This window comes from Centruroides sculpturatus, unplaced genomic scaffold, assembly GCF_000671375.1.
Source record: "Centruroides sculpturatus isolate CEXI.00-Female unplaced genomic scaffold, Cexi_2.0 scaffold276, whole genome shotgun sequence".
Lineage (NCBI taxonomy): Eukaryota > Metazoa > Arthropoda > Arachnida > Scorpiones > Buthidae > Centruroides > Centruroides sculpturatus.
The window spans coordinates 1-69,203 of NW_019384509.1; the positions used below are offsets into that span (position 1 = coordinate 1).

At 28.6% G+C, this 69,203-nt stretch overlaps 2 protein-coding genes across 2 annotated transcripts; both read left to right on the forward strand.

Moving 5' to 3' along the window:
- Positions 1-18,080: 18,080 nt before the first annotated feature.
- On the forward strand, positions 18,081-20,945 carry LOC111622334. The gene is made up of 3 exons (XM_023364695.1): positions 18,081-18,220; positions 18,287-18,422; positions 20,850-20,945. Exons 1-3 carry the CDS (start codon positions 18,081-18,083, stop codon positions 20,943-20,945), a joined length of 372 nt encoding a protein of 123 aa, XP_023220463.1.
- Positions 20,946-23,852: 2,907 nt separating this feature from the next.
- On the forward strand, positions 23,853-52,079 carry LOC111622319 (actin-related protein 2/3 complex subunit 3-like). Its single transcript, XM_023364672.1, has 7 exons — positions 23,853-23,980; positions 33,930-34,026; positions 34,672-34,748; positions 34,841-34,909; positions 39,667-39,793; positions 50,079-50,173; positions 51,872-52,079. The coding sequence occupies exons 1-7, from the start codon at positions 23,975-23,977 to the stop codon at positions 51,932-51,934; spliced, it is 534 nt and encodes a 177-aa protein (XP_023220440.1). The 5' UTR covers positions 23,853-23,974; the 3' UTR covers positions 51,935-52,079.
- Positions 52,080-69,203: the final 17,124 nt, after the last annotated feature.

Genomic DNA, 69,203 nt, shown 5'->3' on the forward strand with positions numbered 1-69,203 from the left:
CAAATGAGGGGGTGGGCATCCCCAAAGTGTAAACTCCCCCCTGTGCTATCATATTCATGTAGAATAATTTATGTGAAATATTTATATTTTGGCAGCTGATGACATGTTTCTTCAATTATAAATTCAATTTCAATCTGAATATAAATAGGAAAATAATTTCATTAATTCATTTTTTCTTTAATTCTTTAACACTTCTCAAAATAGTACAAAACAAACTGTAACTCATCAAAAATGACAGAAGACAAAACCAAACCAATTGGTTGTTTAGTAAAATTGCTAATTTTTTCACAAAAACCAAATAATGAAGTGGGAGGAAAAATACATCAAAAACAACTGAAGAAAAAATGAAAAAAATATATATATTTTTATTTAAAACCAACCATGCTTTATCAAACTATAATATTTTTATCATCAAATTTTTCATAAAAACCATGTAGTTTCCTGATAATTTGTCTCATTGTCCAATTAAAGTGATTAATACAACCTTTGTGATTATAACAGTGTTTAACATCATAGCATTCTCACTACTTATGTTACAAATGACTTTTTAATTCAGGAGCATTTCTAGAAGGTGCTTATGATGCTACAGCACCTTCTTGATAACTTTTTTTTTTTTTTGACACTTACAACTGGCAAATTCTGGTCTCCCAACTTTGATACTTTTGCCACAGCTTCATGTAGAAATACATATATTTCTGGGATGTCTTTAAGAATTTGTATACCAGAAATCTGGAAATCACTTCTATTGAATCAGGTCTTAATTATGCCATCCTCTGTTCCAATTTGATAAATAATATTTTTGCATTATGAATTTTTGCACATTTTTCAATAAGCCTGCTGCAGAGAAGTCTCACTACAATAAGCCCAGAATCAATTAGGCTAACTAAATGAAGAAGTTCACTTCATTAATTGCCTAAAGCTGTATGGGCTGATTGCAAATGCCGAGAAATGTCAGGCTGAGTAGCAAACATATGATAACTTAGATGATTTTTCAATTTGCCAGACTCATTGTAAAATGATAGCACTCTTTACAATGGGCCAGATTGTTCAATTTGTCTATGAAATATACAGAAAACATTTATCACACTTCTCTAACTATCCAAATTAAACAGAGACCAAGACTACTAATAAATTTTTCTATTGCCTTTAACTGTGCATTTCAGATTCGTAACTTTTTTCAATCCCTCTTCAGGCTCAAGGCACGGAAATCTGAAATGTAACATCTCTATCTGATTTTATGTTTGCAACACTTTATAGTTTACAACTTTATATTATTATTATTATTAGTTTTGGTCTCTGTTTAATACAGTTAATCTATTATCTGTTCATCTATATTGAACTCAATAATGTTTTCTAAATTTGTAGACTGAAGTGCATCTCATGGATTGGAAAAACAACTTTTGAATTTGTTTGAATACTTTATTTGGAAATGTAATGCTGAATAGATGATGTTAATGACATAGACATGATAGAACTATGCATTTCCATGGACACAAATACCTCCAACATTTCCATTGTGTCAATTGAAGAACATCTTACAAACTCAGGCAAGTAAATACAGTAACTTTCTAGCAAGTTGTAATGAAAATTTTTATAACTATAATGCTGTTGTCATGTAGTGTTTTATTTTGATAAATGTGTAAATAAATCATTTTATATTAATATCCATTATGTAATTGACACAGTATATTTATGTCAAATAATACAAAGGCTTTGCCAAGGAAAGAAAGATAACAACCAATGTGACATCATTTGTGAGGAGGGCTTTGTCATAATGTGACTATAAATGACAAGGGAGGGAGAGGGATTAAAATGTGGAATTTTAGCATGACATCATTTATGGATGACCCCAAAATTAATATAATACAGTATATAATTCTTGATATTGCAAAATATAAATCAGATTTTTATAGTTTACTCATTCATTATTATAGAATAATTAGATATAATACAGTTGGCCTAAAACCTTTAAAGCTTTGTTATTAAAAAATCAATATATTATTATTAATATATTGATTTTTTAATAACAAGCTTTAATAACAAAGCTATGCTTTTCATTTTGTTTTCCATCAAACTCTCCAAACTGAATTTTCTGAACTCTATTCTCAAATTTAATTGTGTCATCAGGTTTATTCCAAAATATAAAGTTTTACAGATTACCATCATTCATATATAAAATTAATTTAAAATGATGGGATTGGATTTCTATATCAATAACATACAGTAATTGTATTGTAAAAATACACAAAAATTAAAATTTTTATTCTGTTCTGACTTATTGAGGATAAAAACCTTAAACTTTAAAACATTATAACATTAATGCAGTAAAAGTAAAAAATATAAAAGGAAAGTGAATCCAAATTCAGAAAATTAGAGTTATTATTGGCTTACTTAAAAGTATTTTTCTTCATTTGGATTTGCTTTCCTTTATATTTTTTACTTTTACTGCATTAATGTTATAATGTTTTAAAGTTTAAGGTTTTTATCCTCAATAAGTCAGAACAGAATAAAAATTTTAATTTTTGTGTATTTTTACAATACAATTACTGTATGTTATTGATATAGAAATCCAATCCCATCATTTTAAATTAATTTTATATATGAATGATGGTAATCTGTAAAACTTTATATTTTGGAATAAACCTGATGACACAATTAAATTTGAGAATAGAGTTCAGAAAATTCAGTTTGGAGAGTTTGATGGAAAACAAAATGAAAAGCATAGCTTTGTTATTAAAGCTTGTTATTAAAAAATCAATATATTAATAATAATATATTGATTTTTTAATAACAAAGCTTTAAAGGTTTTAGGCCAACTGTATTATATCTAATTATTCTATAATAATGAATGAGTAAACTATAAAAATCTGATTTATATTTTGCAATATCAAGAATTATATACTGTATTATATTAATTTTGGGGTCATCCATAAATGATGTCATGCTAAAATTCCACATTTTAATCCCTCTCCCTCCCTTGTCATTTATAGTCACATTATGACAAAGCCCTCCTCACAAATGATGTCACATTGGTTGTTATCTTTCTTTCCTTGGCAAAGCCTTTGTATTATTTGACATAAATATACTGTGTCAATTACATAATGGATATTAATATAAAATGATTTATTTACACATTTATCAAAATAAAACACTACATGACAACAGCATTATAGTTATAAAAATTTTCATTACAACTTGCTAGAAAGTTACTGTATTTACTTGCCTGAGTTTGTAAGATGTTCTTCAATTGACACAATGGAAATGTTGGAGGTATTTGTGTCCATGGAAATGCATAGTTCTATCATGTCTATGTCATTAACATCATCTATTCAGCATTACATTTCCAAATAAAGTATTCAAACAAATTCAAAAGTTGTTTTTCCAATCCATGAGATGCACTTCAGTCTACAAATTTAGAAAACATTATTGAGTTCAATATAGATGAACAGATAATAGATTAACTGTATTAAACAGAGACCAAAACTAATAATAATAATAATATAAAGTTGTAAACTATAAAGTGTTGCAAACATAAAATCAGATAGAGATGTTACATTTCAGATTTCCGTGCCTTGAGCCTGAAGAGGGATTGAAAAAAGTTACGAATCTGAAATGCACAGTTAAAGGCAATAGAAAAATTTATTAGTAGTCTTGGTCTCTGTTTAATTTGGATAGTTAGAGAAGTGTGATAAATGTTTTCTGTATATTTCATAGACAAATTGAACAATCTGGCCCATTGTAAAGAGTGCTATCATTTTACAATGAGTCTGGCAAATTGAAAAATCATCTAAGTTATCATATGTTTGCTACTCAGCCTGACATTTCTCGGCATTTGCAATCAGCCCATACAGCTTTAGGCAATTAATGAAGTGAACTTCTTCATTTAGTTAGCCTAATTGATTCTGGGCTTATTGTAGTGAGACTTCTCTGCAGCAGGCTTATTGAAAAATGTGCAAAAATTCATAATGCAAAAATATTATTTATCAAATTGGAACAGAGGATGGCATAATTAAGACCTGATTCAATAGAAGTGATTTCCAGATTTCTGGTATACAAATTCTTAAAGACATCCCAGAAATATATGTATTTCTACATGAAGCTGTGGCAAAAGTATCAAAGTTGGGAGACCAGAATTTGCCAGTTGTAAGTGTCAAAAAAAAAAAAAAGTTATCAAGAAGGTGCTGTAGCATCATAAGCACCTTCTAGAAATGCTCCTGAATTAAAAAGTCATTTGTAACATAAGTAGTGAGAATGCTATGATGTTAAACACTGTTATAATCACAAAGGTTGTATTAATCACTTTAATTGGACAATGAGACAAATTATTAGGAAACTACATGGTTTTTATGAAAAATTTGATGATAAAAATATTATAGTTTGATAAAGCATGGTTGGTTTTAAATAAAAATATATATTTTTTTTTCATTTTTTCTTCAGTTGTTTTTGATGTATTTTTCCTCCCACCTCATTATTTGGTTTTTGTGAAAAAATTAGCAATTTTACTAAACAACCAATTGGTTTGGTTTTGTCTTCTGTCATTTTTGATGAGTTACAGTTTGTTTTGTACTATTTTGAGAAGTGTTAAAGAATTAAAGAAAAAATGAATTAATGAAATTATTTTCCTATTTATATTCAGATTGAAATTGAATTTATAATTGAAGAAACATGTCATCAGCTGCCAAAATATAAATATTTCACATAAATTATTCTACATGAATATGATAGCACAGGGGGGAGTTTACACTTTGGGGATGCCCACCCCCTCATTTGGAGCTAGAATCTTACCTAACTTATCTGTTTAAATGTGTGCTTAGTATTATCACTAAGATAACAAAAAAATTGTAAAAAATATTCTTCAAATATTCAACAAATATATATCTCATAATGATTAAGTTATTTGATTTCATTTTCAAGTGATTTATGTTTGNAAAACTATGATTATTAGTGTAGTATTACTAGTAGTGTTCAGTTGGTTGAAGATATACTTATGGTCACTGGCAGAATCTATGTCAGTAATGTAACAGTGGTTGACTCTAGGGGTGATGTGACTATTTCCTAACATTATATGTCAATCCAGCTTTCCCCTGTGGTACAGGAGTAGGTTGGAACAGGGTGCTGGTGTTCAAGTGAGTAAGGTTGTGTTGGACCATGGTTTTGTTAACTACATTAACCCTAGGGTCATTTTTTGGACATTCAATGCCAAGTCAGCGACTTGGCATTGAAGTCACCTCCTATTAGGATAGGTTTATCTTTGAATTCAGGAGGTAATGAATGTCTTCAAAGGCCATCTCAATGTTAGTGGTGTGTAGACAGAACATATGTAAAGGTTAGTGTTATTGTCTGTAACATAGATGATGGCAACATATTCAGTGGTGTGTTGGGAAACAAGGCAGGTGGTAATGTTTTTGTTCCTGATGATAATACCAGCCTTGATGCAATAGCCAGGGTCCTGAGCTGGATAGATTTTCCAGTCATTGAACCTGACTATCATATTGTTAATAGTGTAAGGTTCTTGGATCTGATGATGTCTGTATTGTGTACATTGGAATGTGAATGAGGAGGGAGAAGGCAGCTTTGCATATCTGTGCATTAATCTCTGAGTTTATAGCTGCCTGTGTTCGTATTGTGTATGGGTGTATTATTCGTAGCTGACCTTACTGGCAGCTTGTGTTTTCATGCATTTGGTTATGGGACACTGTTGAGAGAATGTATTATGCGCAGTCTTATGTTTGCTCCCTTCTGGTAGCGTGTTATTGGATTTCACACAATTGGCACGGCACGGTTCCTGACTGTGGTTGCCTATACAGTGACTTCAGTGTTGTTTTTCTGTACATTTTTTTTGCTAGATGGCCATAACCACAGCATTTGTAGCACCATGTGAGAGGGATGAAGTCGTCTACAGCTATTGTTGCCCATTGCACACTAACATACTGCTGTTGAATTAACGTGTTCCTGATACTAGGAGTTACCTGAAGGACAATGTGTAATCTAGAAGTGTCTGTCATGTTGCAGTTTATTTTGGTTAGAACACAGCAAGAGTCTTGAAATTTCTGGAGTGTGTGTGTGGTATTTATTGCAATGTTCTGGATGTGGCGTTCCTCTATGAAGGCACCAGTGACTGTGTCGCCCGGGACATTTAACAGAATAACCTTAGGTTGTTTGGCTGCCGAGTATCTGATTTCCAACCTATCTGTTAATGTTTTTACTGAGTTTATGGCAGCCACCATTTTGGCACTGTCACCCTTTGTATTTAACTGAATGCAAACTCCTAATTGTTCCTAATTTTCCTAAGTGTGTTAACTAAGATTCCTAACTGACTAGGTTTTATGTTTGTAGTGAGTGTTTGTCTTATTTTGTCCTGAGTGATATTAATGTTTTCTTTTGGAAAAATGAGAACAGCGTGTGTGCCAGCACTAGATTCTGTATATTTTTGGACTGTTTTATGGATGATTTTGGTGTTTGTTGTGTTAGCCCTTGCAGCAACACCAGCATAGGAGGCAGTCAGTAAACTAGTCGAAATAGTGTTTTTTGCAATGTCCAATATTTTGTTGACTTTGCTATCAATGTTTGAACATCTTTGTTGGGACAATGAACCGATGCACGGATAGTCTCGTCTGCTAGCAAGAAAATATCATTTGCAGCTTCATGAATTTTTGTTCTGTTCTCTTTCCAAACAGCAGAGCTGCATTCTTCTGGACAGTTTCTGAAAATAATGTCCAAAAGCTCCCTAAGCTTTTTATGGACCGACAATGTCCAAGCATAGGCTTCTGGCCTCAGTGTTTCCAGAACTAGGTGACACACCATCTAGAAAGACTCTTAAACTACTTAACTACCTTAAACTAATAACTTATAATGTAAACCAAGGAAAAGAACATGAGAACTGAAAACCAAAATACTGCAAAGCAGTATAACCGAAAAACTCAAAAATGGGGTGGCCTAGAAAGACTAAACTAACAGGGGGAACCAAGCATCTACTAAGGGAACGAATTACAAAGGGAAAACTAACTACAGAAAACAGAAATTACAAAAATGCCAAAATACTAACTAATACCAAAAAAGCTATGAAAATGGCCTAGTAAGGCCTAACTATGAACCTACAACCGAAAAGGCTGAAGAACAACTCAGAAAAACCTGAAAAACCAAAATACTGTACTGCAATGCAGTAAAACCAGAAAAGCTCAAAAAATTCAAACTAGTTAACTGAGAAAAACCAAAATTATAGGGAAAGCTAAACACCTGAAGACCTAACTAACTACAAAAAGAGATCTATCTATCTTAGACCTAAACTAAGACAAGACTAACTAACTGAAAAACACCTTAAAAACTTGAAAATTTACAAAAGCCAGCCAAAAACAAGAAGGTGATAGTGTAGAAGTTGAAAAGGATTTAATTGAAGGATTAAAGGAGTAGAGTTAAATTGATTAAATCAAAAAACACCTAACCGTTTCTGCCTGGCAAAGCCAAAACAGAAACTGAACTAGCTAAGCTGACAAATGAAAAACATGTGAAAATGAAAAATCAAGCCTATCGAGAATGACAAACTGACTCAAAATCTAAACAGTAACACAAATACTAACTAAAATGATAAAAAACAACAAGAAAAAACACTCAATAGAGCCCAAGAAACACAAAAGTAGACCTCAGCAAAAAGCAGGCAGAGGAATTCATGTCTTCCTCACAAAGACAGACAAGTATATAAAGAAACAAGTAGATACAAACTTTTCCCTAATATTTATTTACTTTTTTTAATGTGTGTATATATGTGTGTGTGTGTATATATATATATAGATTACATAATGAAAAAGGTTTGTGTTCTTTATGGAGTTATTTAATCAACAGTTTATAAATTATTGTATATAATATATGATTTATGTATTGTGTTAATTTCATTTATACAAAAACCTACTTACTCATGCCTCTAACCGATGTGTAGAAATACAAAAATAAATAATTTTGTAAAAACAAACATTTTACAAAATTATTTATTTTTGTATTTCTACACACCGGTTATTTATACATTATTTTTCTGTTTCTACACACCTGTTCATTTATACATATTAAAACCATGTATTATGATTTTAGATATGTTTCAATCAAAACATATTTAAAGATTAAGTGTTTTTAAAATAATATATCCTAATTAAATTTTCACTAAATATTTTCTAACATTCAATAAAAATTTAATTAGGAAGTATTGCATAATTGTCATCTTGGATTTTTCATAAAATATAAATTTAACATTTTTTCAATTATTTCTAAATGCTGTTTGATATCATAGTCCATTTTACTAAATAAAGAGAAATATGCGAAACTCTATTAATCTGACATTACGTTATGGCATTATTCCTGGTGCATCAGATTATAAATTTGATCTATATCGGTTCAGATTTATTGATTTTTATGGGGAATTGTTGATAAAAAATTTGAAATGATACACTTAATAAATTTATATAAACAATAATAACATCAGTAACAATAAATTATATCACCTTTTTCAAAAACTTCATTTAGGCATTCTATGTTTTAAATTAAACAATTATTTTTAATGTATATCTGCATTAAATACATTCATTAATGTTAAGACTATGACAATAATATTCTCATATTTTAAAAATATAAATAATGTTTCTAATTGATAAACAAAAACATGGACCATCGATAAAAGGATTATAAAACGTAATTTCGAATGTTGAAACAGAATTTGGTTTATTTTAATATTGAAATGCATGCGAATATCTACCAATTTTAGATCAAATTTAATTGAAATGAAACGTTTTCGAATTATTTAAATTCTTGTATTATTAATTTTAGATATAAAATTAATATGATTAAAATATGTAAATTTAATTTATTAATTTCCATTTAAAGAGAGAGAGAGGTGTGCAATTATTTTTTCTGTTTGAATCAATTGACTGAAGATAGAAACGCACTCCTCCTGCTGTTCTTTTTCTTTCTTCTGTTTTTCTTCTCTCTTCTTCTCCTTTTTCCTTTTCTTCTCTTATTCTCTCTCTCTTCCCTCTCTCTCTCTCTCTCCTCTCTCTCTCAGAAAAAAGAGAGAGAAATTTTCTTTTTCTTCTCTTTTTCTCTTCTCTTATNTATTGTGTTAATTTCATTTATACAAAAACCTACTTACTCATGCCTCTAACCGATGTGTAGAAATACAAAAATAAATAATTTTGTAAAAACAAACATTTTACAAAATTATTTATTTTTGTATTTCTACACACCGGTTATTTATACATTATTTTTCTGTTTCTACACACCTGTTCATTTATACATATTAAAACCATGTATTATGATTTTAGATATGTTTCAATCAAAACATATTTAAAGATTTAGTCGTTAAGTAAGCTTTCCTATAGTGAAGTAACAATTAACAGATAAAGAATAAGTTTGCTTTAATTTATAAAAGTCCAGATATATTTGTTTGCTTGATAAGAATGAGCCATTAAGAGAATTTAAGTATTCATCTATGAGAGTAAATTACAGAGATAAAGTCTTTATCTAAAAATATTCACAATTACATTTTTAAAAGTTTATATAATTTAAAAATTTCTAATTTATACAGAAATATGACATTTTCTCATACTTATGGATTTAATGCTTCTTAGCAACATACTTGTATTATTTTTGAATGAGAAAGACAGAATAAATTAATTTTTTCAGATAAAAAGAGATTATTGACAATTTTTATTGCAAAATACCTTGTGTCCAAATAACACAGTTCATTCACACGATTATTAAAACCATTTTGCGTTATCTAATTTTTTTAAATTGAGTAATTTCAAATGATTAACTGGAAAATTACATTGCATAGATTTATATTAACAGTTATTCTGCATTGCAACTGTTATCAACATTTATCTTTGTATCAACATATCTAAACAAATATGTAATATTTACATAAGTATAATCAAAACTTCCAAGAACGTCAGTCTATGAGGCGTTAAATATACTTGAAATTATTTTTAATTTACGAGCGCTTTCGACGTAAATAAGCACGTCGTCTTCAGGTAAAATTAAATTCGAATAAAGAATTCGAACCATACATTTAAATTTAAAACATTAACGATACTAGCCGTTTTTGAACATACAAAAAAGAGATTTTAAATTTAAATATTTAGAATTAAACATTTAAAATTGGTGCGCATGCGTTTTAAAACAAATAAACATCGATTGGAGTGGCTATTAATTATTATGTGAACGCGAAAAATTGGCGCACGTGCACCTTAACATGCATAACATGAGANCAGAGCCCAAACGGTTAGGAGTTGAAAGTTCAAATTTGGTACACAGGGTACGTCACGAGAATGCACACTAAGAAGGGATTTTCCGAAATTCCTCCCCACGGGGGAGAAGGACAGGATTAAGGCTTAACACTTCCGTCAACAATGGAAGTGTTACGTAACAATGAAATTGTTAAGAGAAAGCGACATGCAAGATGCAGATGCAGTTTTTTTCGTTTTTGCGAGAAATCGAACATATTTTTAAACTCATCTAAAAATTCTCTAATTAGTCTGGAAACAGGGAACCCAATTCTTGCATTCTGTGAAAACGGGTAAGGTTGACTATAACGTAATAATCTTAATCTTCGCTATCGTTACTTTTGCCCGAGCAACGCCGGGCCAACCTATGTAGTAAAGTTTTAAACGAAGATTATTAGATATGGAAATCAATAACCCATAGCCTATGGTGGTGTACGTAAGTTGTATTTTCATCAGAGGACCAGGTTCTTTCTTCTTTCGTTCGGGGTTTATATGGAGATTCTGGCCGTGAGAGGAACAGGTTCTTACGGAACAATCTTTTTATGTCTAAGGGTGTTATCCGGAAACTAGTTCGCTATCTACTCTCCGGATAGCGGATTATCTACTCCTCAGTGCATGCACAGGAAAGGATTAATGCAAAACGGAAACACCAAGCTCATTCAATTACTATGCTGCTTTATTACTTAATCTTATTTCTTATTATTGCATATCTTTGAGTTTAATAACATATCTAAAATAATCTGAATATCCTTGTAAATGAAAATGTGAAGGGTTTACAGACATGCAGTAATATGTTTATGTATTTCAGCTGTTTTGATTTTCTTGCAAAAAGTTCTTGTCATGTAAGTTTCGTATAAAAACGGCAACTTTTGGTTTGGGGGAAAGAAATGTAACAATCAGTAAAATAAAATCCAGCAACAAGTTACGTAACTTTTCGGAGAAAACCTCTAATGTTTGCGACTTATGTTCCTAATGTAATGTTCCTAAGTAAAAATGGTCTTTTTTTTGTATTCCTGACCCAACTTTAAAGTTTGTCTAAGACCTTTTGAATCACCCTGTATATAATTATCGATGTATATAATACATCGATAATTAATATCAAAACGCGAAATTTACTTAATTAAACCTATATTTATTATATAATTTCACTTGTATATACGACAAAGAAAGTTATTGCGAAATATAATTTAATCTAACATCTGATAAGATGAATGATAACTTGATTCAGCAGCACAAAAAGTTCGTGAAAACTTTAAAAGCACGAAAAGTTCGTGAATAATTAAATATTTAATGAGTGTTTCGTTCCAATTAATATAACGAAATAACAAGAAACTTTTTGGGCAGAAATTTGGAAAAACTGTAGACCTATAAATTCCTACTGTTGTCCATCCATATGTCTATATGTCTTTCCTTAATNTAATATGAAAATACAGTAAACATGTAAGAAATGAAGTTTTATGAAGTAATTTTATAAAAGCAGAATTTATCCCGAAAAATAATTTAATTAAATGAAATATTAAAAGTTCATCAATATTTTATACATTTTTATGTTTGTAAAATTTTGTAGTTACTTTTAATTAAAAAATATGTCAACGAGTTGCGTAGCATTCTCGGTTGTTATGAAATTTTATTTTAAAAATAACTTTTATATTATTAATCATAATAAAAATGTGTGACGCCATCTGTTATGAGATTTTGTTATATAAAAACTTTTTATATTATTAATTATTATAAAATGGCAAAAAGCTTAATTTTGAGGGTAGGAATGAGATTTATTTTAAAAATGGTAAATACTAATAACGAATAAAATCGTCATTAAGTCAGATCGTACTTGAGGTTTCACACGTAATACCCAGGTATATGCTTCTTAACCTAGGCAAAAACACCTTATCTTACTGAGAATTATTTATTAATCATAACAAACGTTTTCAACCTGTTCTACAGGTCATCTTTCAGGTATTAAAAAAATTAAGGAATATTGATAACTTTTTTTTTTTGTATAAAACAGTTGAGAACACATTTAAAATATAAAATTCTTTGGAAAATTGAGCTATTTGAATTCAAATAATAAATTACAGTAATATATATACAATTTAAAATAATAAAATAGATTTAAAAAACGTTGGATAAAGATTGAAAACGTTTGTTACAGTTAATAAATGATATAGTGAGATATAGTGTTTTTGCATAGGTATAGCATAAAAGCAATTATTCTCAGTTTTACAAGAATTTTTTTTATTTATACAAGTCATATGAAGTATTTCGAACATTAAGGTTAGCAACTCATTCTCATGCGGAGCCATCACAACCTGTCTAACATGGATCACTTTTCAAACATTAACGGTAGACCAGTGTCACGTAATTAGTAGTGATTGACCATCCTCTCTTTCAGGGGGAGGTCAACGACTACTTTTTCTCAAATTACTTCAACTTCTTCCGCAACTCCTTCTTTCTATCGGACCAGCGGTATGGTGGCATTTGAATAGGAAAATTACACAATACGAAGATACAGCCTGCACAAAATTTGATATTCGGCTGTAAATGAAACAATTTCTTAGAGGTAACATTCTTAGAGATAGAGAAAAAATTATATCTGAAGAAATTTAAGATACCACATTTTCAATTGGTGTCTATTTGACCAATGAAATTGAATGATAGGCTAAAAAAATTCGAACTCTTTATATGCTTTTCGTTTTAATATTTATTATATTATAGTATTTGATTTATATAACTAAGAAGGTTATCTTACGTAAGAGTTTATCACACCGAGTTCCAATCTAATGCATTTTAAAAATTATTTATTCTTCTATTGTACACAATTTAAAAAATTTTTAGAATGCGTGACAGTAGGCACTTGGTGTTTTAAACCCTTACGTAAGATAACGTTCGTAATTATATAAATCAAGTAGACTACTATAATATAATATAATAGAATTGTTAGAAGTACAAAATAATCTAGTAATCTTAATGTTTGAGTGTTGAACACAAGATTGTGTTATTAATTAATTTGTTGTTATTTTTTGCCGGGCTCATCTGCTAGTTTATTATATTCTAATTCATGTTTGGCAGCATAGTAACGCTTAATATTACACACGGCAATTTTACCATGACAAAACAATTAAGGCAGATAATATTATTGCATGTTTCAATTAAAAAATATTTTTCTATCCAAAATATAATGAATTTTCTCTTTCCTTCTGCTATTTTTCTTTTCTTAGTATTAGATATCATGACCAAATGCTGGGTTATTAAAAATATAAATTTNTTATTTTGTCTTAGTTTTGGATACAACGTCGCAAACATTTCATGCGTCAGTCTATCTCGTAATATTGGGTGCACCCAAAATTCTCTTTGCCTCTGCCGTCGTCTTTTATAGCGACGATGGTGGGGCCACATACAAGCAATCACTTCCACATCCATTTCCAAACCGAGCCAGTGCGCACGCTCCGCTAAACGCTCGTCAAACGCCGAGTGTGTACAGGGCCTAATAAACAAATTTCCTTTCAAAATTTCAGAAATTTTCGACAAAGAGCACAGGAGTTATTAAGCTTCGAAGAAGGTGAACATAAATCGTGTCACACACACACAATTGTGAGTTTAAAAATAAACATGGTTGAATAATTGAGTTTATTAGTTATGAATGAAAATTTCTTGTCTTTTTAGAAAAGCCTTTTTATTTTTTATTTTTAGAACGATAGAGATAAAAAGACCTGCACAACTTTCTCGTCGTTTTTGTTTTTCATTCAATCCCTTCTGCTCTATGTACTGTACTTTGCGTAATCGATTTTGCTTGTTTCCATTATTTTATCAATTTATTTTTTATATAAATATATAGGGCGCATTTCCTTGTCAAGCAGCTAAGTAAGCAAGCCAATGACGTAGTTCGTTTCATATAAAACGATTTGTCACTGGTTTGCTTACTTAGCTGCTTGACCAGGAGACACACTCATAGTCTTGTTGTTCGTGTACGGTACATGAAATTTTTCACTTATTAAATTAAGATGTCAAAATTATAACTTCAAAACTTCTTGAAAACAATGCTTTAGAAAATTATATTAAAAAATTAGGCAAAGGTTAGCCATATATTAAACGATTTTATTTAAGTATGTTATATTTTATTAGTCAATTTTTTGAAAAGATTTATCAGTATATAAGTATCAAAATTAGAAATGTTTTCAAATAACTAACAAAGCAAAATTTATTACAATATCGTCACATAGCCGGGCTGCGATTTTTAATCATATTTTCAATTTATTTAATTTCAAATGTATGCTCTCCACTTCAAATTAATAGTGTCTTGCCCCTGCACATCATGTTTTTCCTGATAACAATAGAGTCATTCCGATCATCTATGTAACTCTGTTCCGGAAAAACTTTTGAATTGAAATTACGTGACTTCCGGTCTAGACTAGAAGTTCATATATTTTAATCGATACCCCTAATCTTTCCATATTTGGTCTCCCCTTACATCTATCTAACACCGTTCTCGAGACTAAGGAAGGACGGACAAACAGGCGGACAATAGTTGGAATTTGTCTACAATTTGTTTAAAATTAAAATATGATTAAAAATTGTAGCCCAGCATTATGACGATGTCACAATAACTAAACGATCTTATTTTTATATATATTATCGAAATAAATTAATCATAACTTATTGAATTTTAAATTTAAGTTTTTATAGCCTACATAACAAAATTTCTATTTTTCTTCATAACAGTGGTGCTAATATTATAGAAATTATATGTATAAAATTAGATTTAAAATCGAATAACTGTGATTAATATGAGTTTACACAGTAACGCGTTATAGCTTCATGGGAACCATATGAATTTCAATTAGGAAANTCAGTCAAAAATTAATTAGAGTTTTGCACTGCAATCACTTTGTGATATTTTAAGTATTTTTCATATAAAAATATAGTGGAAATCATATAAATTTATAGTGCTTTTAGTATTGTGTATATCTTAAATTAAAAAATCACAGAGCATTGGCTGAGAGAAGAGTTTTGAAAAAAAATGTAGCAAGTACTTCAAATATTTCTAGTGACAAGGAGGACTGAAAGGGCGGACACAAATGAAAATATAAATCCAGGCACTAGTGCTGGATTTGTACTTTGTGGTAGTTTGAATTAAGTAAAATATGCTTTCCATTATTAATTTTTTTTTCTATGTTTTGTTTTTGGATTCTCCATAAATTGATTTTGGTATTTCTATTTGTGTTTTTATCTATAATCTTAAAAAATTGTCAGTGTTTCAACATTTTTTACTAAAGTGAAAACCTTAGTAAAAAATGTTGAAACCCTGAAAAAAGGTTCTGCAATAAAAATGAGTTGGAAGCTGCTGATCTAGAGATAAGTTGATTGTGTTAAAATATTAATTATTGGACTGTTGTTTATATACAGTTGCAAAATATTATTGCTATATTTATCATAACATTTTTTTGTTATGATTCAGTGATGTCTAATTCAGTGAATCATAAAGAATGATTTCATTACTTTCATAATATTTAATTGCTGAGGATTAATAATAAAATTGATTTGATTTATTCATTCATAGATCAATTCTTTAATTCATGCTTAAGAATTATGTCAGTTTTTGTTAAATTTTAAAATTGGTAATATCTTATCAATTATAAATTTTTAATGATGTTTTAATATTTGTCTGTCATAATCATAACAAACTTTGAACTACACAAAAACAAAAAAGAAAGTAAAAATCTTTTACTATTTATAATTATAGAAGATGTAATTCCTAGCCAAGTTATTCTTAAACCAATTTTTGAAAAAATACCTAATATCAGTTAATTCTTACAGAGATTTATTAGCTTTAAAATATATTAAATTATAACTTATTATATTATTGTTTATTTAGAACAAATAAATAGATATAATTATCATATTTATTTTTTAATGTATTGGTAAGATTTTCTTTTCTGAGATCTTTGAATTCTGTGAACTATTTCTAGTAAGAAAAAAAAATCAAAGGAACTATGACATACTAAATATATGTCAGCAAATAACCTCATATTTATAATATATTTCAAAAGCAGTAGTAATACCTCAGTTTTCGTTGACTTCGGTTATCGTTGGTTTCGGTTTTTGTCGATTTTTTTTTGCGAAAAATTTGTCTCGGTTTTCGTTGGTGTGCCCATGTGACCTCACTGCTAATTTTGCAAAAACAAAGGGCGACCCACGCGTTTTCCTGCTCAGAGTGGCATTGTTTCTCGTTGTGTGAGAATTACCTCCCCCCTGCATCTAGCCAAACAACTTCTCTATGACAGCCTGATTGCTGAGCGGTCAAGGTGGTAGCCTACTACTCTGGGGGACCCAGGATCTAATGTGGACAGGTCAAGAAATCCCCAGGAATTTTTCGGGAGTGGTCTGTCCAGATATGTTGGGTCCCATCACTCATCACCCAGCCACTCTATTGTGGGCCTGGCAGAACCCATAATGGGCTTGCTAAAAGAGACCCTCTTAGTGCCCACAGGGCATAAAGAGTTTAAAAAAAGCCAAACAATTTCATTGTTTCCTNCAGTAAAAAATATTAATAAAATATGAAAAATTACAGTAATATATTCATTTCATTTTTCAACTCATATTTAAAGAGATTTTAATTTTTTTTTTAATATTGAAATGTTTTCCCTTTTTATACAGCTTCGTTTAATGAAAACTAATTATGAATTGCGATATAAATGAGATTTGTATAAGTATACAAAAATATAATTATTTGTGAGTAAATAAAATAAATAATTATTTATAAATCAATAAAATAATTTTAATATTTATCGTAAGTTATAAGTTACGTATCTTTAATATATTGACTAGAAACAGTGTCTAGAGACCAAGGAAATCCAACAATTACAACATTTCAGTCTTATTAATCATTGATAAAATAATAGGCACTGATTTCGAAGAATTTTACTTAATAATTCAAATGAGAAACGTGGGAATTTTTCTAAAATTAATATTTTTTAAGAAAATGCATAAATAATTATGCTTATAACTATTCAAACAATATGTTAGGCTCTCTTATACTAAAATTCATTTTTTTTTCTTTCATTTATAAGTTAAATGAAAAAATATTTTATGTATACTAGATTATTGAGATTAAAATTTATTGAATGCATTTATATTGCCGCTTTTGTAATCTATAATTCATCAGAATATTTTAAAAATGTCAAATATGTCAATAAAGAAATGAATTGAAAATTTGAATTAAGGTCGTTGTACAATGATCCTAATTCAAAGTTTGTTTTTCTCCGGAACAAATCACAGTGGTGTTTGAAAAATTCATCTATATTAGTTGTACTTAAAAATTGATACCAATAAGAAAATTGTTCATTTCCTACAGCATAATTGGCACATTTCTAAAATGAATTGGTTGTATAATTATACACTTACGAAATAGAGTTACGAAAAGGTCATAATAGCTTGACATAGCCTATATTTTTGTTTTATAAATAACCACTAATTTTTTCATTTTTCCACATTTAAACTTCTGGCTGCATAATATTTAGAGAAAAATAGTCTGCTCTCTTTAGCCGATTATAAAAATACATTTTTGAAAGCAATACTTAATCCAATACAAAATAATGTTCGTTTTACCTTTAATGCAAATATTTTTCTTCATTTATTGCAACGCAGAAACAGTACCTATTTCGAACTGTAGTAAGTATTTCTATTTTTATTTTTTTAGTATAACTTATAAGTGAATATAAATATTTAATTCACAATCATGCTTCTATATGCTTCTAATTTTGGTTAACAGGTGGTATTGAATCGCCATTTTCTATTTATAACGTAAACGTTGATCCCATGCCTATTAAACTAAATAGTCAAGTGAGTGTATCATTCCATGCTAATAGTTTAAATGCTGTTGAGAGTGGTACCAGGGTAGAAATGAATGCTAAGATTGGACTTCTTAGTTCGTCATGTGCAACAAATAGAAGATTATGGTAAGTGATTTATATTATTAAAAGATATAATCTAGTTATGAATTCTTTCTTATTTTACTTTAACAGTTTCAATATATGCGAGTTAGTAAGAACTGGAGCAGTTTCGTGTACCGTCAATGGTGACCAATGTAAACAATGTCCTATACCTGCCGGAAAAATCGAAATTAAAAACTTGATCATTAAAACTCCATTATTGTTGGTTGTAAGTATAATGTATTTTCATTTAAAAACAATTGAAATAGCTATAATTGCAATTAAACAATTTCTTCATACGTATTAAAATTTCAAGTAGTTTTTAATTATAAATTTTAAACAGTCAACTTAATATGTTAGAATATTACAGGGCACGTTCAATAAAATGCTAAAAAATTGCCATTAAAATTCGTGAAGATGAGGAGTGACAGCGTAATAATTTTGTCACACAATTTTATCAGTTCGTTATCTTATGTTCTCGCACGTTAGTTTTGCCAGTCGCTGTTACTGTTGCCTCTAACTTGTTAGTTTCGTGTGTCAAAATTACTACGCTATGGCTCATCCTTTCAAATTTTAATGGCACTTTCTGGTTTTCTATTGAAAGTGCCTTGTATTTTATGCTAGAATTTCGTTTATTCTGTAATTTCAAAACTTATATAGGTATATTAGTATTACGTGGCACATGCATTATTTGTATTTTAGAAATTCACAGTTACTCATTAAATCATAACCATTATAAAGTAAGATTTTATATTCAGTTTTAAATATTTAATTTTTTTAACAATATTCATTAGTAATCTGAGTCAAGTGCATTAAGAACAAAAGTTAAAAGCGCTATGTAGATAATTATTATAGAGTATCATTTTTATAACAAATTTAACAAGATCGTTATGAACTACAGTAGAAGAAACTGTAGGAGATATTAATTAAATTCAATACCGATACTATATTGTTGCAATGGTGTATCTAGCTTGACGCAAGCATTCGGGTGTACCGAAGCAGAGATTTTTGCGGGGTTCGGGTGTTTAATAACATGACAAGAAAAATTAATTTTCAAATAGTCCATATAAGGAAAATTTAAATATATATGTTATATATAAAACTTAATCAAAAATATAAAATTTGCTAGACTTTATGAATAACTTTTATATGACAGCTTTCGTTATTAATATACGGGTGTAGCGCCGCCCTACATAGGCAATAAGCAAGGTATGCATTGTAACGAAGCACATCGTGCAATGGGGTGCCGTTTTAACAATTAAAAATGTAAAAAAAACTTTATATATATATATAATCGAGATGGGTTGATAATAATAATATTATTGGCCTCTTTGTGCTCTCTGAGCGGTAAGGGGCCTAAAACCACAAAGGAAAAAAAAAAATAATAATAATAAGCGCAGAGCCCAAACGGTTAGGAGTTGAAAGTTCAAATTTGGTACACAGGGTACGTCACGAGAATGCACACTAAGAAGGGATTTTCCGAAATTCCTCCCCACGGGGGAGAAGGACAGGATTAAGGCTTAACACTTCCGTCAACAATGGAAGTGTTACGTAACAATGAAATTGTTAAGAGAAAGCGACATGCAAGATGCAGATGCAGTTTTTTTCGTTTTTGCGAGAAATCGAACATATTTTTAAACTCATCTAAAAATTCTCTAATTAGTCTGGAAACAGGGAACCCAATTCTTGCATTCTGTGAAAACGGGTAAGGTTGACTATAACGTAATAATCTTAATCTTCGCTATCGTTACTTTTGCCCGAGCAACGCCGGGCCAACCTATGTAGTAAAGTTTTAAACGAAGATTATTAGATATGGAAATCAATAACCCATAGCCTATGGTGGTGTACGTAAGTTGTATTTTCATCAGAGGACCAGGTTCTTTCTTCTTTCGTTCGGGGTTTATATGGAGATTCTGGCCGTGAGAGGAACAGGTTCTTACGGAACAATCTTTTTATGTCTAAGGGTGTTATCCGGAAACTAGTTCGCTATCTACTCTCCGGATAGCGGATTATCTACTCCTCAGTGCATGCACAGGAAAGGATTAATGCAAAACGGAAACACCAAGCTCATTCAATTACTATGCTGCTTTATTACTTAATCTTATTTCTTATTATTGCATATCTTTGAGTTTAATAACATATCTAAAATAATCTGAATATCCTTGTAAATGAAAATGTGAAGGGTTTACAGACATGCAGTAATATGTTTATGTATTTCAGCTGTTTTGATTTTCTTGCAAAAAGTTCTTGTCATGAAAGTTTCGTATAAAAACGGCAACTTTTGGTTTGGGGGAAAGAAATGTAACAATCAGTAAAATAAAATCCAGCAACAAGTTACGTAACTTTTCGGAGAAAACCTCTAATGTTTGCGACTATGTGTTCCTAAGTAAAAATGGTCTTTTTTTTGTATTCCTGACCCAACTTTAAAGTTTGTCTAAGACCTTTTGAATCACCCTGTATATAATTATCGATGTATATAATACATCGATAATTAATATCAAAAACATTAAATTATTTTTTATCTACAATTTTTTGTAGAGATTTACGCAAAAATCGCTCGAGATTTAATCGATGCCATTGAACTATTTCAATTAAAACTAACTCATTTATAAATTAATATATACTAATTATTATTATTATTTATTATAATTTCTAGCGCCGGAGTGCTACAGTCAACGTTAAAATAAGAGGATATGATTATAGAAGAAAGTTAATTGGATGTGTCGAAGTTAATAATATGAAAATACAGTAAACATGTAAGAAATGAAGTTTTATGAAGTAATTTTATAAAAGCAGAATTTATCCCGAAAAATAATTTAATTAAATGAAATATTAAAAGTTCATCAATATTTTATACATTTTTATGTTTGTAAAATTTTGTAGTTACTTTTAATTAAAAAATATGTCAACGAGTTGCGTAGCATTCTCGGTTGTTATGAAATTTTATTTTAAAAATAACTTTTATATTATTAATCATAATAAAAATGTGTGACGCCATCTGTTATGAGATTTTGTTATATAAAAACTTTTTATATTATTAATTATTATAAAATGGCAAAAAGCTTAATTTTGAGGGTAGGAATGAGATTTATATTAAAAATGGTAAATACTAATAACGAATAAAATCGTCATTAAGTCAGATCGTACTTGAGGTTTCACACGTAATACCCAGGTATATGCTTCTTAACCTAGGCAAAAACACCTTATCTTACTGAGAATTATTTATTAATCATAACAAACGTTTTCAACCTGTTCTACAGGTCATCTTTCAGGTATTAAAAAAATTAAGGAATATTGATAACTTTTTTTTTTTGTATAAAACAGTTGAGAACACATTTAAAATATAAAATTCTTTGGAAAATTGAGCTATTTGAATTCAAATAATAAATTACAGTAATATATATACAATTTAAAATAATAAAATAGATTTAAAAAACGTTGGATAAAGATTGAAAACGTTTGTTACAGTTAATAAATGATATAGTGAGATATAGTGTTTTTGCATAGGTATAGCATAAAAGCAATTATTCTCAGTTTTACAAGAATTTTTTTTATTTATACAAGTCATATGAAGTATTTCGAACATTAAGGTTAGCAACTCATTCTCATGCGGAGCCATCACAACCTGTCTAACATGGATCACTTTTCAAACATTAACGGTAGACCAGTGTCACGTAATTAGTAGTGATTGACCATCCTCTCTTTCAGGGGGAGGTCAACGACTACTTTTTCTCAAATTACTTCAACTTCTTCCACAACTCCTTCTTTCTATCGGACCAGCGGTATGGTGGCATTTGAATAGGAAAATTACACAATACGAAGATACAGCCTGCACAAAATTTGATATTCGGCTGTAAATGAAACAATTTCTTAGAGGTAACATTCTTAGAGATAGAGAAAAAATTATATCTGAAGAAATTTAAGATACCACATTTTCAATTGGTGTCTATTTGACCAATGAAATTGAATGATAGGCTAAAAAAATTCGAACTCTTTATATGCTTTTCGTTTTAATATTTATTATATTATAGTATTTGATTTATATAACTAAGAAGGTTATCTTACGTAAGAGTTTATCACACCGAGTTCCAATCTAATGCATTTTAAAAATTATTTATTCTTCTATTGTACACAATTTAAAAAATTTTTAGAATGCGTGACAGTAGGCACTTGGTGTTTTAAACCCTTACGTAAGATAACGTTCGTAATTATATAAATCAAGTAGACTACTATAATATAATATAATAGAATTGTTAGAAGTACAAAATAATCTAGTAATCTTAATGTTTGAGTGTTGAACACAAGATTGTGTTATTAATTAATTTGTTGTTATTTTTTGCCGGGCTCATCTGCTAGTTTATTATATTCTAATTCATGTTTGGCAGCATAGTAACGCTTAATATTACACACGGCAATTTTACCATGACAAAACAATTAAGGCAGATAATATTATTGCATGTTTCAATTAAAAAATATTTTTCTATCCAAAATATAATGAATTTTCTCTTTCCTTCTGCTATTTTTCTTTTCTTAGTATTAGATATCATGACCAAATGCTGGGTTATTAAAAATATAAATTTAAAGTTGATGAAATAATTATGAATATAATTTCAGGTTGAAGATATTTAAATTATTAGGTTAGCAAATGAAATATATAGTATCTTTTAAAATATATAACTTGATACTCATCTCAACTGAAATACAGTTTTTAATCATTTTATCTCTCCCAAGTTTGTGAATGTTAAATATGTAATCTATGTCTGTATTATATACCTTGTAATTAGAAATAAATAGAATGAAAAGTATGAAAGATGATGAAAAGTACCCATTCTTTATCACTAACAACATCACTTTATTACAAAAATCTTTGAAACCGAAACAATCAAAATATCAGACCACGCTTCCTACTTTTTTGATTGGTAAGTTACAAATTATGTCACTAATTACGTCATTACGACATCAAAGTGTATCCAGTGAAACGAGAATAATTTTTACAACATACTTTACCAAAATAAATTAAAATATAACTACAAAATTTAGGTTGCAGTGGGCCGCATAAAAAATATTAAGCGGGCCGAAGTGCCGCGGGTTGGGCATTCCTGGTCTAGATGATTGTTGACAATACAGTATATCTATTGTTTTAGTTTGTTCTGCGGAAATCTGGGCAAAAACTTAATTTAAAAAATTAATAATTTGCTATATCCTAAGTTTGAATTACTGTTTTGTTTTACGAGCATATGACAGCATGTGCTAGGATAACTTAATCAGCTGTGTGCTGTTATGGTCTGTGGTGTGGCTCCATCTAGCGGGAGAGAATATTTTCCTTTGGACACAACACTTCTACGGGATTTCTCCCCTTTCTTTCTTTCCTTCTCTGATATGGATATTCTGGCTGGTCACCTTTTCTCCGATGAACCGGGATTTCCCCCATTTGACTAGGCTGTTTTTATTGTAGGCCGTGCTCCGGTCAGAGGAGAGGGTGAACCACCCTAATATTAAATAATTTTAATCAAGGCAAGAAATTATTTTTAATACAGGTGTTTTCGATAAAAAATTTATCTTGTTCAAACGTTATTTTTTATTATTTAAATTATTCATATTCATATATTAAATAATTTATATAATATAGTAATAAATACTATATTTCCTATAAGCTCCATCAGATGGCGTACGATTCTGAACGGACAGCGGAAATCGTGGGGACGGCGAGATTAGTTAGAAGCTGGAGGGAGTGTCTCGATTCCTTTTTTTTGTAGTTACCTGAATCTAAATTCTTTTATAATGCCTGTAAGTAAATGATCACTTTCTTTGTTTTTGCGATCGGAACTGATTTAAAACTTCATTGTGATTACGGTATTGATAAACAAGTTAAATGGCGTGTCTTATTCTTGAGATGTGCCATGTGGTAACTCACTGATTATTATTCACGAGATCTTAGTCCTTTAACATTATTATATTTATGGTAAAGATGTCCTACATGAAATATATAACTTGATACTCATCTCAACTGAAATATAGTTTTTAGTAATTTTATCTCTCTCAAGTTTCTGAATGTTAGATGTGTGCATTTCTTGGCAAATTTGTATATATTTTGATGGCAAAAAATAATGGAATATAAAAACAGTTTGAATTTCTATTTTATGGTATAGGGAAGGAGGGGTAATGGCAGTTACTTAAGGAAAAATCCAAACTAAACAAATTTTAATTTATTCTATAGGAACTGTAATAACAGAAAAAATAAACACTTGGATAATGAGAGATAATATTGAAAAATGAAATTAAAAACAATAAGAATGATGAGTATTGTCAACTTGTGTGGAAAATGTGGTCACCTAAGGTGATAACAATGGTCCATTATGTCCTTGAAACATCTTGTAGATGTAATCGGATGAACTATAGTATCCAGATATTCAATGTGTGCCCAAATTCATATATAGTGCACCTACACCATAACTCGTTATCTTGACCAAACTCGTCGCAAATCTGACATTTGTTTCTGGTGTGCACTATATCAGCAGTCGGCAACCTTTCTGACCTCACGGACCACTAAAGTCACAATTTTGAATCCCACAGACCACTATCATGAATTTTTTAAAGATACAAAATCTGTAGAATAATTATCTTAAGTTCAATTTTACTACATTAACTCTTTCTTCTTGATCCAAACCAATCTTAGGCCAACACAGTATATTGGCTTAAGGATGGTTTGGAAAACTTTTTTTTTTAAATTCATTCTTGCAATGTTGAAAATTCATACATCTCACAGCAGCCCATACAAAAGAATCTTTATTTACTATCTCAATGGCATTCAGCATAACTTCTTCTGACCACCAACTTCTGGTTGTCTTTCTAAGTTTTGTTTAATACATCTAAAATTAAAAAAAAAAAAGAAAGAAATTAAGTGAATTCAAATCATTCAATAGTGGGTCAGTTGATCAGAACTGCTCAAATACAAATACTGAAGGAAAAAAGAAAGTAATGTATTATTCATATTGATACAAAAACATCATCAGTCCTAATTAATTTCAGATACATTTCACAAAATAAAAACATAGAAATTATAAAAGGAAATAATGAAAACAAAATATACTCACCTTCTATTTTGCATTCATGTTATATTACTTTCAAACCAATTTGTGTCCCTCTTTCAACTTGACTCAGCTATTTGAACAAACAAGTTGCAGTGAGATATGGCACCTTCTCACAGCTCTCTCACATAATGACATAATGTACACATGTCCTAGTTTTATATACATCACAGTGACTGGGATCACCCACTTCTTCCCTAACTAAAGTATATGCAAATGTGGATATGGATGTGCAAATGATTTCAGACTGAATTGTTTGTTAAAACTAATATTTAATATTTTAACCTAGAAATATTTGCATAGTAGAATGATGCTAGGATCTAGAGCAGGGCCGTGTTCAGTAACGCAGAATTCTTGCTAAGTCTAGTTATGCTGCAATGTTGAACTCATTTCTAACTATTGCTTGACTCCTCCCACCACTAGCTTCTTTTATGTATTCTTAGCTCCGCCCACTAAGCCACTCAGAATTCTAACTTAGGTGTTCTGCATTACTGAACATGGCCCAAGTGTTCCCAACTTGTGTTCTGTGGAACCCTAGGATTCTACCAATAAAATTTAGGGTTCTACAATAAAATCCATTGAGTCTAATGTTATATGAATGTGTCAATTCAGATTTGGGATGTGAGGTGTAATTATTCTAGTCTCAGACTGAATCTTCTTATGGCATCTTATACATATGCTAGAGTTGTGTGTGTTAAGTTCCATCGAGTCCTCGCCGACTCCTGGTGACTTCATGGACAAGTCTTCTCCATCTTGATCTTTCCCTTGTTGTCTCTCATAGCTCCTCCAGCTTCATTTCTGTGACTTTCTCAATTTCTTCCATCCATCTTATCCGTTGCCTTCCCCTCTTCCTTCTACCTTCCACTTTTTCCAGCATAATAGTCTTCTCTAGGGAAACTTCTTTATGCATCACATGTTCAAAGTAGGTCAATTTTTGTTTTAAGATTTTTGCCTCTAAAGAGAAGCTTGGCTTAATTTTTTCTAAAATTGAGATATTTGTTTTCCTTTCTGTCCATGGAACTCTAATAATCATCTCCATACCCATAATTCGAATACATCAATCATTTTTCTTTCCTTTTTCCTTAGAGTCCAGCTTTCACAGCCATATAATGTTACAGGGAAAATCATTGCTTCTACAATTCTTTTCTTAGTATGGATGGATATGTCTCTATCTTTCATTATCTTGGTGAGATTTGCCATGGCTGTTCTGCCAAGGTTAATTCTCCTTCTGATTTCTCCTTCACAACTTCCATTCCTTTCTATCTTTGAGCCCAAAAGTATGTACCTTTCTGCCACTTCAATTCTTTCACCGTCCACAATGAAATCTTTTAACTCTTTAGTTGACATTATTTAGTTTTCTTTACATTTAGCTTCAAACCAAATTTAGCACTTTCTTCCTTTACTTTTATAAGTTTTTCTAAATCTTGTTTGCTTTCTGTCAAAAGCGTGGTATCATCTGCATATCTTATATTATTAATAGTTTTGCCTCCAATCTTGATACCAATGGACTCTTCATTTGTAGTAACCATTCTCATGATATATTCAGTATATAAGTTAAACAGATATGGAGACAAAATGCAGCCTTGTTGCATCCCTTTCTCAATTTTAAAGCATTCAGTTTCTCCATATAGAGTTCTTACTTTTGCTTCTTGTTCATTGTAAAGAATTATCAATAAAGATATAAGGTGTTCAGGAATTCCCATGCTCTTGAGTACTTTCCATAGCTTGGAGTGATCCACACAATCGAAGGCTTTACTATAGTCTATAAAACAAAAGAAGGCATCCTTCTGGTACTCTTTTGCCTTTTCTAGAATCCATCTGATGTTGCTAATTTGATCGCGAGTTCCTCTTCCCTTTCTAAATCCAGCCTGTTCCAGTGGTAATTCTGTTTCTAAATATGGCTCAATTCTCTTCTGTATTATTTTTAACAGAATCTTACTTGCATGGGGGATTAGTTCTTGTTTTAGTCTTTGCTTCTTGTTCTATAGTTGGAACATTCTCTTGCATTGCCATTTTTTGGGATTGGTATAAAAATGGATTGCTTCCACTCCTTAGACCAAACCTTATTTTCCTATATTTGTTGGCATAGCTTTGTTAGTATTCTAATTCCTTCCTCCCCAGATGCTTTGAGCAGCTCCACTGGAATTCCATCAGTTCCTGCTGCTTTCCCAATTGAAATTTGGTTGATTGCCCATTCCACTTCTTCCTTCAAAATTGATGATTCCAAAGTAAAATGTCTTCCTTCAATTATTTCTTCTATATTATTATCTGCTTTATAAAGTTGTTCTGTATATTCTTTTATATTCTTTCCTTCTTCTCTTTATTTCACTTTCTTCCATTAAATCCTTTCCATGTATGTTCTTTAAAATACCAAGCCTAGGGGTAAATTTTCCTATGACTTCTTTAATTTTTTTGAAGAGATCCCTTGTACGTCCTTTTGCATTATTTAATTTAATTTCTTTGCATTTATTATTAAGATATTCTTCTTTATCCTTCCTAGCCTGTCTTTGGAACTCTGCAGTTAATTTTTTAATTGTTTGACGATCTCCTATAATTTTCATTTGTCTCCGAGTGTTTGCAATTTCTAAAGATTTTTTGACAGCCAAGGCATTTTCTTGTTTTCCTTCTTCTTTTCTATGCATTTATCAGCAGTATCTTTAATGGTGTTTTTTAAAGACTCCCAGATTTCATCAGGTTCCTTTCCTGATGTATTAATTGTTTTGAGACCTTCCTTTATTTCTGAGATGTAAGATGGAGTGATATCTCTAGCATAACGTCCCATAACATAGCATTATTTCACTTCCTTTTTTCTTAGCTTTCAAATGGAATGATATTTTTGAGATAAGGAGTTCATGATCAGTCCCACAGTCAGAACCCGGTCTGGTACATGCTGATTTGATTGCATTCCTCCATCTCTTGCTACCTATTATATAATCAATCTGATTTTTATACTTTCTATCTGGTGATGTTCATGTAAATAGTCTTTGTTTATGTAATTGGAAATATGTATTTGCAATAAAAAGGTTATTTGAAATGCAGAATTCCACTAGTCGTATCCCAGCATCATTTCTTTTCCCAAGACCATATCTTCCTACATGTCCTGGAGTCTCTTCTTTTCCTACTTTTGCATTCCAGTCACCAAGGATAAAGAGTGCATCTTTTCTTGGTAAAGTATTAACTGTTTCTTGAAGCTTTTCATAAAACCCTTCAATTTCTTCTTCTGTGGCTTCTGTAGTAGGAGCATAAACTTGAATGATTGACAGATTGACTGGTTTTCCCTGCATCCTCAAGACTATGATTCTGTCACTAACTGGTTTATAACCCAAAATAAAATTCACTAAATTCTTTTTTACAATTAGAGCCACTCCATTTTTTCTTAAGTTATCATGCCCAGAGTAGAAGATCCTAAAGTCATTTGAATCAAAGTGTCCCATTCCTATCCTTTTTAGCTCACTGACTCCTATCACTTCTATCCCTATTCTTGTCATTTCACTTTTGAGTATGTCTAGTTTACCAGCATACATGCTTCTCACATTCCATGTTGCAAATATGTGTTGTTTAAAGAAACTTGGAACTTTCTTTTTGTGATTGACTGCCTCAATGATTAAACTCCCTTTCGGCTTTGACTTAATCATGTCATTATGTTCAATCCTAGTCAGTGAAGTTCCTTGTTCATCCCCAGTAGAAGTTAGAGTGCTTTCGAACCTGAGGGTCTCATCCTCCAGCACTATACAGTAGACCCCCCCTATAATGCTTAGATACATTCCATGTTATTCGAATTTCACATAGGAATCCTTAAATACATGAGCCAATCGCAGCCCGACACGTGTGAAGTTTACGGACTACGGCTGTTTGAAAGGTTTTCTTCCATAAAATTAATCAATTCTAGACTAATTCAACTCAACATTTCCAAAACACGTATAATTTTTTGGGAATAATCCGTATAAACTATTCTATAAACAAAAAATTGTAGGACTACTTACCGAGTGTGCACCGTTTGACGTCGCCATTGCTTAAGCTTGTTTTCATCGCGGAGCAGTGCACCAAACAGCGGTCGTGATTTCTGATAAGTTATTTTTCTGCGAAAATTTCGTTGAACTTTGGAGACATCATTAATATAAATAATTTTTATGGCTGTTGAATAAGAAATGTTTCTTTCACAAGAAATGTATAAAATTAGTGGTGTATTAGACTTACGTTACCTAACTTACATACTGTACAGACGATAGTAAACTCAACTTACTCGCCTAAACTCTCCGTAGCGTGGTGCTGGACGGCGGAAAGTAGTTCGGCTGCTCGTCCACTATTAGTCCAGATTCGACCAATCCTGTTGCAACACGAGTCGACGACAATGTTTTACGAGTCCCTTTTAGCTTCCTTATACGAATACTGTCGCAATTTTTTCGCTACGTTATAGGAATCTCCATTATAGGAACCCACGTTATAGGGGGGGCGACTGTATCTCTATTATGAAATTCCTTGTCCATGTAGTTTTCTTGGCAATAGTTGAGGAAGTGGTTTACCATTGCCTTCTTCCTTAAATGATATGTAACTGCTCCTAACATGGGAACATACATCAGGTGGTTTGCTCTCCAAGTTTCCTTCTTGAAGGTAGGCTACAATCCCTTGTTAAAGAGTCCTACCTACCCTGGTTTAGAATCAGAGTTTTCCTTCTTCTAGATGGACTGTCTTCTCTGGACTTAAGAGTTCCATCTACCCTAGCTTCAGCCTTTGGTTGTTACTTATAGCTTTATAAACGGTGGGGACTGATTTATTGGAAACAGAATGAATGAAAATTACAATATAATGTTTGACAAGCTAATAGAAACTATTAAAATGGTAAAACTTAACCTAAAAATAGAAAATCATTTAAAAAATAACCTTAAAAAGTATCTAACATATAAATAATAATACAATCATTAAATATGCTTCAATTCATCAATATCTGCAGCACAGGCCTATTGAATCTAATGACGGGCGTGGCCAGTCAGATTCCCGGTGGTATTGTACACACTACAATGCTAGTGTTGGGACACTTGTGTCAGATGAATGTCACATGTCGCAAAGAGGTTAATTGATGTCCTATCATCTGTAGTGTGTTGTGGTACAACAGTATACCGTAGAAATGGTCATATCAATCAGAGTATCAGTTTTGCACTGCAATTGTTTTATGATATTTTAAGTATTTTTTCATATAAAAATATAGTGGAAATCATATAAATTTATAGTGCTTTTAGTATTGTGTATATCTTAAATTAAAAAATCACAGAGCATTGGCTGAGAGAAGAGTTTTGAAAAAAAATGTAGCAAGTACTTCAAATATTTCTAGTGACAAGGAGGACTGAAAGGGCGGACACAAATGAAAATATAAATCCAGGCACTAGTGCTGGATTTGTACTTTGTGGTAGTTTGAATTAAGTAAAATATGCTTTCCATTATTAATTTTTTTTTCTATGTTTTGTTTTTGGATTCTCCATAAATTGATTTTGGTATTTCTATTTGTGTTTTTATCTATAATCTTAAAAAATTGTCAGTGTTTCAACATTTTTTACTAAAGTGAAAACCTTAGTAAAAAATGTTGAAACCCTGAAAAAAGGTTCTGCAATAAAAATGAGTTGGAAGCTGCTGATCTAGAGATAAGTTGATTGTGTTAAAATATTAATTATTGGACTGTTGTTTATATACAGTTGCAAAATATTATTGCTATATTTATCATAACATTTTTTTGTTATGATTCAGTGATGTCTAATTCAGTGAATCATAAAGAATGATTTCATTACTTTCATAATATTTAATTGCTGAGGATTAATAATAAAATTGATTTGATTTATTCATTCATAGATCAATTCTTTAATTCATGCTTAAGAATTATGTCAGTTTTTGTTAAATTTTAAAATTGGTAATATCTTATCAATTATAAATTTTTAATGATGTTTTAATATTTGTCTGTCATAATCATAACAAACTTTGAACTACACAAAAACAAAAAAGAAAGTAAAAATCTTTTACTATTTATAATTATAGAAGATGTAATTCCTAGCCAAGTTATTCTTAAACCAATTTTTGAAAAAATACCTAATATCAGTTAATTCTTACAGAGATTTATTAGCTTTAAAATATATTAAATTATAACTTATTATATTATTGTTTATTTAGAACAAATAAATAGATATAATTATCATATTTATTTTTTAATGTATTGGTAAGATTTTCTTTTCTGAGATCTTTGAATTCTGTGAACTATTTCTAGTAAGAAAAAAAAATCAAAGGAACTATGACATACTAAATATATGTCAGCAAATAACCTCATATTTATAATATATTTCAAAAGCAGTAGTAATACCTCAGTTTTCGTTGACTTCGGTTATCGTTGGTTTCGGTTTTTGTCGATTTTTTTTTGCGAAAAATTTGTCTCGGTTTTCGTTGGTGTGCCCATGTGACCTCACTGCTAATTTTGCAAAAACAAAGGGCGACCCACGCGTTTTCCTGCTCAGAGTGGCATTGTTTCTCGTTGTGTGAGAATTACCTCCCCCCTGCATCTAGCCAAACAACTTCTCTATGACAGCCTGATTGCTGAGCGGTCAAGGTGGTAGCCTACTACTCTGGGGGACCCAGGATCTAATGTGNATTTTAACACACATTATACTATCCTCAGGTGCATGTATATTGATCTGATAGCACTATTTGCTCATTCCTCCTCCCGTGTTTAAATATGTGTATATATATCTTATGTGTAATACCAGCTTAATGGTCACTATCTCAGGTAATTGTATTTTATCATATAAATCACTGTACGCGTATACTAATTTTTTAAATGAATTCTGTAAATTTTGATACCTGTAACCAATTTGATAATTATGTAATAATAATAGGACTGAAGAGGGGCATTAAGCCCGAAATGCATATCCGTCCAAGTCAATAAAGCAACCCTTTTTCCTCTTAAAGTGTTCCTGTATGATACGTTCTCAACAGCAACATTGTGCTAACCAAACACACACACTATATTTATTCTCTATAAAACGTGTTTTTGGTATGTATTTTGGAGTGTCTAGAACGAATTAATTGGATTTACATTGATTCATATGGAAGTCATTGCCTCGGTTTTCGTCGGTTTTGGATTTTCCCATTTGTTTTTGGATGGATTATCAATGAAAACCGAGATATCACTGTATAATAAACTGGATGTGCTTATTAAAATTCACTGAATTCACTAAATCATACAGTTTAATCAAAACAAATGTTTTCAATCACTTTTAGTTATCATCATTGGGTCATTCATCATCATCTTAGTGATCATCATTCATTAACGATATAGAAAAAAATATAGAACAAAAAATTTTTACAAATTTGAATTAGAATGAAAATTTGTAAAGGCAGTAAAAATGAGGAGCTATCAATTACAAAGAAGCCAACACAATATCACCCTTGTAGAAATTATTATTTGAAATAAAAATAAAAAACTTAGTTAATTCAGGATCAGCCTTCACCAATGACCAATAAGATCAATGTTCTAATTCAAATTTGTAAACGTGTTTTGTTCTGTAGTTTGTTCTACATCTTCAGTGAATGTAAACCTGACAATGATTGCTAAAAGTAAATGAGAACATTTGTTTTGGTTAAAGTGTTTGATTTTTGCTGGTTTTATGGTTAGTTTCGTGAACTTTAATAATATATTTCATTTCATATCAGCATTTTTAGTCTTCTCTTGTGAAAATGAACATACTAATTTTAAGAACTTAGCAAAAATATTGGAATAGTTTCCTAAGTTTTTAGTAATTTTTGCAAATTGCTTTAATACTGCAAGAAATGTTTTGGAAAGTAATGTTTCATGAAAGGTGACTTCTTTAGGTTGTTTTGCTTGCTTGGGTATAGATATGATCTACAATACTGGCAGAATGCCAATGTGTCCATAACAATACAGATTTTGTTCTTTTTTTACATTCTTAACATCGCATTCTTTGGGATTTTTACAGTTTTTTATGTTACAGTGCAACAGTAAATCAAAACATATTTTTTAGTAAAATAAATAAAATTGTAATTTTCTTTTTATAAATATAAAATATATATTGTTTATAGTATTATGTAATTTAATGTTGTTTCATGAAAGTTTTTTAATGTTTAAATATAATCCATAATTTTTGGACAATGCACTCCTTTTATACATAAGGTAACACTTTTATACACCTAAATTGTTTTAATGTACCAAATTTGGACTTTTGTACATTTTCAATCAACAAATAAAAATTTCAAGCTATTGAACAATAGAACTTTCTGCCACTTTTGGTTTAGATAGCTGAAAAATTATTTGTAGAAACTTAAAATAAAGCTGACTTAATCTTATTAGCTGTTATGGTTTTAGCATTTCATGTATTGTGACATATTCCCTGTAAAAGTATAAAACTTTTCTATGTTAAAAGAGTTTGATTTTTGATTTTAACTGTCTAGAAATAGCATTTCCTTTAAACATGCAGCTCTATTTTTTGACTTTTGGACATTCAATTTTCATGCACATTTTTAGGAATGAATTATGTCTAAAAGTTGAGAATTGCCAGTGTTCCATTTAAAAAAATCTTATTAATTCTTGTACTTTATTTTGTATACTAAAATAAGTTGTAAATTTCTAATATAATTATATTATATTTTTGTAGGCATATCATTCTCAATTTCTAAATCCCCCACAAGTAATAGGAAACATGGCTCTTTTGCCAATTCGTACCCAATTTAGAGGACCAGCTCCAAAAGAAAGTAATTTTCCTATATTAATAATTTAAATGTTTACAAAATTATAATCTTAAGATATTAATCTTTCTAATATTAAAATAATTCAAATTTATGTTATTTTAAGTATTATACACTAAGTATACAGTAGAGCGTCAATTATCCGAAACATCAATTATCCGAAAGAATTCCAATCGGCAAATTTAAATTTTTGCCAGTGCTGTGGTGCTGCAATCTTTGGCTATGTCCTGGGCTACTCAAATATTTTACGTTTTTGATACTAAATTAACTTCTGAAATATAATTTTTTATTGTTTTTATATTTTTCAATATATTTATTTTGTTTGTACAAAATAAAGAAATAATTTTTAACGATACAATAGTCACAATTATTATTTTAAAAAGTTTACGTTAGGCTTAACATCGACGAAAATTCAACGCGAAGCAACACACAACGGAGAAAACTTTCAACATGGGATAGGTTAATATATTTTTTCGTACATAATCGGTTATCCGAAATATCGATTTTCTGAACAACCCCAGTCTCCAATTGATTCGGATAATCGATGCTCTACTGTATATTCAATTATTAGTGTAAATATATTTTATTACAATATTAAAATGAATTAAATGAACATATCTAAAGTAATTTGTTTGTTTACTTAAATTTAAGCTGGTGATTTAGATATAATTGAAGAAGCTTTATATTTCTTCAAAGCAAATGTATTCTTTAGAACATATGAAATAAAGGTACAGTATGAATGAATGATTTAATAATGAGTATTATTAAATTATTTCATTTATTATTATTAAATATCATTTCATATTAATTTTTATTTCAGAGTGAAGCAGACAGAGTGTTAATATATTTGACTTTATATATAACAGAATGCCTCAAACGTTTACAAAAGGTAAAACAGATATTGTGTTATAATTACATTTTATTTAAATATATACATATATATTTATTTTTTTATAAAAACATTTTATTTCTGAAGTTTAATTTTTTATATAATAAAATAATCAGAATTTCTTCTAAAATCTTTCCTAGAATAAGAATGAAACAAATATTCAATAATTTACATGTGCAAAGTAAAATAATTCTGTGTTCATTACAAAATAGAATGTATTGATAATATACAGGGTGGTTATAAATTAAAGTTGCACTACTCAGATCTGTCTAGAGCCCATTCTTGTGGATGTATTTTGATGAAACTTGGTATATATGTTATATAGACCAAGGGGAAAAGGAAAATGCAAAAAAATATTTAGTTCGAATTTTTACCACTAGGTGAAAAAAATGGCACATCAAGAACAAGAAACACAAAATGGAAACACGCAAAAGGTTTTTATTCACAGCATTTGTTCAATGTGCAATCCATTTGCATCAATTAAGTGAACATTTCTCTTCCAGAACATGGTACATCTTCAATATCAAAATTGCCAAAATGTAATTTTGTGAACCAGTTTTGGCACTGTTGTTCTGTCAACACATCTTCTCCATTCATGTCACACAAGTTTTTTCTTGCTTAAACAGAATTTTTATTTTTTTGATAAAAAAAAAAAAAAAGCAAAATATGCTGAAAATGCTGCTTTTGATTTTCCATATTTGATGGGACACCAAAAAAAAAAAAACAACAATTGCACAGAATCAAACAAAATTTTTTACAAATAAGCCTTGAAATATCTGCTGTCAAAATGTATAATGACAATATGGTTTAAAATGAAATTGGTAGGTAAAAATACAACTAATTCTTCTGGTGGTGAAAAAAACGAAATTACTTTCCATTATTATATTATAAGAACACTTGAAATTATGAATACAAAAGTAAAATAAATGAAACATCTATAAAAAAAAGAATTAAAAGTACAAAAACAATTAAATCCATCCGTCATATTTACCAAGAACAAAAAGTGTTTTCAACTATAGAAACAATCTTTTATCTAAAGCTATACCTCTGTGAAAATATGCAAAATAGTTTAAAAAAGACATCATCTGATGATGATTCAATATAAAACAAATTAGTTAAAGTTTGATTAAAACTAGCTGACAATAATTTACATTTTAAATATATATATATATATTGAAGAAACATAAATTGTCATCTTTAAGTTATTTGTTTTATTTTGCATCATCATCAGACAACTTCTTAAAATATTTTTGTATATTTTCACAAACATAACTTCAAATGAACGGTTGTTTTTGTGGTTGAAAACACTTTTTTGTTTCTGTGAATTTGAATGACAGAGCTAAATAAAGACATTTTTTTTTTGTTTCTTCAATATATAGGGTGTTTCAAAAGTCAGTATCTATTTTGAAAAATAACAGGAATTATTAAAAAAATCTGGTTTAAACATGAAAAATATATTTATTTCAAAGTTATACCATAAAAAATTAGTGCTCCATATGACAACTATCAGTATCTCTGCAGAGCTCAAAGTGATAAGTTGTTTTCAAAACATATTTTCAAGAATAACAACTTATGAATAGCTTTGTCCATTGGACTTTTCTTATGCAACTTCCTCTCAAAATTGTCTTTAATTTTCTTGCATTTCAAGCCTTTTATATTCCATGTTATCACAAATACTTGTTCTTCCATGTTTATCATCAGTGATGTGAGTCTGAATGGAAAATTTAACAATTACACAAAATTTGACATAAACCAATTAACATTTTGTAAGTACACAATTTACACTAAAGATACATATCTTTACAACAGCATAGTATTTTTTTTAAAAAACATTAATGTCACCAAAATAGTGTAGTGACTTTTGAGACACTTGTATATTTACAATATGTAAAGTATTGTCAGCCAATTTTAACCAAAATATTTCTATGCTTACGGACTAATGTCAAACCTTTAATATTATCTATTGTATTTTCAAAGCTTATTCTAGAGATCAAGATTTTGGTAACATTGATGTTCTCTCATGCATGGATTTTTTCATGTAGTTCTACATTATCTCCTCTTATTTTCATACCTGTTTCTAATGATATTTCTGGTAAGGAATAAGAAACATTTCTGTATGTACTCTATTATGTTCTATTTATGTTCCTTCATACACACTTAAAGTGTTCTAGTGTTGATTATTCTACAATAATTCTCATATTTATGTCTTCTGTTGAGTTCTTGTTTTCTTTTCTCTTTTCTGCTATTTACATTTGGATTAAACATTTCTAATCTTCTAGAACAGTGTTTTTCAACCTGTGGGTCGTGACCCCCAGGGGGTCGCAAAGCATTACACAGGGGGTCGCGGGTAAAAGAAAAAAAAACAAGTATTTGTAGGTCCTACACTACAATAAAAAAAACTACAAACTCAGTGAGAAGGCTGTGCCTGTTTATTTTACAATTGGTTTTTTATCGATATTTAGGTGTCAACAGAAAGAAACTTAAATACGTAGTTTTTAAAATCACTGACATAGTTTTAATATGGCCCTGGGGTCGCCAGAATTTTTTAACTTGTAAAGGGGTCGCTTATCGAAGAAGGTTGAAAAACACTGTTCTAGAAACTTTTTAAGTTGCATTTGATGATTAGGTCTTAATTATTCTGTACTGCTAATTTTTTAAATTGGTTTAAAATCTGTAAATTAGAAAAGGCAAATAATGGATGATAGATGGAATGAACTATTTTTTTTTATTATTAAATTCTTGTGGAACTGTATTGCCACCCATTTCTTCTAACTTCTCAGATAATGCCTTTTTTTCTAAATTCCTAAATGGCTGAGTGTGTAATAAATTCTTAAACATCCTTCCTAATAAATTACTAAATGTCCTCTTATTAACTTTTTTCAATTGCTATAATGGTATTCTATATGTTTTTTCATTTATTATCTGTTCATTTGTGTTGCTAAAGAAAACTTGTTTATTTTCTTTGATAATCTGAAAGTGGTTGAATTTCCGAAAATTAGATCATTTTTAGCTATTACATAGTGTCTATAAAGCACACTATGTAATATAATTTAAATTATTTTTTGAGTTGTAGAAAGTACAAATCTTCTACATACAGTTGAATCTTTGCATTAATCATTTGACATATCATTGCTAAAAAGATCAAAATAAATAAGTAAATATGAATACAAAGAAAACATAAATAAGATTAGCTTTTGTGAATTATTAATTTATAATAATTTAAAAATGCCTTGTTTTGATATATAGAGCAAAATTATAATTAAATTCTTTGATAGTTTAATTCTAAACAAGAAATTAATAGAATAATTCTCTTATAAGGCTTAAAATAACTAAATATTTACTTTCTATGTCAATATTACAGTCGACCCCCTATAACACTGTTGATTACACCGTTTTATATGAATTTCATGTTGTATGAGTCACTTAGATTTTACAAATACATGTGCCGAGCTATAAACGGTTCACGTATTTGTAAAATCTAAGTGACTCGTACAACATGGAATTCATATAAAACGGAATAATCAACAGTGTTATAGGGGTATAGGGGAGTCGACTGTATATAAAAATATCGTTTTCATATTAATAAGTTGAATATAAAATAGATGGTTAAAATATTCTTAGAGTAAACTGGATTTGGGACAATGAGCTACTAAAAGCATCTTATTGTCTTTCATCTATGAGTTTAATATTAATACATTAAAATCATTTTTGACCTATTCATAGGTCTTCCTCAGTTAGAACCTACAGAAATGGAATAGATCAACAGATAGACTACAAAACTAGTATTTTAAAATTTTTAATTTAGTTCTAGCTCTATACAATTTCAGCACTAATTTTAGAATGTTAATTCTTTGTATTCAATTTTTCTTTATAAAATACATGGAAAATTATGTGATTAATTTACACTTAAACATGAAATTTATACAGTAGAACCCCAATTAACTGAAGTTCTAAATTATCTGAGTGATTCATGAGACAAATCATTCATATTAGAGTGTAACTGCATTAGTACATGTTTTTATTCTTAAAACTATTGTACAAATTAGCTGCACAATAAATTATGTCAAATTTCTGCTTTTATGTATGATTACATTCAATAAGATGTTAAAAGAAGCTTAATAGAACTACCATATAAATATTTTATGTCCTTTTATTTATTTTATTAACTTTTAATTTGAAATAGTTGTGACAGTCCATTCTATCCAGATTTTCAGTTATCTGAGGTAAATTTGGTTCACATTATCTTGGATAATCAGAGTTCTGTATTTTGAAATATAAATTGCATACAAATGTATAGATTATGCTGATTATTTACACTTAAACATGAAATTGAAGTTAAGATTTGTTCACATTGAATTTAGTTAGTTTTTTCATGTGAACAAAATGTTATCTGTCTATCTGTTAATTTAAGAAATCATGTATGTTTTCTTTATTATTTATTTTGAAATATATTTATATATATTTGTCTTTACTGGTCTCCTAGGATGTCTTATATAGTTTAAAATGTTTTATTGTATGTTGTTAGTTAATTTATTTTAAGTGGTCAAATAAAATGTTATAATGATTTACATATTTTTTTTTAGTATTTTATCTATGCAGAAAGTCATTTGTGACTATACTGTAACTGCTATTTGCTATTTTATTTTAAATTAGTTTCAGAATTTTGACAGTTTAAAATATTTCATATTATTGACATTTGTTATTGTATATTCTCTTTAATAATTGTTGTTCTCTTATAAATTTTATATTATTTTCAGTGTTCTAATAAAGCACAAGGTGCACAAGAAATGTACAGTCTTGCTATATCAAAGTTTGATATTCCAGGAGAGCCAGGATTTCCTCTCAATGCTGTTTATGCAAAACCATCATCACCTCAAGAAGCTGGTAAATTTATTTATCTTAGATTTTTTTTTAAATAAAATAAAGTATACAAGTATACTTTATTTTATTTAAAAATAAAATAAAGTATTACATTTTATAAGTAAATTTTATAAAATAAAGTATACAAGTATNGGAATATGATTAATATAAATATTAATGCATAAGACCATGCATAAGGGAATTTTGGAAAGTTTAAACCATGCCATTTGGCAATTCAAACAGAAAATGTTAAAAAGATAATAAAACAGTATATTATTATTTGTATGTGTAAGAAAGATTTAAATATAAAGTTGTTTAATAAAAATTATGCACTACTATTGCTTAATATCTAAAGTTCTTCACTGTCTTTGAGTGGAATCTCAACCCAGTATTTAAACAAATCTCAGTATTTTTAGATGGTTAAAAATCTATATTACTGTAAATAAATAGCCATCAAAATTTTGATTTTAATGACTATTTACTTATACTAATATAGATTTGTTCTCTGTATTTGTTCTGCATATGAGCATTTATTCATTTTGCTTTAAGTTGGAATATGTAGCTATAAATAAATTATGTTATAGCTGTTTCATTATGTTCAAATCTAATTATCATTATTTTATATATTAATATTACTTTTAGTAACAAACAGATATATATTTTAGAATATATTATTAGTTTACTCTACAGATGATACAATATTTATTAATGATATTAAAGGTCTGAAATAATTGAAATAATAAAATAAACTATCTTCAAATATTACATATCAAAATCAAACCAAATTTCTATATATGAATTCTCATCTCTATTATTGACTAAAGATCTTAAACTAGGCACAGGATGAAATAATAATAATATTTATATATTTTTTTTACACATTTTCATCTTTATACAAGAATTTACCCATATATGGAATGCTGAAAGATAAAACATCAAAGCTAAGTTTAGAATGTAATTTAAAATCTGTGTAGATATCTGACAATCTTAATATCAAGAAAATTAAATTTAGAAATCCAACATGAACTGTAGCTTATTATATTATATTTAATTTTTACATTAAAGCTCAACTGTAAAAGAAATGCAATATTTCTTGTGAATCAATAGCTGCATTCTTATATGAATCTGGTTGAAGAGATAAAGCAGGAATTCATTAATGGAATTTACCAATTTATGAAACACTAAATAAACATTTTGTCCATTCCTAGATATATTTAAAAGTAAATTTTATAGATAGAAATTCATTACTTTTATATATTTGAAAAATTATAGAAACTTATAACATTTCACAAATAATAAAGGAAATAGAATTGAATTTGGATACCAAAATATTTTATGTTTTAAAGACTTCATTATAAGTTCTGATGAAAAAAAACACAGATAAAAGATGGCAATGCACAATTTTGTTTATAGATTTTAGAATTATATTTGAAATGATCAAATAAATAACATTATGGGTACCTAAGATTTGTTCAATTGAAAAGCCTTTTTTTAAAGAAAGTTTTACAAAGTACTGTTCAACTACATGAAGGAAAGTAATGGATGTTTCTGTGCATGGGCAGAAAACATCAAGTCTATTATGAAAATAAGGTAGGTTGTGTAAAGAATTTAATTAATAGTTATCATATTAACAATTTACTTTTTAGAATCTATATTTATTAATTAATTTAGAGAAATTATGTTTATAATTTCTCAGTGGTATGCACTTCTTCCACGTTCCATCCCAGAATTCCTGGAAACTTGCCAAGTGTTGCTTTGCTATCAGTAGTAGGACAGTATTAGAACTTTAAATTTTGAGACAGATGGATGTATATCACTATGTCCATTGTATAAAATCTATAAGAACAACCTGGTAAAGGAAAGTCACTCTCACAGCCATTAATCCATAGAAATTGAAGAACTCTAAAATTAATGTCTTATTGTTTGCACATTACAAAATATTTAAACTTTATCAGAAATTAAGTCTTAGATTATTGTCTCATAGGATGTCTTACAATAAACACTGCAAAGATGATTTCAAATGACAAAATTTTTATGTATTTTGTGATTTCATAAATTCAAATAATGCTTGAAATTCAGAATATTGTTTTTTTTTCACATGATGTTTAGAAAAAGAAGGGTATAGATAAAAACTTTTAACATCTGTAGCTAAGATTTCAATTTCTTTTGGGATTGAATATCCAGAGTAATTGATAAAGGATCTTTTATAAAGTTGCTTTTTATTCCTTTATGAATCTTGAACAAATTTAACTTGTTCTTGTTTNCATGAACTGTAGCTTATTATATTATATTTAATTTTTACATTAAAGCTCAACTGTAAAAGAAATGCAATATTTCTTGTGAATCAATAGCTGCATTCTTATATGAATCTGGTTGAAGAGATAAAGCAGGAATTCATTAATGGAATTTACCAATTTATGAAACACTAAATAAACATTTTGTCCATTCCTAGATATATTTAAAAGTAAATTTTATAGATAGAAATTCATTACTTTTATATATTCGAAAAATTATAGAAACTTATAACATTTCACAAATAATAAAGGAAATAGAATTGAATTTGGATACCAAAATATTTTATGTTTTAAAGACTTCATTATAAGTTCTGATGAAAAAAAACACAGATAAAAGATGGCAATGCACAATTTTGTTTATAGATTTTAGAATTATATTTGAAATGATCAAATAAATAACATTATGGGTACCTAAGATTTGTTCAATTGAAAAGCCTTTTTTTAAAGAAAGTTTTACAAAGTACTGTTCAACTACATGAAGGAAAGTAATGGATGTTTCTGCGCATGGGCAGAAAACATCAAGTCTATTATGAAAATAAGGTAGGTTGTGTAAAGAATTTAATTAATAGTTATCATATTAACAATTTACTTTTTAGAATCTATATTTATTAATTAATTTAGAGAAATTATGTTTATAATTTCTCAGTGGTATGCACTTCTTCCACGTTCCATCCCAGAATTCCTGGAAACTTGCCAAGTGTTGCTTTGCTATCAGTAGTAGGACAGTATTAGAACTTTAAATTTTGAGACAGATGGATGTATATCACTATGTCCATTGTATAAAATCTATAAGAACAACCTGGTAAAGGAAAGTCACTCTCACAGCCATTAATCCATAGAAATTGAAGAACTCTAAAATTAATGTCTTATTGTTTGCACATTACAAAATATTTAAACTTTATCAGAAATTAAGTCTTAGATTATTGTCTCATAGGATGTCTTACAATAAACACTGCAAAGATGATTTCAAATGACAAAATTTTTATGTATTTTGTGATTTCATAAATTCAAATAATGCTTGAAATTCAGAATATTGTTTTTTTTTCACATGATGTTTAGAAAAAGAAGGGTATAGATAAAAACTTTTAACATCTGTAGCTAAGATTTCAATTTCTTTTGGGATTGAATATCCAGAGTAATTGATAAAGGATCTTTTATAAAGTTGCTTTTTATTCCTTTATGAATCTTGAACAAATTTAACTTGTTCTTGTTTTTGATTTGAATTTAAAAACAAAAAACTGATTTATTTAATTTAGATAATTGAAAATAAAAAGTATCCCTAAAACCATAATATAAAAACTTTAAATATGATTCATATATTCTTTCTTTCCATTTAGACAATTTTTGTACTAAATCTAATTGCTTTTAATAACTTTTTTCTGTATGATTCATAGGTTTGAATGTAGAAATACATTTAGTGAAACATTTATGATTAATCATAAAAAATTTTAGAATAATAATAATAATAATAATGATAATAATAATCATACAACATAGCAAAAGAAAGTGCAATTGCTGTGTATACTGTGATGACTTCTTTTTCTTCCATAATATATCAAAAAATAACTTATGATGAGTTGTAGTATATTTAATATACATAATTATTAAAAATTTATTGATTATATCAGAAAATTATAATAGTAACTGAACCATCCTCAGATAATACACATTGAAATAAAATAAAATTTTAATTATCTGTTATTTTATTGGGCTACAAGTTGAAAAAATTGTAGATCTATAAATTCCCACTGTTGACATCTGTCTTTCCTTAATCTTGAGAATGGAGTTAGATAGATGAAATTCAAGACTAGATATAGAAATATTAGGGGCAGGAGGTCCCAATTAACTGTATACAAACTTTTGTTTTAAACTGGAAGTCACATTATTTCAGTTCAAAAATTTCCCCATGAAAGCAGTTAATAGGTGATTGGCATGATTTCATTGCTGATGGAAAAGTATGATGTACAGAGGCAAGACACTAAAGCACTAATTTCAGGTGCAGAGCAATATATTTTAAATGAAATAATTTAAAAATATGATTAAAAATTGCAGCCTAGTATTGTGATGATGTCATAATAAATAATTGCTCATTTATTTAATCATTATTATATCATCATCGTGTAATATGTAACAGCAAGATCCAGATTTTTGATCCAGAAAACTTAAAAGCTTGATATATATATATTATATGATTATGATATAATATATATTTTAATAATTCATTCTTTTGTATGTTGGATTTTCTGGAAATAGAACTTTAAAAAATAATATAGAATACAAACTTTCACATTTCAAAAAAAGCTCTTTTGATTGTCATTTATAACATTTTTCTAGCTATTAGACAGATCCATCATGTATTGAAAAACTTTTTCATTTAATTTAACCAACTCTCCACCATAATTTTCAACTTCCTTGATATTTGAAATATACAAGAATTTCAAGAAATGGATATAAAATTGCAGATGCAATATCTGGGAAATGTGAGTGATGATTGAAAATAACTTTTTTTTTATATTTTATTAATTATCATAATAGCATGGTAGCAACCATTATCTTTGTGAAAATGGTTAATAATTAAATTAGAGCTAATAATTAAATCAAAATTATCATTTTTATCTGATATTAGGTTTTTTCCTCTTTAAAAATGTATTTGAAGGTGACTGTCAGAGTATTTTCAGCAATATTATATTATTCAATGACATAAATAAGAGTCATGAGTGTTTTATGCAATTCAGCTAATACTCAAAGAATTAAAATAATTTATTAATTTTTTTTCAATTTTTAGGATTATGATTACAATTATTATGCTTTAAAATAACAAATCAATGGTTTTGAAAATGATGATAATTGAAGACAAGATTTATTTTACAATTTTTTTGAATATCATTAAAATATTATTTATTAATTAGTGTTTAGAAATGTTTGCTTTAGTCTTCATCTAAAATAATTTGTCACAACTGAACATATATCATTAAGAAAATATAATCTTTTTATATAGTTTTGTATTACTACTTTATATTCCGGCATATAAGATGACTGGGCATACAAGATGACCCCCGACTTTTACAGTTAAAATATAGAGTTTGGGATATACTTGACTGTTGGACATTTTTATATCAGCCTGCCTTCTCTGCCTCTCAGATCTCGCACATGTGCGTCTGCACCACTTCACTGCAGTCCTCAGGAGCAAGATCTGAGAGGCAGAGAAAGAGGTAAGGTAATAGGATACATACAAGGGCGGACCGGATGGGTGAAAGATGCATGTTTTTCTGGGCACAGCGCCACTCTATCTCTATTCATACCCTGAGTGTCCTGGGAGTCCCAGCTGACTGCAGCATCCACCCTATAAGATGACCCCCAACTTTTGAGAAGATTTTCCTGGGTTAAAAAGTCATCTTATATGCCAGAATATATGGTATATTTAAAATTTATCTGATAGAAAGTTAAGGCAAAATATTTATAATTATAGAAATTTAAACAACACACACAAAATTATGAAANTCTGTATGATTCATAGGTTTGAATGTAGAAATACATTTAGTGAAACATTTATGATTAATCATAAAAAATTTTAGAATAATAATAATAATGATGATAATAATAATCATACAACATAGCAAAAGAAAGTGCAATTGCTGTGTATACTGTGATGACTTCTTTTTCTTCCATAATATATCAAAAAATAACTTATGATGAGTTGTAGTATATTTAATATACATAATTATTAAAAATTTATTGATTATATCAGAAAATTATAATAGTAACTGAACCATCCTCAGATAATACACATTGAAATAAAATAAAATTTTAATTCTGTTATTTTATTGGGCTACAAGTTGAAAAAATTGTAGATCTATAAATTCCCACTGTTGACATCTGTCTTTCCTTAATCTTGAGAATGGAGTTAGATAGATGAAATTCAAGACTAGATATAGAAATATTAGGGGCAGGAGGTCCCAATTAACTGTATACAAACTTTTGTTTTAAACTGGAAGTCACATTATTTCAGTTCAAAAATTTCCCCATGAAAGCAGTTAATAGGTGATTGGCATGATTTCATTGCTGATGGAAAAGTATGATGTACAGAGGCAAGACACTAAAGCACTAATTTCAGGTGCAGAGCAATATATTTTAAATGAAATAATTTAAAAATATGATTAAAAATTGCAGCCTAGTATTGTGATGATGTCATAATAAATAATTGCTCATTTATTTAATCATTATTATATCATCATCGTGTAATATGTAACAGCAAGATCCAGATTTTTGATCCAGAAAACTTAAAAGCTTGATATATATATATTATATGATTATGATATAATATATATTTTAATAATTCATTCTTTTGTATGTTGGATTTTCTGGAAATAGAACTTTAAAAAATAATATAGAATACAAACTTTCACATTTCAAAAAAAGCTCTTTTGATTGTCATTTATAACATTTTTCTAGCTATTAGACAGATCCATCATGTATTGAAAAACTTTTTCATTTAATTTAACCAACTCTCCACCATAATTTTCAACTTCCTTGATATTTGAAATATACAAGAATTTCAAGAAATGGATATAAAATTGCAGATGCAATATCTGGGAAATGTGAGTGATGATTGAAAATAACTTTTTTTTTATATTTTATTAATTATCATAATAGCATGGTAGCAACCATTATCTTTGTGAAAATGGCTAATAATTAAATCAAAATTATCATTTTTATCTGATATTAGGTTTTTTCCTCTTTAAAAATGTATTTGAAGGTGACTGTCAGAGTATTTTCAGCAATATTATATTATTCAATGACATAAATAAGAGTCATGAGTGTTTTATGCAATTCAGCTAATACTCAAAGAATTAAAATAATTTATTAATTTTTTTTCAATTTTTAGGATTATGATTACAATTATTATGCTTTAAAATAACAAATCAATGGTTTTGAAAATGATGATAATTGAAGACAAGATTTATTTTACAATTTTTTTGAATATCATTAAAATATTATTTATTAATTAGTGTTTAGAAATGTTTGCTTTAGTCTTCATCTAAAATAATTTGTCACAACTGAACATATATCATTAAGAAAATATAATCTTTTTATATAGTTTTGTATTACTACTTTATATTCCGGCATATAAGATGACTGGGCATACAAGATGACCCCCGACTTTTACAGTTAAAATATAGAGTTTGGGATATACTTGACTGTTGGACATTTTTATATCAGCCTGCCTTCTCTGCCTCTCAGATCTCGCACATGTGCGTCTGCACCACTTCACTGCAGTCCTCAGGAGCAAGATCTGAGAGGCAGAGAAAGAGGTAAGGTAATAGGATACATACAAGGGCGGACCGGATGGGTGAAAGATGCATGTTTTTCTTGGCACAGCGCCACTCTATCTCTATTCATACCCTGAGTGTCCTGGGAGTCCCAGCTGACTGCAGCATCCACCCTATAAGATGACCCCCAACTTTTGAGAAGATTTTCCTGGGTTAAAAAGTCATCTTATATGCCAGAATATATGGTATATTTAAAATTTATCTGATAGAAAGTTAAGGCAAAATATTTATAATTATAGAAATTTAAACAAACAACACAAAATTATGAAACAATTTGGTATTATAGCTGTCTTCTAGCCCAATGACAAACTGCATTGGTTGACTTGTTGTTGTAGAAATTAAATGAGAAATATTTAATTTTTTTTTTATTTAACAAATAAATCATTTATAAACAAAACTGATAAAAATTGAATGTTTTTTGATAAAACTGTTAAACTTGCATAAGATAAATGTATATTAAGATTATTTTTCACAGTAGATAAAATGATTATATTGTAAATGTAATGATTTAAATTATTTATCAGTCAAATAATTCATGATGTTTCTAAAATAATAAAATTACTCAGTGGGCAAAATACATTTAATAAGCCAAACAACCACCAGATTACATTGGGCTACATTTCTGCAATTATATTTAATTAATTTCTAAATAATTAAATATAATTTGTCACTAGAGAGAGGTGTTAGATGTCATCTCTTATTAAATTTAATAATTATAATTAAATTAATATTTATTAAATAACTTAGAATATTCTGGAAGAAAAGAATTGGCCCAGAGTGGAACTTGAATCCACAACTCCCGCTTACCATGTGGATGCATTGCCAATTATATTACCCAAGCCTCCAGTTCGATCTCTAACACTACCCTCTAGTGACAAATTATTTAGAAATTAAATAAATATAATTGCAGAAATGTAGCTTGAATAAATCTGGTATTTTATTAAATAACTTAGAATATTCTGGAAGAAAAGAATTGGCCCAGAGTGGAACTTGAATCCACAACTCCCGCTTACCATGTGGATGCATTGCCAATTATATTACCCAAGCCTCCAGTTCGATCTCTAACACTACCCTCTAGTGACAAATTATTTAGAAATTAAATAAATATAATTGCAGAAATGTAGCTTGATTTAATCTGGTGGTTGTTTGGCTTATTACAAATATATTGGGTTTTGTGATGTTTGTGTATATATAAACAACAATCTTGAAACCCAATATATTTGTAATACCTATTCTTTCAAGAAAGACTGGTGAAACCAACAGTGTAATTATTAAATTTGTGTATATATACATACACACAAATTTAATAATTACACTGTTAGTTTTTCTTGAAAAAATAGGTAGAGAAATTAGGATGTTTTAAAGAGAGGGTTTACATTTTATTAAAATATATATCATTCAATAAAAGAAAAAATACAGACCTTTTTTCTTCCTCTATCTTAAGTAAATTAAACTTCACTCTGACAACGGGGATCAAATACTAAATGCGGAACCTGTTACCAGTGTAATTTTGCATGAAAAAGGAGCTATCTGGGCAGCTCGAAAACGTTTGTGAAAGGAAGATTTTTTCATGCAAAATTACACCGGTAACAGGTTCTGCATTTAGTATCTTCCTCTATCTGTCAGGTCAGCCATTTGCGAGAAACAGAGTTCTAAAATGTTCTAATGTAATTCACATAGAAATATAGCACTGGTGACACAGTGGCGTAAATGCTTATTTCTATTGGCATTTCAAGATTATAACAAGAAGAATACAAGAAGTGATCAGAATAGAATTTGATGGTGCAACTATTTTTAAATTTAAAGTAAATTTTCTGTTATTTAATTTTAAAATGGTTGCATCATCAAATTCCTCTCTGATCATTTTCTGTATTCTTGTTATAATCTTGAACTGCCTAAAGAAATAAATATCTAGACCACAACACCACCAGTGCTATATTTCTTTATGAAGTACATTAGAACATTTTAGAACTCTATTTCTCACAAATGGCTGACCTGACAGATAAAAGAAAAAAATATAGATTTCTCCCTCTATCGAATTATATATATTTTATTAGAATTAAGACTGACGTGGTAAAATCTCCCTTGTTAGTAGTATTTAATTAATATCCTATCTTCAATATAAAAAATATTTAGTTTTATTATAAAATATGCCTTTACATTGAAATTTTAGGAAAATGTAAAATGAAATATTCTCACAATTCTGTAGTTTCATAACTGTGGAACTATTCCATTTAACATCTGGATGGCCAAGATGGTTAAGAAGGTGTCACCCTAACACTCTGGGGATCCAAGATTAAATCTGGACAGTCAAAACATCCCAGGAATTTTTCACAGGCAGTCTGTTCCAGATATGTTTAGGACCTCGTTTCTCACCACCCAGCTCTTCCCATTATGAGTCTGGCTGAACCCTCAATGGGCGTGCCTTCTTAAAGGCCCACAGGACAAAGAGCCAAAAATGAAAAAATACATATTTCATTCAATAAACTAAACAAAAATTGAAAGTAGAATTTTAAAAATTCAGTAAAATGCAGAAAAATTATGCATAAATTTGATTATAGTAATAGAAAACTTTACAATATTATATTTGAAATCTTATTGTTTCTTTTTTCTCATAATTTATATTACTCTGATTAATATTTAAATTGATATATTATTCATCTAAAATGTTTGATTTATAAATAGATGTTATGCGCCAATATTTACAACAATTGAGGCAGGAATGCGGATTAAGATTATGTGATAGAGCATTTGATTCTGAAACAGGAAAACCAAGCAAGGTAATGTGTATAGTGGTTACTTAAGAGAATTCAAACTATTGGTTCTTTAATTTTTAATTATGATTTCAGTTTAGAAAATATTAATTTTATTAATTACCATCATTTAAGAATTAAAATGAATCTTAATAATAATTAAGATTAAGACTAGAAAATAATTTAATATAATAGGACGAAAAATTAGTCTAAATCATTTAAGTTCTGAAGTCTCCAACCTATGACTTGCAGGTCAAATATGGTCCCAGAAGTATATTTATGCAGCCTGTGTAGCTTAATTCAACCAACATGTTTTGTCATCAACATTTTAACTAGCTCAAAGCATGTAAACTTTTGAAATATCAACTAGAATTAATAGACTTTGCTACAAAAGGGTTTTATAAAAATGTATTTAAATAAGAGAGTTTGTTAAATTTCTACAAATCTCTGACAGAAGATAAATTCAAAAGCCTTAAGGAGTTTGCACAGGATATTTTCAATTTTTGCTTCTTTGTACCTTTGCAAATAAGCTTTTTTGAAAATGAAATATATAAAATCAAAATAGTATCATCTAATGAATATCTACAAATCTTAATATTGGTGCACAAAATTTATCTCCAATTTAATGACATCCTTTAAAAGAGCAGTTGCAAATTTCACATTAATCTTTGTCTGATGTTATTTATAAAAAAATCTTTGATTATATCTTTTATATACAGTAGAGCGTCGATTTTCCGAATCAATTGGGGACTGCGGTTGTCCGGATAACTGATATTTCGGATAACTGATTTACGTACGAAAAAATAGTTTAACGTATCCAATGTCGAAATTTTTCTCCGTTGCGTGTCGCTTCGCGTTGAATTTTCGTTGATGTTAAGCCTAACGAAGACTATTGTATCATTAAAAATTATTTTTTTTGTTTTGTACAAACAAAATAAATATATTGAGAAATATAAAAATAATAAAAAATTATACTTCAGATGTTAATTTAGTATCAAAAATGTAAAATATTTGAGTAGCCCAAGACATAGCCAAAGATTGAAGCGCCACAGCACTGGCGAAAATTTAAATTTGCCGACTGGAATTCTTTCGGATGATTGACTTTCGGAAAATCGACGCTCTACTGTATTGCCCTCAGACTTCAGTTTTACAGCTCACATGGCCCTTCTCAGAAAAAGGTTTGAGACCTCCGATTTAAACCACTATTATGTTCAACTGAAATTTAATATGAAGTTTTTATGAAAATATAATTATTGTATTATATTTTTAATTTTATAACTGTGTAACAATTACGAGTTTTGAATTGTTTGCTCTGTAAATAGTAAGTAGCAAAAGAATAAAAATCATAGATGAAAAACTCTCAAATACTTACATAATTCATTATTTAAATTTTAGTTCAAGTTTTCTTACTTAACTAACCACTCAACATGACTTTTGCTTTTTTCATCGCATCTTTAAAGAATACAGTTTATCATTTATAGTTTGATGTTCACATTTAGGTCTAAACTTTATGTTGCTAGTTTAATGTAACTTTTATTTATTGTAATAATTATTTTTTTGTCCTTAATATACTAAAAGTACTATTTTAAGAATGCAATTTATTCTTGTTTGTTCAACTATTAATTTAGAAATCATTCAATAATAATTAATAAATACTAAATAAACTGAAAATGTAATTTTAATATTCATGAAAGATATTGATGATTTGAATTTTTTCTTTTACAGTGGTGGCTATGCTTTGCAAAGAGGAAATTCATGGACAAAAGTCTCTCTGGACCAGGACAATGATACAGCAATACATTATAATAAGACTTATGAAAGATTTTGGTCATTAAAGTAATCTGTTGTATAAAGGAAATCTGCTTAAAAATATATTATAACAGCTATATGTTAAATTAAATAAACATTATAAAATAAATAAATCATTACTTAGGTATTACTCAATTTTTTATTGATACGTTATCTAAAACTAAAATAAATATGAATAATTTTTACAGCATTTTCATATCATCATCATTATATTTAGTAAAGCAATCTAAATGTTGCATATAGTTTATCATTTAAAATAAAAATAATTTTATTAAATCATTATTTATTATTATATTAACTGTAAGACATCAGAAATATTTTTGTCAGAGCATAATTTGATATTTGCAATAACTTAAACATAAAAATATAACTACAATTGAATGAAAAAATGGCTATTTTTTCCAAAATTCTAGGTATAATTTAGTTATAACTTAGATTTAGAAAAAATTTAATTTTATTCATTGTCATTTAAGAATTAAACGGAATCTTAATAATTTATCTTTTTGGTTCTATTCCATTTTTAAAATATAAATATGTAACTGGTTCAAACACCGTTATTCTCTAGGAATTATCACATCCACAGACTCCAAAAATACTAGCCAATCAACAACTTATTTATCCAATTTGGGTAAAATAAAGTTAATTCTTAGAGAATAACAATGTTTGAACTGGTTACATATTGAATTTTAACAATGATTATGACTAAACAAGTTTGAGTAGAAAAATAGTTTAATATAATGGGTGGAAAAATTAATTTAAATTACTCAAGCCATTACTATGCTCAACTGAAATTTAATATAAAATTTATAAAAATATAAGCTACTTGTTATGGCTATACAATCACCTAATAATTTTCAGGCTTATTACACTGACTTGGAGGGTCATGGACTAAACAGAATTAAAACACACTTCTTTTCCTGTGTACACTTTATTATGGTATGCATTTCAGATCAAATCCATCTTCAGCCATTACATAGAATACAACACAGATGTTATGTTGTAAAAATAAAATGTTTATAATAATTGAATTATAATCTTAAACAATGCAAAAATAATTTCAGAAATCAGAAATATTCAATCATCATCAGATTTGGTCAAGGATTAACTTTTTGAGCATACAGTACATAAATACAAGTAAAAGATTGCAAGTAAATTTATTATAAAAATAAATTGTTTTAAAGATTATTTTACATATACTGTATCTAGAGAAACTATTAAAAGTACTCTACAGTAATGCGGGGGATGTGTTCCTAGACAACAAAGTGCTAAGCAAAACTGCGTTAAAGTTATTTTAATATAGAGTAAATAGGGATAGGGGAACACATGACCAAAAATCAACAAATTTTACTTTAAGTTATTTTTATATTAATTTGTATAATAATATATGTTAAATAACACACAAACATATGCACACAGAAATGTAAAGTTCATTTTTTCTGATGAAGGTCCTGACTTTTCTGAAAATCTTGTTTTTTTTTTTGTTTTTTNACTCAAGCCATTACTATGCTCAACTGAAATTTAATATGAAGTTTTTATGAAAATATAATTATTGTATTATATTTTTAATTTTATAACTGTGTAACAATTACGAGTTTTGAATTGTTTGCTCTGTAAATAGTAAGTAGCAAAAGAATAAAAATCATAGATGAAAAACTCTCAAATACTTACATAATTCATTATTTAAATTTTAGTTCAAGTTTTCTTACTTAACTAACCACTCAACATGACTTTTGCTTTTTTCATCGCATCTTTAAAGAATACAGTTTATCATTTATAGTTTGATGTTCACATTTAGGTCTAAACTTTATGTTGCTAGTTTAATGTAACTTTTATTTATTGTAATAATTATTTTTTTGTCCTTAATATACTAAAAGTACTATTTTAAGAATGCAATTTATTCTTGTTTGTTCAACTATTAATTTAGAAATCATTCAATAATAATTAATAAATACTAAATAAACTGAAAATGTAATTTTAATATTCATGAAAGATATTGATGATTTGAATTTTTTCTTTTACAGTGGTGGCTATGCTTTGCAAAGAGGAAATTCATGGACAAAAGTCTCTCTGGACCAGGACAATGATACAGCAATACATTATAATAAGACTTATGAAAGATTTTGGTCATTAAAGTAATCTGTTGTATAAAGGAAATCTGCTTAAAAATATATTATAACAGCTATATGTTAAATTAAATAAACATTATAAAATAAATAAATCATTACTTAGGTATTACTCAATTTTTTATTGATACGTTATCTAAAACTAAAATAAATATGAATAATTTTTACAGCATTTTCATATCATCATCATTATATTTAGTAAAGCAATCTAAATGTTGCATATAGTTTATCATTTAAAATAAAAATATTGTAAAAATATAATTAGGCAAATTTTGCTATTAACTTCTTGCAGAAAGAAGAGAAATTGGTGAAATTTATTAATCAAATGTTTTAATCTGTTTGGGTAGTCATCCTCAGGATTGAATATTAACTGATAGATAAGCTTAAACTGTTATCATTTAAAATAAAAATTTTGTAAAAATATAATTAGGCAAATTTTGCTATTAACTTCTTGCAGAAAGAAGAGAAATTGGTGAAATTCATTAACCATATCCAAGCTTTCCCAATTTCATATGAATCCTGTACATTAATAATAGTACAATGTTGCCCTAAAACATAGATATGTAAAATTCTCATTGGTGTATAATCATCCTATTCTTTAACTAATGGACGTTTATTCCATAATACATTTGTGTCTGCATCTAAAATTCATGTAGACAAGGAGTGGCAATATTATTATTAATAAAAAGTTGGCTTCCTGAAATTAGCAGGATTTATTCATTTATAATAATGCCAAGTTTTATAACTGTTTTTGATATTCAGGAAAGTAATATAATATGTTTCAGATTTATATTATTGTTAATTTTATGAAAAATGATGTTGACTTTGTACTATTTTTTTTATTAAGAATTATTTGTACATTACAAAATTGTTTACTTTATTATTAGTTTTTAAATTTATTTTATTTCGATTTTAATTATTTTAATATTAATTAATTTTTTTTAATAATTAAAATAGTTAGTTTAAAAATTAATTTTATAATGATATAATTGAAAAAACATTTTTTTAAAATTAGGAATATACTGAAATTAGGAATTGCAAGTGGAGCAGTTTATGTTACAGTAGATCAAGGAATATGGTCAGACAACAAAACTTCAGCAAAAACATTACAAGTTCTGCAAAGTTATTATGAAATGATACCAGGAATTAATTCGTATAAGCTTGAGGTAATAATAAAACAAAAAGATTTGCACCGCTTCGAAAAAATTGCACTTAAATAATACTACTAATTTCATACTGATACCTTTAAANATAACACACAAACATATGCACACAGAAATGTAAAGTTCATTTTTTCTGATGAAGGTCCTGACTTTTCTGAAAATCTTGTTTTTTTTTTGCAGTAAAGTCATGAAGTTTCATTTGTCGCTTTTTCTTTCCTTAAGCAAATGTTGATAGCAGAAGATCACATCCAAAACACCTCATTTTGCTTTTGCACTCCTTTCAAAATCTGGATCATTCGCTACAATTTGATCAATGATTTCGGTTATCTTACCAAACTTTTACTAAGGAAATCTGTAGAGAAATTTTTTGGGTTCTTCGTTTTCAGAATCTCTATTTTCCAGTTCTACATGAATTCCATGTTCTGTCAGTTCTTGAAGGTTGTCATTGGTAAGGCTCACCAGAAACCTGCTGTAACTCCTCAATATCCTGCTCATCTACATCTTCTAGTCCTGCTATATTGATTAGGTTAACTTTGGTCAACCTAACAATACAGCAATAGGCTCTTCTTGTTGAGAATTCTTGGATACCTTCAGCCATAACTTCTTCCACGCATCGTCCATGCATTTATCAGTTAATTCTTGCAAAGTGAAGTCGATATTTCCTATGGCATCTGTGATGTTATATTTTTTTCAAAAATTACACCAAACAAACATAGATTTAAAGAAAGTACACCTTTTTGCCATCTTTTTCTGATTGGTTCATAAATAATCGTATTATGTACAAATCAATAAAATGCCACTATAATTTACCAGTAAATCAGCGTAAATTTTGAGCTTTTTTTAGGCTTCTAGCAGATGGCATTATATCGAATCAGCGTTAAGCGGGGTCTTACTGTATTTTGAATTTATTTTTAATTTCATGAAGAGATGATGATTTTTACTCTCAAAAACTTTTTAAATAAAGATGCAGTAGTAGTAACATCTACTTTTTATAATAAAGTTTGATCTTGAATCTAAATAATGGATTACCTGATACTGATCAGAAAATGTTAATCAGAATATGAATACAGGTAACCCCCATATAACACGGCACTTCTATAGCATGGATTCACTCTAACACGGTTTGAGAATTGGGTAAAACTCTCATACAACATGAAATGTAATAAATTTTTACACACTTAAGTACTAATAGTTCACAAAAATTATTATTTTCGTGAACTATTAGTACTTAAGTATGTAAATTTTCTTTTCTTGCCTTCTGTCCATACACATGGTCCTTCTCGAAACTTGTTTCAGTTTTGCCAGATCTCAACGCTTCTGCTTCTGAAGTTGCCAGATGTTTTTCCCTTATTCCATAAGTGCTTAGCACCATATAAGGAAATTTATAAAGACCTTTTAACTAGAAGCAAGCAATCTAAAATTACATACATTTTGCAAAAGGTAAAGCATGGATCTGAAGATAATGCAGAAAAATGCTCAGAGGATAAGGATAACTTGCCAAAAAGAAAACGCTCTCGGTTAATTAATAGTGTTTTTAGTGATGACGAAGAAAACATTGTTTAATTTATATTAATATGTATCAATTAAGAAAATTTTATTAAAGATATTTATCTTAATTATGAAAATATAATAGCATGTTTTTTAATTTTTGGAACCTAACCCTCCTTTTTGTACTAGTTCTTTGTTTCGTATAACATGGATTCGCATAACGCGGCAATTTTTTGGAACGTAACTACCGTGTTATATGGGGGTTACCTGTATATCATTTTCCTAAAACATTATATATATAGTGTTTTTCAGCCTTATGGAAATGCTCGTAATATATGTTTATCATTCAGGAAAACATCCTCCACCATCTATCATGCTCTGTCTGCTTTCCTTGGTTTCTGGCTATTTATCTGACATTAAATTTTCCAGTGCAAAAGGGCTCCTCTTAGAGAACTTTGATCTGGTTTCTCCCATTCATCATTGGAAACTTTCCATAATCCATCTAATGTTTGGGACTGATAATTTTCAAGACCCCTTTTGGAAGCCTGAGGCACAGAAATCCATGGATACTGTGATCAGATGATTTAACAGGTCTGTCAGAAAGGTGTGTTAATGTTATACCAGCTTCCTCCATCTTCAGAAATGCTAGGATTGAATATGAAGTATGACTTGATGCTTTGCCCTGATGGAATCATATCTTTGAATGACAAAATTTCATGCTTGAACCATGGGCTCCAGTACTTTACACAGATAGTAACTAGAGCCAACTTTCACCTTTAAATTGACTTTTGCAGTTTTATTTTGCCATTATAGCAGAAACCAATAACTGCAAAGCCTTCTGAAACTTTCCTTGTATTCACAGACCCAAGTTTAAAAATGTTTCTGGTCCTTTGGGTGATAGAATATCACCTGAATTTTGTTTATATTGGACTGGTATACCCATACTTCTTTGAGAGTTACAATGAACTTCCCCCTCTGACCTGATATATCTCTATACAGAAAGAGTAATAATGTATCCCTCTCATACCAGCTATAAATTTTTGAAGCGTGATATAAAATAATGACAACTGTTGCATTATATTTTCAGTCCTTTATCATTCTACTTTCGGCAGATAATAATTGGCATGTGAATAAAGAAAAGGCATGAATTTTAAATCATTTCCATAAGGCCAAAACAATGTGTGTGTGTGTGTGTATATATAATATATATGTGTGTGTGTGTGTGTGTATAACAATAATAATCTTGAATAATTAAAATTTATAAACAGAAAATTTATCAGTAAGTAAGATAAATATGATAAATCTCTAGTATTGGTATTTAGAGATTTAGAGTAATAAAAAGCAATTGTTCAGTTATCAATTCAAGATGATAATTTATTTTTCAGTAAATTATTGTTGAAATGAAATATTAAGAGAATTAAATAAATTTGATTTAATTGAAATAAATCAATGGTTATTTGTTAAATACTGTACATTAATTAATTATTATTAGAATTAGCCAAGTTAACTGTGTAACAGCTTAGTTATAAGCATGAGCAGATATATAATCAATTATGTCTAGATTTTGTTTCTATATCTTTCTTATATACTTACTTTTGAATTGCAATCTACAGAATTGTTCATATAAATGATTTCATATATCATCGTTTGATATGATTAGAGCAAATTATAGTAGTAATTAAATCTTATTAAATAATTTAAGAAAATATTAATTGCTCAAGTTATTTAACTTAAGGTAAATTACTTAAAATAATTTTATTCTTCAGTCATAAAATGAATCAGATAACTTGTGCAATAGGTGATTTATGCAATAGAAATGAAAAAGTTATTGTCATTTTGATATGTAATGGAAAAGAATATTCAAATCTTTAACAAAGTATTTTTGTATCAAACATAATTTATGATATAGAGTAAACAATTTCAAGATTTATTTGATACTTGAATTGTAAATATTATCTAAATTCTGCATTGGTTTTATATAGTTGGTGTTTGAAAGTCTAATCCTTATTGCATACAAATTGTTTCAATAGTCTAAATGTTAGAAAATCGATAAATTTCGTCACAGAAATCCGTTGTTTAAAATATACGTATATTTAAAAATATTGCTTAATTTTCCTTGCTGTTAACTTATTTCAAAATTCTGAAATGTCAGAATTAAGTTACTGCTTCACATATAGAGCGTAAAATTTGGCTTGTTTTATCCCTATACAAGTCAAAACAGAATGCTATGCTCTAGAGATTAAATAGATTGTAGATCTTTCATTTTCTATCCGGAATATATAGTTTAACATTGCTGACTTGAAAAGAGGGAAAAATTGTTTCATAATTTATTATTAAATATTTGATGAATTAACATAAATTGAAAGTCTAGTTAAGGATCTTGGTGTTTTTATTGGCTAGTGAGGATAAGCTGGCTAACAAGTTTTATACAAGATTTTTTTTTTATATCTACCTGATTCGTATGCAGAAGTCAGAGGTAAGGATCACTTGTATTATTTATAGCGTTATCAATAATAATTTTACTCGATTAAAATCTTAATATAGTTAAACTCAGAATAATAGAATCGATTTGGTGGTTATAAAATGATAGTTTTATCAGTCTATAGAGGAGTTTGTTCATTAAGGTTTAATATACTTCGATGCTATTATCCTTAGAGAACTTTTTATCTGATATGACCTCAAGAGCAGAATGGGCAGATCTTGTCGATGATATGATCGGTATCAATAAAGCGCCGCATCAAATAGTTTCGGTTGATTTAAATTTGCGATAAATTTATAAATCATCTAGAGGACATTCCTATCTATTCAAGAGATTTCAACTGGAAATAATCAAACGAAATTTTACGGTAATGAACTTTGTGATGATAACACGGCTAAACGATTTTCAAGATAGCTAATGAAATATGAGATGAAGCTAAAAAAAGAAAATGTGCATCGTGGGAACACTGACAAGATAAATCGCTCTAATAATGGGCTTCGAAAAGAAATATCTCATCTGAAGAATAATGCTATGAGATCTGTAAATAGTTAATTTCGTGAATTTGATTTTTAATGGTTTTATAAATAATTTAAAATGTTTCTGATGTGTTGAAACTTATTGGAAGTTAGTTGGAATTTTTTATCGAAAAATATTTAATATTGATTTAACATATTATTTACTTAATAAATATGCACAAAACATTCCATAAATTTGAAAATAATGTGTAAACACTCCTGCTGAGTAAAAAAATCGCTATTAAAATTTCTAAAATATGATAATTTAGAAATAAATTATTTTAAAACACATTATTATATCTTAATCATTTTAAGAACAATTTAAAAACAATTAGAATACAATATTTTTAATTAATTGTCAATTCAAAAATACATTGATACTTCTAAATAAGAGAGAACTAGTTAGACTTTGTAATCTTTTAAATTCTGTTGAAGTATTTCATCAAAAGAATAAAACAATATGATAAAATAGAAAAATAGAAAGCAATCTAATATAAATAGTCTTTTAAAATTAATATTAAGCCTTCGTTATCAGTTAGCGTCAAAACATAAGCTGAAAAGTAATTTAGTGCCAAAGAAAATCTATATTAATTGTCTACGAAAAAAAATAATAATGGCACATTCGAAAGATAATGCTGAAAACGAGATAAATAGCGATACAAAAAAACATTTTACGATTTAATTACAATAAGGCATTTGCAATTTAATTGCTTTAGACTATAGTAAGTTGCATTAAAGACCAGTTTCGATTAGAGAAGAAAAGGACTAAAACAATAGTTATAAAGAATTTGGCCCTGTTTGTAGAATATCATTTTGAAAACAAAAGTAGAACAAAAGAAAATCTGGACTGCGCAAGATTAACTTAATTTCAAAAGTAGCTGCTGTATTTTGATGGTCAAACGTGTTTCAAAAAATTTCAATGTAAGTTATGCTGGTGTCCTTTAGATAGTAACCATTGCAATATAAAACTGTATCCTTGGTATAAAGTTCTCTAGGCCTTATAAAGAACGATGGAATATCGCTAAATAGCTAATTTACCCTACTAAGAAGAAAATTGTGTTGTTACTAGAAACAATCTAAAAATTTCCTTTTAATATTTTGACTCAGAAAGTTATATACAGTAGTCTATATATATTTGGGTGTGTGCTCGGGAAGAAAATTGATAACCAGTCAAGCTTTCAAAATCTGGACTTCATAGCTCCCGTATCCAATTTCTCAGCACAGAAGTTGAACATTAGTTGACAGTTTGTAATCGATTTTATTCTTAAAACACTAATTAGTTTTTGTGATTGGTTAGGAGAATGAAAAATGGCATAATTTAATTATTTTACGGAATATTTGATAAATTTAACTGTCGTCAACTTTAAAAATGATTGGTAAAATGAATTTCCATATGTGAAATGTCACGTAGCTAAGAGCACGCTTAAGATTTTCGAGACTTTCCTTAATTTTGGATTCAATTTAAAGAGAAAATTTGAAAAGAAGAAAAAAAAATTAAAGTCTGTAAATACCGAAAATATGTCTTAGAAAAATTTATGAAACCTTGGATACTTTAAAAACTTGCTCTCTATTCTGGAATTTTTGCATATATATAAATGAACAAGAACGCCTTTCTATTATCTCTTCTTTAAAATTATAAATGAAGTCCTTATCTTGTTCCGTTCTTGAAAAAAAAGAAAAAAAAAAAAATAGTGTAGTCAAGTGTCAACCTCTCATAAAACTTTTACAAAATAACCGAAACAGGTTCAAGCGACACTAATTCATATTAAGTACTATACAAAAATCTAATTTTTGCACGAAACAAGACGTTAATAACCAACATTTAATTATAAGTTAAAAGAAGTAGAGTAATTATTTCCACTTTCTACACAAAAGGATTTTAAAACTGCATCCAATTACTGCGCGTAAACTTCATATTTTACGAAGCAAATAATACAGGTTGTTTTATCTCAATTAAATAAATTTGATACGCTGTTTTCCTACGAATGTTTAATATATTTTCTGCAAACGAGTAACTTTATATCCCTCTCGTAACAAAAATGAAAGTGTGGGGGGAGGGGAAAAAACAAAGACAGTCACTGTGAAACTCGTACTTAAAAATTAAACAAAGTTTACTAATATCGTCATTCATCAGTGAATTTGTTTTGAGTTTAAATTACGCTGCAAAGCTGATAATGTTACCTCTCACGTAAACCTCAGGAAGGATAAACGACATTGATCATGACTGCAGGTGTTCCTGAATTTTATCCAAACTTGTTCGTCTTCTCCATTACCTTATAGAGTATAAGCAATAGCCAAAAGGAAATTTTTTGAAATAAAAAGTCTTACTTCCCTGTGAGGTGAACGACCTTGTGTCCCATGAAATGTTTTTAGAAACTTTGCATGTATCGAAATCGGAATTCGACTTTTTATTTTAATTGTATTATTATAGGCCAGCACTGTTTTTGTTTCTTGAAAAACACAAATAACCTGTTTCCATCCACAGTCTTAGATAATAAGTTCGATAAAATATTTCAATAGTAATCAAGTTAACCGTGATGATTAAATACACATAAATAATAATTTATTTTTAAAAAAGTAAATGATAATAATAACCGCGTATTTTTAATTAGCCTTGAAAATCTTTAATTATTATAATAAAGTTGAACGTGGCACGTCTTATACATTACAATGTCATATTTTTATACAGAAGATTTATTATAATCGAAGAAGAACGTGTAATTAAATATCTTAATCTTTTTTTAAATTAAGTGACTAAATATTTATCGAGTCTTTACAGATTTTAGTTAATTAATAGCACAGAAATTTAATCCGAATTGAAGTATTAATTACAGATCACTAGATTTTGGTTAACAGGAAGCTCATAGATGGTGCTTAATAAAATAAGAAAGAAAAAAGAAAAAAAATACAAAATAAGGAAGAAACGTGTGGGATGAAACGTGAAAGTTAAAGTGTAAATCTTACAGGTGGAACCCGAAACAAGTAAACACAGAACGCCCTAAATCTATTGGCAGTGATAAAATGTTGCTGTTTTTATTGCCTTTCTTTTACACTTAATTGGGTCACTGGAAACATTATCTGTCAGAAAAAAATTCTAAATATTTATATTTTAATGTTTTCTTTCAGGTAAGTGGTTTTATTAAATCACGTTTTCTTCTAAAACAAACTCGTAAAAACAGTTACCGTACATCTCTTTCCTATTGTCGTATTTTACTCGTCATTATTTTTTTAGTATTTGTTGCTCCACCTGATTGTAGGGAAGCATAAGCATTCCGATGACGCCTACGTAATTGTTTCTTTTTGTAATTAAAAGAATCTTGAACTGTCAGACGAGAAATAAATTGTTTACAGTTTTTTGGCAAATTTACAATCTCGTGCTTAGATTATACGGTATTAACTCTGTTATTTCGATGAAATTTATATATTTTAACATGAAAATATTGAATAATATACATATATATTTAATGTATTTTCATTTACTCGGCATAATTTATATTTTCGTATAGTAGCCTATATATTATACTGTACAGTACGTATATATATATTTAACTTCTATGTAGTATACCACACAAATTGCGCTAATGATATACATATAATTAAATCGTTATGAAAAATTTAAATGTATGCGTGTACACATAAATGCATGTTTAAAAATTTCAGGTTTATAAATATTAAAATGCTTATATATTTTTTTAAATAAGTGTGTCTAATTGTTAGCTTGCATTTTTTCCTGTAAAATAGATATCGGTGAATATTAATTTAATAATAATATAATGAATCATTATTCTTGGTATTTAAAAAATTAATGGCAAGTATAATTCATCCATGCATAAACAAAGCAAACATTATGAATCGATAAATTACCCCGAATTCAATTAACTAGTAATTTATAAGAGCAAGATAGCATCGGTATGATGAAAAAATAAAAATAAAATAAAAATAAATTACAAAGCAAACTAAAAATATAATTTAAAAATTTTTTCTGATATTTATATTTTAAATAAGTTAACAGATAATTTAGGATTTTTTTTTCGAAAAGAACATTCTATGCAATCAAAAACAGCTGCAAAGCGCGTCCCAAAGTGAAAGGGATACCATTCATCTCCTTTTCAATCATTTAAACGCAGACTGGAGGGAGAAACATTATTACGTATAGTGTCGTGACCGCTCGAACATAGTGTAGGCCTATTTAATTTTCTCATCAATACGACAACGTTTGGTATATTTACTTGGCTCTTCCCACTCCTCTCAAGGGGAGTTCCGTTAAGAAGAGATTCTCATTATCGAAATTACTTTTTAAATATTTAAAACCTTGGCCATAATTCGTTGAATAATATTTTTCTTGTAAAATTATTAATCATTTCACCATATTATCTATTAAAATTCATAACACGTAACGCACAACGCATAGAAATGTACGAAACTCCAAATGCTTCAAAAAAAAAACAACTAGAAAATAGATTTCCTTATACGTTTCGCAATTTTAAATACAGAATAGACCATTGTTCGTAATTATTATTATTTTCTAATGCTATGTATTATATTTACAAAAGAAAAAATTTATAAATATATGTATATATATATATATGTTGCCATGAGTCATCTAATGAGGATATAAAAACTGGTAGAAAAGAAAAATGAGAATAATCAATTTTATTTATTTCGGAGAGTTAAATTTATAATAATTTAAATTTTAAAATATCACCGTCTACAATCTCTGCACGAATAAAAATCCCGACGTAGCTGTTGTTTACGTCAAGGAGAAAAAAAAATTACCGAAAATTACCGCCAGGTGTTGCTACGGCCGACTTCTTCCTTAGCAACGAGCCGGTGTTATTCTACCCACAATCCTTAGCGCCGGTGTTTGTCGTCATCGTCGACGATAGTCGTCTGCCAATCGAAAGAAAAAGATGGATTTATGTTCTGTTAGTTTTTATCACGTTTTCCATATCGTATCGTTTGCAGATAAATCGAAAAAGTAAAAAAAAATCTTCGTTGTATTGTATTTTATTCGGTATTTGTCGTTTACCAAGTTTTTAATCATGTAAAACGTATTAACCCTAACCAGACGACCGGACGACCGTACGTAAATATATACTGTGTATATATATATTGGATTTTTTTTTGTGATTTTTGTTGTATCTGCGGCAGTTAACCGATCGAGATGGAACTGGGTGAGTACACATTTATAATTTAATCACTATATAATGTTAATCGTGGGCGAATCGTAGTTTCGCCGGTTTATATGTATGCAGGCGAAGGACACCGACCGATTTTTCTCTGGCGCCTAACTTCTTTCGTTTTTTGAAAACTTCGCAACTAATAATTCTGTTAAAACTTTTATCGCCAATCGAATTTTCCACGAACATCGTTAATCTCCCGTCGATAACTTATCGCATTAAATATGGACCGTACCGACGTATCGCTTCCCATCTTGATCTTTAAATAAGCGCAAAATTTAATTTTAAATCGTAAAAAAACCAATTAATTTATTATTATAAGATTAATTTTAGATTTTATTATTAAAACATGTGCTAATTATACTACACAAAAAAAACACGGTAATACACAAAAAAATAATGCTTTACTCTGTTTGGAAAATAATTCTATTGGTTTATTATTATTATGACGTCATAAAAATATTTAATAATAAACTTAACCCCGTTATTCGCCCCGCTTTTCAAATTTTATTGATTAATGTAAATTTTTATTGAATTCGTGCTGCATTTTGCAGTAATATCGATCGAAATAATTATCTTTCATCCTGCGTATTAAGTAATTAATGTATTAAAACGAGTTAACGTTTTGTGATTTTGTATTGCGTCCAAGTGAAATTGAAGCTACTTTAAGAATTTTCATTTAGCTTATGCGTGTTTCTCGTTTTTTTTTTTCTTTTTTCTTTTAATCAGAAACGATATCTTTGAATCTAAAACCTTTATTATTGTCCCCAATGCAGGGATAGAATGACTACCGTGGGAAAAGGCCTATTCAATACAGAATGCACAATACATATACTCACCGGGATTTCTTTCTCATATTAAATCCATTGTTAAAAAGTTTTTAGAATGGTTTGAAATCTTTTTTCTGTGTGCGTGTATTTCTTAATGTAATATAGTTAATTTGCTATTGCTAAATGAACCCGTAACTAGAAAGTACAAGATTAGTTTAGATTCGGTAAGATAATAAAGTATATAAGAAAGTATAAAACGAGATAATAATCTTCACCCTTCATAGTTTAAGGAGCAACTCTTCACCCATCATATAACCATTTATGGGCCATTGCACATCCATCTTAGGTATTTTATGCATCGTTACCATATAATGTTACGTTATTATGCCTGTTTGTCAAACGAAGTATTGCCTCTTCTGTATTTCCGGGATTCTTTCATACACATTACGAAGAAATAATAATAATTATTTCTTCACAGAAGTTAATTATTTGAAATTTCCAAGGGAAACTATCTAGCTGTCCATTTACGCGACTTTCATATAAATTTCTTTGGCATTTTACAATAGTAATTTTCGTAATAGAACTAATCGTAAAAATTATGCTTAATTATTATTACTATTCATTTTCTATTTAAGTCCTCCGAAAAATATATTATTACTCCCCTTTTAAATTAGGATAACATATAGTTTATTCTTTTTTACTGCTTTGAACAATTTAATTTAATTAAATAAAGTAAATGAAGTATATTTTCATTATTTTAAATAATTAAATCGATATTTGATATTGAAATATAAAAATATTTTAATTTCGAAAACTTTAAACTATAATAATAAATAATTAATTAGGGATTAAAGAAAAATTAAATCAATATTTTGTATAAATAAATAAATTATTTTTTATTTTAAATTTATGTCATATAGCATATTTCATTTAATTTATTTTTTGTCAGTTTAAGAAAACTACAGATAATTTTTGAAATATTTAAATTTTGTAGAATTCAGAAAACTTGCAATGTATTATTTATTTTAGTAAATTTGCCATATACAGTATATACTGTACAGATAAATATAAAAAATGAATATCTTTAGAATACACCCAGAAAAATATAATGGTCAGTCTTTAAATCTTAAAAATGTGACAAAATGAATTAGAAATATATTATAATTATCGATATAGTTAATTATTTAAACTGTTTAAACTATTATTTAAACATTATATATTAACTAAATCAAATACAGTATAAGTATCCTGCTGTTTTTACTAATCATTCGAGAAAAAATTTAATTTACTGATGTGATGCAATATAAAAGAAGTAATTTCATTAATAAGCAGCAGGGCCGACATTCGATCACGATCATGATTTATACACCACCTGTAAACTCGTAAAGTCATGCAAAAACTGATTAATCGTTATGAATAAATATCTGAAATGCATGTTTATCTATTTCATCCTTTTCTAAACACTAATTATTTTATTACTTATTTTTGTTGAAGTATTGTTATTCGTGTATAGTATCCATTAGTTAAAATTTACGGACTGGAACAAATTATGATCACATGAAGAAAAACACGATTATATTATTTTTATGTAATGCAAACGTAATCTTTTAAATTTATCCCGCATAAAATATGGTATATTATTATTTCATAAATGATATTTTGTTGTTTTAATAGATGAGAACGAAAAGATAATTTTCAAAAATTATTCAGATAATGATTACGATATTATCCTTTATTAATTTAAGATTTGAATAAATAATTATGAAGTAAATTACCGGAAGTATGCTTGTATAAAGTCAATTGCAATGTTCGTTTTTTTAAATCTTTCATAATTATTTCAGTTTGATTCTTATTAGATAAGGCACATCATTTTCTTAAATTCAATTATCGAGATGCCAAAATATATTTTACATTTCCTCTATAGCTAGTCATAGTAACACCATTCAGCTTACTGTATATGTACGGTACGTACTGTACACATGGGCGTAGCGAGGGGTGAACCTGGGTGGGCACGGCCCCTCCCAGGGAACCTGGTGCCCCCTAGGAAATCACAGCCGAAAAAGTGTTGAGTCGATTTGTAAACACCTAAAGCTAAAATAAAAGTTTTGAATACTAAAAAAAAAGTGAACGGCTTGCTCGGTGCCCAATAATGAACAATAATTTGAAATAATTCAATTTTGTGTCAGGTTGGCCTCCACTAGGCCCCCCCATAACAAAACTCTGGCTACGCCCATGACTGTACTGTACATGTTTAAATATCTAAATGATAAAAAAATATATTCATTGATTATTATATATTGATTTATTTCTCTATAAATATATTTGTTTATTATGTACGTTAATGGTTATTAAGGTATTAAATTTGTGATTTGAAAACCAACAATGCCAGTTTCAAAATATTGCGAACATAAACAACTAGAAACATTATAGGAAAAAAAATATATTACGTAAAATTAACTGTATATCTTGAAAATAGCAAACATTTCTAAAATTTAAATGTTTTTTTTTCCAATTGCAATATTTCACATAGGAAAAAAGTTAATAATATTCCTGTAAAACATAAGATATTCAGAAATCCATAAGTTTATGATATAGCATTTGTAAAGCACAAAATTCAAAATGAATTAAATTGGATCGATTAAACCTAATAGCAGGTCAATGTCTTTTTGCCTTTTATGGAGGGCATATTGCATCGTATGAAATATGGGGAATAATGTCTCAACTCGAATTACCCTTAAAAAATCACGAAAATATTGATTGAATTCGTACCCGGATCCCTCACTGAAATAACAGAAACTCGTACTGTGTGATCGTTCAATCGACAGGATTCAGAATAAAGCTGATAAATTAGCAGATTAAGATACTGGTATCCTGGAATTTGTTTTATATTGTATATTTTTTCTACAAATGCAGCACAAGGTAAAAATGAAATAAAGTAAGTCTGTAGTGATTACTGATAACATTACTCATATATGAAGCTTGCAATGCAATAAAGTTGTAAATGCCATTTTTATCTAAATACGTTTTATTGAAGAATTGAATTTTAAACGCAATGTTTTTTGCTGCAAAAAAGTATTTGGCACTGTAAGTGGCTGTATTTTTAAGTTGAATTTATGTTAAAACGTTACAGCTATAATATTATTTACATCATTTTGATATTCTAGAGAGTTTTCTACCATTTTATTGCAAAATTGAAATGAATTCATTCACCAGAAAAAGTGATTTTTAGCTTTTACAACATTATGGTATTGCACGCTTCTATATATATACAGTCGACCCCCCTATAACGTACATTCCTATAAAGACAATTCCTATAACATAGCGAAAAAATTGTAGCAACTTTCGTATAACGTACCTCCTATAACGTCGTTTCGCGACAAGATTGATAGAGTCTGGACCAATAGTGGATGAGCAGCCGAACTACTTTCCTCCGACCCTGCGCCACGCTACGGAGCGGCTAAATTGAGTTTGCTATCGTCTGTTTAGTATTATATATAAATTATATATAAATTAGGTACTGTACATATAAT

Excerpts from the sequence above, each read along its gene's own strand:
- LOC111622334 (XM_023364695.1), top strand. The coding sequence starts at position 18,081 with ATGCCTATTAAACTAAATAGTCAAGTGAGTGTATCATTCCATGCTAAT. Across the intron at positions 18,221-18,286 it reads GCAACAAATAGAAGATTATG|TTTCAATATATGCGAGTTAG; the intron begins GTAAGTGATTTA and ends TTACTTTAACAG. Across the intron at positions 18,423-20,849 it reads AAACTCCATTATTGTTGGTT|CGCCGGAGTGCTACAGTCAA; the intron begins GTAAGTATAATG and ends TATAATTTCTAG.
- LOC111622319 (XM_023364672.1), top strand. Across the intron at positions 34,027-34,671 it reads AGGACCAGCTCCAAAAGAAA|CTGGTGATTTAGATATAATT; the intron begins GTAATTTTCCTA and ends CTTAAATTTAAG. Across the intron at positions 34,910-39,666 it reads GCCTCAAACGTTTACAAAAG|TGTTCTAATAAAGCACAAGG; the intron begins GTAAAACAGATA and ends TATTATTTTCAG.